The sequence below is a fragment of the Chenopodium quinoa genome, unplaced genomic scaffold, assembly GCF_001683475.1.
Source record: "Chenopodium quinoa cultivar QQ74 unplaced genomic scaffold, ASM168347v1, whole genome shotgun sequence".
Classification (NCBI taxonomy): Eukaryota; Viridiplantae; Streptophyta; class Magnoliopsida; order Caryophyllales; family Amaranthaceae; genus Chenopodium; species Chenopodium quinoa.
Genome location: NW_018742523.1, coordinates 2,501,610 through 2,573,698, shown reverse-complemented (window position 1 = coordinate 2,573,698; position 72,089 = coordinate 2,501,610). Strand labels below are relative to the sequence as shown.

Sequence of the window (72,089 nt, the reverse complement as noted above, 5' to 3'; positions counted from 1 at the left end):
CACAGCACCATCGCAGTGCTAGGCACTTGCGTGTGTGTGCGTGTGCATGTGCCTAGGGGTTGTCGCATCATCGCAACACAAGCATAGCACTATCGCATGGCTAGGCCTATGCGTGTGTGCGTGTGCTTGTGCCTAGGCCTGTCGCACCATCGCAGCACAGCAGCGTGCTTGCCCAGGTGCCTAGGCGCCATCGCAGGGCCATGCACCATCGCACAGCACCATCGCAATGCCAGGCGCTTGCGTGTGTGCATGTGCATGTGCACCATTGCCCAGCACTAAGCCCCAGCATGCGTGGCTCGCTAGCAACACGCATGCTAGGCCTTGCGTGCGTGAGTGAGCTGACTGGGCTATGCGTGCTAGTGCATGCTGGCCTGGCTGTGCGTAGGCATGCGAGAGGGTGTGCGTGTGCCAGGGCGTTCGAGTGCCTGGGAGTGCTAGGGGCCAGCGCCAGTGCAGCAGCTAGCAGCGCCTAGCACTAGCACGCAACATCAGCACCAGCATCACCCAGCGCTAGCACGCATAGCCTGGCTAGGGATGCAAGGCTACTGGCTGGTGCTAGCTGGCAGCGCTAGCCGGCTACCAGCCCAGCACCCCTTGATGCCGGTTTTGTGTGGTTGTGGGGACCAAGCAAAGCCTTGGGGAGCAAGGCTATGGTCCCCCCCACCTAACCTTGGGCATGACTCATTAGCCCCTAATTGCGCCACTTGTTGCGTTGTGATTGATTTAATTATTTATTTAATTTAGAATTAAATAAATTGTTGTATTTACCAACTCTCCCACATTGGTGGGAGATTGGAAATCAAGGATCCAATTCCCTATAAATACCTTGTTTAGATATTGGGAATGGACACACTTGAGTGGAATTAAAAAGGCAACTCTTGATTTGAGTAAACCTTAAATTCGTAAAACTCTTAGTTTTATTTTGTCCGGGCCTCGACTAAGCTTCGAGGCTTTGGACGTTCGGGTCGGGTTTCGAGGGTACGATCCCGTCGGAGGCCTCGTATTTTTGGGGTTCAAGTAAGAGCTCATTGTTGAGCGAAACACGTGTCAAAGGTATATTCTTTTATCCTTTCTTGTGTTTTAATTATGTTTTTCTTGTTAATTGCATTTATTATGGGGGCAGGTCTTGGCGGGTTTCATTCCGCGTAGTGTGGGTCACTACGAAACCTTACAGCGGTATCGGAGCTACGCTCCTTTTAATTTTTGCAATTATTTATTAATTAAGGTGTTTTAAAGTGAGACTTAAATTTTGGTTTTGCTTTTCTAATTAGATTAGAAGCTCGTTTTAATTAATTTTAAAACTCGTATTTTTTCTCGATTTGGCTGTTGAACCCATATTTTTGCTCAAAAATAGTAATTTTTGGGTGGAATCGACATTCTGAAACAGATTCATGCAAAACCGCAAGTGTTACCAAGGCTAGTCGGGCTGCCTAGCAGCCCACATGTAGGCTGCCTATGGTGTGCGCATCGGTTGAGAGTCAATGGTGCGTGGTTGTGTGGCGAGGGATGCTAGGGGCTGATGTGCGTGGGGCAGTGCCTGGGAGCTGGCTTGCGAGGGGATGCTGCTGGGCAACATGGCAGCAAGCACCAGCCCAGCGCACCACTTGCTGGCAGGCGCTAGCTTGCTAGCCAGCATGCGTAGGCAGGCTGCTGGTGCTAGCAGCGTGGCTTGTTGTGCTGGGCGCAGCATGCTAGCACCACGCACCATAGCACAAGGCATGGGCTGCCTAGCAGCCATGGTGCGGACCCACCAAGCAATTGTGTGGGCTATTTTGCTTAATTTTGAGCTATGTAATTTTCTGAAAATTTTGCCGTTTTAAATAATTTATGTAATTATTTTAATGAGGTTAGACCTCGATTTTTCCGGCTTTTGCAAAATTTTTGATTTTGACAAATTATGGGTTAAGCCAACTTAATTAATCGGATTGATTAAGTATGGCTGCGGAATTTAGTGGGAGCTTAGTTAATTTCGTGAGCAATTTTGTTTTTTAGAAATAATGGATTAAACAACTTTGACTAGTTTTAATTAGGCGCGTTAATCGGATTAACCACCTAAGTTAGTTACTACTTTTGCGTGTTTAATTATGTATTTCGTAATATGCATGGGCCATTCACAAATAGTTAATGGGTGAATGAAAGATTGTTTTCAAAACACGTTTTGAGATAAAAGGCAACTAGTAGGGCCCGACTAGGATAGAAAATACGGACTGCGTTCCGTTATGTATTTTTGTAAATCTAAATACGGTCTGCGAACCGTTAAGTATTTTTGTACTTTAAATTAATCTTAGTCGTAGTAGCTGTTATTTTATTTTGGCAAAGATGTCTCAAGACGCCGTTTCGATGAAGACGAGCCAAAACAAAGACCCTTGAAGATTTGAAGATTTCAAGGGGTCATGCTAGTTTCCAAATGCATCAATTTATGCTTTATATATATTATTTTTATATATGAATGTTAGATGCATGTCTAGGATTTCGTATGTTGCGACGATTAGTTAAGTTCACTTAAATCAACAAACATAGAAACCCTAAATCCCTTAATAATATTTAGCTAAAATTTGCCGTTCCAAGAACAACACTTACCGAACTAATGCGCGTATGTGATGGGCTACACCAAAGCGAGGCATCACTACTTCCCTAGGAACGTAAGGTATACTAGGTATACAAGTTGTCTTGGTTAAGCTTAACGATATCAGTAAGGAGTCCTTAGATGTTGTGGCAAAAGAGATGAAATGTCAAGAATGCATTAGATGCAACATTTTATCAAACCGAGAGTAGCTTGGAGCTATTAGCAATTGGATTGCTTACCTTAAGATATTTAATGATTAAGACAAACCAAAGCATGCTTAACCATTTCTTGATCCTTGGGATCTCGAAATCATTTTATTCTCGCCTAAAAGGGACAATTTATCAATGCGTGGATAAAATGCTCAATAAGATTGAAAATATGCATGAACTCTTTTAAATTTCAACTTATTGGTTATATGAATGGTTTTTCATTTCAAATTTTTTCAATTGTAGAACAATGTCTGCAAGTAAATCAAACAACAACCAAATGTGCCCGGAACTCCCCGAAAAGTTGGCCTTTTCCTTAAACTTGGTCAACTTCAAGGAATGGGAGGAGGAACTCAGGAAAACTCTCCGGAATTGTTCCTTAGAGTACACTCTTGATACTCCCATTCCAAGCTTCTTCGCCAAGGGGATCATGACCGATGAGGCTCATGAAGAATGGTCTTCCAATTGCAAAAAGGTCTCACAACTTATGGAAAATTCCATCCTGAAAGATTGGAAGGAAAGCCTTTCCTCCTACCTTCCGGACATGTTCCTCAAAGCACTTGAGGACGTTGTCAATGTAAGAGTCACCAAGAGTGACAATAGCAACTTTGATGGACTCGTGTTTGATTTGACTAGGTCACTCTCAAACATGAAGATAAAGCCACCAAACGTGGGATGTCTTGCTAAGGAAAGGCATCGGCTTTGGACCAAGGTCTACAATGCCAAATTGAGACCCGGCATACCCCTCCGACCTCATGTGCTTGGAATGACTAGGCTCTTCAAACACATGCAACTTCTCGGAATCTCATTGGAGGATGAGATGGCGGGGGATATCTTGTTTGCTTCGCTCCACTCGGGCTATGATGCACTAAGAGTGCATGTAGCTGCAGGAAAGGAGACACGCTCCTTAATGGAGGTGGTGCAACTACTCAACCGAGCCACCGCATGTGGAATGACCGAGAGGCCCTTGAGAGGAAGGAGAAGGGAGTTCAAGAAGGTCAAGGCAAAGATTCATTGCTTCTATTGTGATGGGCAAGGCCACTACAAGAGAGAATGCAAGCTCTTTAGGGAAGAGGAGGAAAGGAATGTTGCATCTGCCTCAGGTATCTTCCTTAAACACTTGTGAATTAAGCTTATCATAGGTTTTAGATACCAAGTATGACTCACTTTATGTTGCCTTTTCAGGGACCAAGTGAGAAGCTTATCAAGTGTTGGTGCATGGACAAGTAGACGACGAAGATGGTCTTTCGGTCGTGCTTGCATGCACTATTTTGTCTATGACATATAAGCAAGCTATGACGAGCCCCGACTCTGCTAAATGGCAAGAGGCCATGAAATCCGAGATGGACTCCATGTCTGAAAATCAAGTCTGGGACTTGGTGAATTTGCCCGAGGGTTACACACCCATTGGTTGCAAATGGATCTTCAAATTGAAGACAGACAAGGATGGAAATGTATCGATATACAAGGCTAGACTGGTGGCAAAAGGTTATAAACAAGTCCACGGGATTGACTATGATGAAACCTTTTCACCGGTTGCAATGCTAAAGTCTGTCCGGATTATTCTAGCGATTGCCGGATATTACGATTATGAAATATGGCAGATGGATGTCAAAACCACCTTCCTTAATGGGATTTTGGAAGAAACTGTGTACATGACACAACCAGAAGGTTTTGTTGATCCGAGAAACGCTGGAAAGGTTTGCAAGCTTAAGAAGTCCATTTATGGACTAAAGCAAGCCAGCAGGAGTTGGAATCTGCGATTTGATGAAGCCATCAGCAAGTTTGGTTTTATCAAGAATCCAGATGAATCTTGTGTATACAAGAAGGTCAGTGGGAATGACATCGCATTCCTAGTCCTATATGTCGATGACATACTGCTCATTGGCAACAACACAAAATTACTAGAGTCCATAAAGGGCTGTTTGGGAAAGTGCTTTTCAATGAAGGACTTAGGAGAGGCACAGTACATATTGGGCATCAAGATCTATAGGGATAGATCTAAGAGGATGATTGGATTAAGCCAGAGTACTTTACTTTGATAAAGTACTGGCACGATTCAACATGGAGAATGCCAAGAGAGGGCATCTACCCATGTCCCATGGCGTAACTCTCAGCAAGAAACAGTGTCCACAGACACCTGATGAGCGAGAGAGAATGGATCAGATTCCATATGCTTCGCTAATTGGGTCGATCATGTATGACATGATATGTACCAGGCCAGATGTATCATATGCTTTAAGCGCTACGAGCCGATACCAATCAAACCTAGGAGAGGCGCATTGGAATGCGGCTAAGAATATCCTGAAGTACCTAAAAAGGAACAAGGATAAATTCCTGGCTTATGGTGGCCACAAAGATCTGGTTGTTGAAGGTTACACCGACGCTAGCTTCCAGACTGACAGAGACGACTTCAAGTCACAGTCAGGATACATATTCTGTCTGAATGGAGGAGCGTTTAGCTGGAAGAGTGCCAAGCAGAGCACCACTGCAGATTTGTTGGGTTTCGTAGCGTCCAACGCTACGCGGAAGGGAAACCCACCCAAGACCTGCTCACTAATTAAAGCAACTAAATACTTAATCACATAATTAACAACATAAAGAGAGAAGGAGAAAAGACATTCTTACCCTCGACACGTGCTTCGCTCGCAAATCAAGCTCTTACTTCGAAAGCTCGAGCGTCACAATTGTGACCGCCTCCAACAGCTCGTACCCACGAACCCAACCCGAACGGTCCAAGTCCAGAAGGTTAGTCAGGACCCGACCAAATAAACACTGGAGTTTTGCGAACTTAGATGTTTTCTCACCTAATGGGAGATGCCTCATTGAGTTCTACTCAAGTGTCTTCCCATATGCCCAACACTTGGGTATTTATAAGGGAATGCTACTTGATTTTTCATTCTCCCACCAATGTGGGAGAATTTGCATTTCAATCACAAAATGACAAGCAATAGATAATCAACAAGTGTCACATGGTGAGGAGAGGTTAGGTGAGGACCACCAATGGAGGGGGACCATTGCCTTGCTCCCCAAGGCTTTGCTCCAAGTATTGGTCCCCACCTCTCACAAACCGCCACCAAGCAAAGGGAGGAGCTGGTTGCCAGCCTAGCTGGCCAGCATGCACTGCTAGCATGCACAGCTAGCACGCATCACGCGCACCAGCCAGCACAGCTAGCACATGCGTGCTGCTAGCGAGCCACACATGATGCTGGCTGCTGGGCGCTGGGCGAGGCCCTCGCTACTGGCTGCCTGCTGCCTGTGCGAGGCTCCTAGCTGCTGCCCACTCTGGCTGCTTGGTGCTGCCATGCGAAGGCACGCACACAAGCAAGCAAGCACAGCGTGCAGCTGCTGCTATGGCATGCACGCACACGCACACACGCACTGGCCTAGCCATGCAATAGTGTTTTGCTATGCGTATGCACGCATGCAAGCACGCATGGTGTTGCGATGGTGCTTCCATGCGCCTAGAGCTAGCGATGCACACACACACGCAAACTCCCAGCTTTGCGATGGTGTGTTATGATCCTAGCACGCAAGATGCGCCTAGCATGCACGGTGCGCCTAGCACACACATGGTGCACCTAGCACGCATAGTGCATGCTAGCTCGAGCTAGCCTTACGTTCACTTGGCTAGGCCAATGTGATGTTACGGCTACGCTCGAACTCGTTGCTTGTTGATTTTTCCCATCTCGTCAAGTTACTAATTCGATTCGTCGTCTCGGATCGGTTGTTTGATTGGGTTCGAACCGAAGGGTTCAGTCAAGATTAAGTTGTAATATTAATTGTACATTAATATTACTGATCGAAAGCGGCCTCCACCTAGACATTCCGATCACTTGACCTTACTGAAGAATTAGCTTTCCGATAATTCTGAACCCTCAATCGAAATAATACACTTGTTGGAAGGACACCATTCCTTTCAATCTCCCACTTATCCTTCCGGACAAGTGTGCATACAGTGTATAGCCCATTTCCTATGTCGCTTAATGTCTCTTCGTGAACTATAAGGTTAGATTCATCGTCATCCTTATTACGTTCAGAAGTGTTTCTCAATCTCCGAGTTCGACTGTCAATAAGCAGATGATTTCTAAAATCCATCTGAGCACGGCCATGCATTTTCACAGTCTCGCTCTTCGAGCGGCCTTGTAAACAACAAAGAAACATTCCCTACTGTTAATAGGGGGGACATTCCCAGTCTTGTACCGTAAGCTTCCCTTACTAAGAGGACCTAGTGGCCTAAGTGTTGCCGTTATAATCCCCAGTTACGGCAGACGTTTGACAACATCAAAACGACTAGTACTCAAACAAGAGAACTTCACGATACTCATGGTCGAGGAAAGAGGTTCCGATAGTTATAATGAAAAATGTACTTATGACGATTTTAAACCTCTTAAAGTACACTCATAGGTCGATCCGGTGCAGTTCCAAACTGGCACATGTGTAAATGATTCATGACTACTATGTCCTTGCAGCATAAGAAACGGTGTTGTAAATCATACTACACACTAATCTCTGGTGGTCATTAATCGTCCATCAGTTAAATGACCTCGATTAGGGATAATTTTCGATTTTAATATTCAATGTTCACTTAACAGGTGTTTCTTTATCTAAGACATGGTCTTGATACCCTATTTTGAATATTCTTAGAAATCGAATGGACTCATTATTTAATTCTAAACCACAATTAAATAATTTGTGGAATTTTATTAGTAAAATTTTAATTCCACCAAGAAACTCTTAAACGCTTCATCTTACGATAAATGGTTTTCTTCAAATGTTTCAAGAGTAATACTCTTCGTTGAACATTTATCGAAATCACACCCATATTTAATATGCTTGATTTCTTTCATGCAATCGTGAATGTTGTTGTTCACCTTTTGCATGGGTTTAGTTACAATTTACTTCGCAAATCTCAACATCTTCATTAATGAACACTTTCATAATAAGATGATAGAATCTAAGAGTGTTATGGATTATCTGTGATTTAGGATTTATTATCCATGTGATGGCTCCCACTCATTTTCATGATTTGAGATCTTTCAACATGACAACCTACAATCAACGTTTGACAACGAACTTTCCATTGAACACTTTCTTATTATTGCCTTCCAGGCAACAATATTCTCAACAAATATCTTAGTAAACATTCTAATGTTCCTTTGCTCGGATTTTACTCCGAATGACTCACAATGATTTGGGAGACCCTAACCACTTGTGATCATGGAAATTTTCCTTAAATTTCCGCACATTATACATGGATCCGTGTCCATTTTACCATTCTCAAGCCACGACGCATTCTAGCTCGTGCTTATAAACGGCTTCCTTATTAAGGATCTAATACTTGCTAAGGATGTGCTTGCAACATCAATTCTCAAATTACAATTGTTTCTATGCATCAAGAACTTATCCTCTTTTATTTATCAAAGTACTTTGGCTTTTCTTGACCATCAAATTCCAAATTCGACTCGACTTGCGCGCTCGATCTCGACGCTCTAAGCTCGATATCCGACGTCTTTATTCGTAAAACTCCGACGACTCATCAAATCCTTCGGATTGATTCGTCGTCTCGGATCGGCTGTTCTATTGGGTTCAACCCGAAGGGTTCAGTCAAGATTAAGCTGTAATATTAATTGTACATTAATATTACTGATCGGAAGCGGCCTCCACCTAGACATTCGGATCACTTAACCTTACTGAAGAATTAGCTTTCCGATAATTCTGAACCCTCTATCTAAATAATACACTTGTTGGATGGACACCATTCCTTTCAAGATTCTACAATTGAAGCCGAATACTTGGCTGCTTCAGAAGCCGCTAAGGAGGCTGTTTGGATTCGCAAGTTCATTAGTGAACTTGGTGTTGTATCCTCCATCAAGGGTCCGATAGATCTCTACTATGACAACAATGGAGCTATCGCTTAGGCTAGAGAGCCAAGAGAGCACCAGAAAGTCAAACATGTCCAAAGGCGATTTCACATGATAAGGGAATGGAAATCCGAAGGTGAAATTAGAATTTGCAAAATCGGCACTAATGATAATGTGGTCGATCCTTTGACTAAACCTCTGCCTCAAGTGAAACACAACAAACACATTGAGGCAATGGGAATCAAGCACATTGGAGACTGGCTTTGAAATTAAACTGGTTGTTTTAATGTAAGACACTGTATTGAAACCATTCATTTATGGAGTAATTAATTTTTATACAAAATTATTTTTCACTCCATTGTTATTTAATTGTGGTTTAGAATTAAATAATGAGTCCATTCGATTTATGAAAATATTCAAAACAGGGTATCAAGACCATGTCTTGGATAAAGAAACACCTATTAAGTGAACATTGAATATTTAAATAAAAAATTATCCTTAATCGAGGTCATCTAACTGATGGACGATTGATGACCACCAGAGTTTAGTGTGTAGTATGCTTTACAGCACCGTTTCTTGTGCTACAAGGACATGATGGTCATAAATCATTTGCACAAGTGCCAGTTTGGAACTGCACTGGATCAGCCTATGAAAGTACTTTAAGAGATTCAAAATTGTCATAAGTACATTTCTCATTATAGTTATCGGAACTCGTTTCCTCGACCATGAGTATTGTGAAGTTTTCTTGTTTGAGTACTAGTCTCTTTGATGTTGCCTAACGTCTGCCGTAACTAGGGATCATAACGGGAACACTCAGGAGATTAGGTCCTCTCAGTAAGAGAAGCTTACAATGCAAGACTGGGAATATCCCCCTATTAACAATAGGGAACATGTCTTTGTTGTTTACAAGGTCGCTCGAAGAGCGAGACTATGAAAATGCATGGTCGTGCTCAGATGGATTTTAGAAATCATCTGCTTATTTATAGTCGAACTTGGAGATCGTGAAACACTTCTGAACGTAGTAAGGATGACGATGAATCTTACCTTATAGTTCATGAAGAGACATTAAGTGACATAGGAAATGGGCTATACACTGTATGCACACTTGTCCGGAAAGACAAGTGGGATATTAAAAGGAATGGTGTCCTTCCAACAAGTGTATCATTCTGATAGAGGGTTCAGAATTATAACAGAGCTAATTCTTCAGTATGGTCAAGTGATCGGAATGCCTAGGTGGAGTCCTCTTTCGATCAGTAATATTAAGGTATAATTAATATTACAGCTTAATCTAAACCGAACCCTTCGGGTCGAACCCAATCGAACAACCGATCCGAGACGACGAATTAATCCGAAGGATTTAATGAGTCGTCGGAGTTTTACGAACAAAGACGTCGGATATCGAGCCTAGGGTGTCGAGACCGAGCATCGCAAAATCACAAGCAACAAGTGTGAGCATAGCAGTAGCATCACATTGGCCTAGCCATGTGAAGTGCTAGGCTAGGCTAGCTCATCGCAAGCCTAGGCGCACCATGTGTGTGCTAGGCGCACCATGGGTGTGCTAGGCGCATGCTGTGTGCTAGGCGCACAAGGCAGCCCATCGCAAAAGCACAGCACCATCGCAGTGGTAGGCACTTGCTTGTGTGTGCGTGTGCATGTGCCTAGGGGCTGTCGCATCATCGCAGCACAAGCACAGCACTATCGCATGGCTAGGCCTATGCGTGTGTACGTATGCTTGTGCATAGGCCTAGGCGCCATCGCAGGGCCATGCACCATCGCACAGCACCATCGCAATGTCAGGCACTTGCGTGTGTGCGTGTGCATATGCACCATCCCCCAACACCAAGCCCAAGCATGCGTGGTTCGCTAGCAGCACGCATGCTAGGCCTTGCGTGTGTGAGTGAGCTGACTGGCCTATGCGTGCTAGTGCATGCTAGCCTGGCTGTGCGTAGACATGCGAGAGGGTGTGCGTGTTCCTGGGCGTGCGAGTGCCTGGGAGTGCTAGGGGCCAGCGCCAGTGCAGCAGCTAGCAGCGCCTAGCACTAGCACGCAACATCAGCGCCAGCACGCATAGCCTGGCTGGGGATGCAAGGCTGCTGGCTGGTGCTAGCTGGCTGCCAGCCCAGCACCCCTTGATGCCGGTTTTGTGTGGTTGTGGGGACCAAGAAAAGCCTTGGGGAACAAGGCTATGGTCCCCCTCACCTAACCTTGGGCATGACTCATTAGCCCCTAATTGCGCCACTTGTTGTGTTGTGATTGATTTAATTATTTATTTAATTTAGAATTAAATAAATTGTTTAATTTACCAACTCTCCCACATTGGTTGGAGATTGGAAATCAAGGATCCAACTTCCTATAAATACCTTGCTTGGGTATTAGGAATGGACACACTTGAGTGGAATTAAAAAGGCAACTCTTGATTTGAGTAAACCTTAAATTTGTAAAACTCTTAGTTTTATTTTGTCTGGGCCTCGACTAACCTTCGAGGCTTAGGACGTTCGGGTCGGGTTCGAGGGTACGATCCCGTCGGAGGCCTCGTATTTTTGGGGTTCAAGTAAGAGCTCATTGTTGAGCGAAGCACGCGTCAAAGGTATATTCTTTTATCCTTTCTTGTGTTTTAATTATGTTTTGCTTGTTAATTGCATTTATTATGGGGGCGGGTCTTGGCGGGTTTCATTCCGCGTAGTGTGGGACACTACGAAACCTTACAGATACTATGTTCGTCAAAAACAGAGTACAAAAATGCAAAAACAGAGCAAGATTTTGATTCGCACAAAAATAAAAATTTTGATCACCAAAACAAATTCTTATGAGTTTATGACAAATATTGCAACAAATTAAGCACAGAGGGCAAGAAAAATCATGAAGGACAAGTGACATTGTACTCACGAACCTAGAGTTTTCAACAATGATTAAATGCTCGTTTCTTCACCAAATCAAGCAATTCTAGATTCAAAACGTTCATAAAGTAACATTCAAACACATACAAGCAATTTCATGGCAAGAAATTCAACCAAAATCGAGCAAACAACAAGAACAAGTTTCGGATTTTCCGGAAATTCGCAAAGAAAAACGCTCGAAATACATCCTAATTAAGAAGTTGAGTAAAACTTACATAGATCGGTGTAGTAGAGTGAAAAATTTGAGACAAATTTGAGCGAATTCGATTGAGAAACGAGGGGAAACGAGCAAAATGAAGTTCGATGACGAACGGACAAAAACACAAGCAGCCGAGAAAATAAGGAAGAAGAAAGGTTTAAATTCTCGGAAACGCCAATTCATCGCAGCGCAATAGATTTGTCGCGACGCGATGGCTCTGATTTCGCCTGCTTCAGCTTTTGTGGGCCCTACGACTTGATTTTGTGGTCCATATTTATCCAAATGAGCCTCTTGATACACAATTGAGTCTTTGAGCCTCAAGATGATTGATCAAATATTTGATTTGATTAGTAATCAACCCGATTACAATTTTGATTGATGATCGGCCTGATGATGATCATCTTATTGATTAATTTAAGTGCGCCTAAGCATTGGCCGAATATATTTGAGTACATATTAGATTGCCTAAGCATTGGCTAAGCATATTTGAGAACACCTAAGCATTGGTTGAGCACATTTTCGGTACACCCAAGCATTGGTTGAATCCGCCTAAGCATTGGTGGAGTACATTGATTGAGTAATGATTGAGCATAATCACAAAGAATTCCTAAGATGGAAGATTTCTATGGAAATCAATTTGAAGCTCGGTAGGACCTTGAGAGATGAGATTTTTACGGTAGATTTTCCAAAGATGGAGAAGATACCACTTCCAGGATTGTCACCTGAGTTTGGAGATAGCGATGCACCGCAATCTTCGATGGCGCTCCCTAAGAAGTGGAGTTTGTCAAGCAAAGAAAATTTGATTCAGCAAATTAATGTCGCGCAGAGACGTGTACCCGACAGTGCAAGATACGTTTCTCCAAACGATTTGTAGAATTAACGCTTTCTGCAGGTATCGACGCTAAAAAGAATGATTTAGGATCGCAGAACGTCTTGAATCATTCTCCGTTCCTATCGACTTACTTTTTGTTTCCGAAACTTATGTTTCTCCAAACTCAGTCAAAGTGGGGGTTTCTGTAAAATCATGATTGTGTCTCCCCAAAACCAAACCCAGTGATGAGTACTTTCACATCTTTGATTATCGAGTTAGGTGAAGAGTTAAAGAGTCTCATGAATTTCCCTTCATCCCTGACCATTTATAACCTTTCCTTAAATATTTTAAGCCAAAATCATTCATTTCATGTCTTTGAAAATCATTCATTTCGTGTCCTCTTTATAAAAACGTCCTAACCAGTCTATTTTGGTCCAAAATTTTGGTTCAATTATTGTATAATTGGATGGGGCTTGAAAAGTGATTTCCAACGATATATTATAAGCCCAAATCCGACTTATAACGAAAAGGTTATGGTCAAAATACTAAACCGAGCCTGAACCAAGCCTTACCTGCGACCCAATGATCATGTGGAGGGTCCATTTACCTTTATCCCATTCCTGAACCGATTAGGATTTATTACAAGGTTCTAGAATCATCTAGAAGTTTGTTTTTAATCTTAAATCCATTAGGATTTATTATGAGCTTCTCGAATCCTCTAGAAGGTTCTAATTTATCCTGTTTTCAAAAAGATAAAGATTTATGAATTTTACATCGGATAAAACATCTGTTTTCAATAATCCTAATCTCGGTCAAAATAGAATACGTACGAAAATTGGTTAACCCAATCCAATTGGAAATTGGATTCCGTATGAATTATATCTTTCCAAAACCATCGCTGAGCGACAGCATCATCGTGCCGTGACAAGTCTGTCGGGCTGCAATGGACCTATCGCGCCGCGGAAAAGTTTTCGCACCGCAATGGAACCTATTTTACTTTGATTTGAATTCTGACTCTTTTCTGATCATTCGACTCACTATTTTCCCTATAAATAGAGGTCGTATCACCCCGTTTTCAATCACCAACAATCATCATCTAATCCCCTCTCTAATACTTTCTCTCTCTCTCTTGATTCTTTTCTTAGCCTATCCTAAACACGTCCTAACACATCCTTGATATTTTTCCCTAATCAAGCATCAAACCTCCATCACGAGCTTTGAATACTCCTAGCCAATCTCGAAGTTGCCTTCGATCTCGACACGAAAGGTTGATAGTTTTGAGGGTTTGGTCCCAAATCTATATTTCAATTCTTATTTAGTTTATTTGATTTAATCTTTCTTGAAGTTTACTAACATGTGTATTGTTTTGATAGAAAGAGATACGAGGCATCAAAGTGAGTAATTTGATTACTTGATTATTCTTTTGATCTAGAAGTCATGTTAGAATATTATATTAATTCCTAGTATCATGTTAGGATGTTATTATGATTCTTAGTATCATGTTAGGATGTTTTTATGATTTCTTAGTGTCATGTGAGGATGTTGATTTATGATTCTTAGTATCATGTTAGGAAGTTGGTTATGATTGATATGAATAATCAAAGCATTATCCTAAACATGATACTATCAATCATAACCAACTTTCTAAGATGATACTAAGAATCATAAATCAACATCTCACATGACACTAATAAATCACGCCTAATAAGATAATTTATAATTTGATTTAGGCTTAATATGATTTTAATTCAAGTGATCACCAATAATAGATTTATTTGTGCATTAATAGATTTATTAGTGACATGCTAGGGTTTGTTATTGATCTATTTAGTATCATGCCTAGGATTTTGCATTAAATAATGTTTTGAATATATTATTATGATGATAATTTGTTGTGTCAATTATTATACATTGTTTGATTATTCATAATTTATTATTATTGCTTGATCACGCCCCTTCTTGAAGGATTAAAGGGAATTAGTACTTGAAATCACGCCTAATAAGATAATTTATAATTTGATTTAGGCTTAATATGATTTTAATTCAAGTGATCACCAATAATAGATTTATTTGTGCATTAATAATCAACTAACATAGATTAAATATGCTTAGGATTAATTAAATGTATGTATGTTGTCGGAAAGCGAACATGAATATCATAAGAATTAAGTAGAGGTCGATTTAGGGCGGGTTCAATCTCTTTTAGGTTGGATTCGTACCATCATCCCCGAATATCCATTCATAGTTCCGGAATACTATGGAGTTAGTGATCTCCGTGATCGTGAATGGGCTGTAACCATCACATCCGTGAACGGTTTACAAGTTCGTAAAACTTGTTGGCGATTCTTTTATCTCTAGCTTCCTTCCCCTTAGACGCCACCACGCCTAAAAGCATGATCACAGTGGGGCTCAAAAGGTTGAGTTTGAAAAATTCCCTACAATAATCAACATTATAGCATAGCCCTTGTACTCAGTAGATACATTGTTCATATGCACTCTACTCTCAACTCTAATAGTCTCTCATACTTATTGTATTCATAATTATTCATAGTGAAACAGCGGTCTTGCACCCACCCGCAGTTTTTCCCACGTCTGGCTTTTTTGCGTCACCAAAATACCTTGTTTTTTATTTGCTTTAAACTTTAAGTTAGTTCATTTTCTATAGTTTCTTCTGTAACCGTCGAACGTCCCACCCTTAGGTCGCCCTTAGGCGAAATTTGGCATAAACACTCCTTAGCTTTGATTAATACAAAGATTATTTTTATAAACAATTATATTATACAATTTTCTACATTTATACGAAGACTAATAACATCACAATAAGATTATAATTGGACCCTATGCATGACGATTGTTTATTTAATTTAAGAAAAGAATACACTAGTCATGACTAGACCCAAGGATTTGATATAAAAAGAAATATCAGAGATACCAAGCCATGAAGGACAAGAAGAAAAATCCTTGTCTTACATACTGGGATGATTAATCCACCTTAATTTTATAATTCTACCCCAACTTTATTATAGCGCAGACCCCTTTATATTATTTTATTATCATACACATGACTTTTCTGTGCCCTTTGCTTAATTATCCTACCTTAGCTTATTAGCTTTTTCATATATCATTCATTATTATTCTCCTACTATCTTCCTCTCCCTTCCTCTCCCTTTCTCCCATTTTTTCTCATTCTCTAAATCATTAAGAAAAAGATAGGCTAATTCAAACAAGTTATTAAACATTTCTAAGTCATAACACAACACCAAACTCATAAGTTAAGCTTAATTAAGGTGTTGGAGAAAAGAAAATATGGGTAGAGCTCCTTGTTGTGATAAAGCTAACGTGAAGAAAGGTCCATGGTCTCCAGAAGAAGACGCCAAGCTCAAATCCTACATCGAAAAGAATGGTACCGGTGGTAATTGGATCGCGTTGCCTCAAAAAATCGGTAACTAACCCTAGCTAGATCAGATGATCATCTTCTTTTCAATCTCATGATGGAATTCTTATTAGTTATCTTCATAAATAAACATGCTAAACAACTAGCTATATATAGCTTAGCTTCTTGTTATTATTATGTCTTGAAAGTTAACCTGAATCAAATCTTATTTACATCATTGCGTTTATGGCTCTCTTTATACGGTAAGAATTGACATATATGTATACAAATAATTAAATTTTTTGTATATATAATTATTGTTAGTTATTTACATTCTTAGGGCTTAAGAGATGTGGAAAGAGTTGTCGTCTCCGATGGCTAAACTACCTCCGGCCTAACATCAAACATGGAGGATTCTCAGAAGAAGAAGATAGAATTATCTTAAGCCTCTATGTGAGTATTGGAAGCAGGTATGAAATTTTTGTATTATAGGGCTGTACACTATTCAATCAAATCCTTAATACAATACATACATATATAAGATTAAGTATAAAATTATTTATGGTTTTGGATGAATAGGTGGTCTGTAATTGCAGCACAATTACCAGGAAGAACAGACAATGATATTAAAAATTATTGGAACACAAGGTTGAAGAAAAAACTCCTAGGAAAGCAAAGGAGAGATCAACAACAAGCTCGGAAAGCAAACAACCTACTAAAAAAGCAAGAGGATAATAGATTGGTTTATTCCATTCCGTTTACCTCGAGTTTTGTCAATCATAACCAAATCCCATATTGGCCACCCCAACTTACTACCAATCTACCTAGTGCAATTTCAATACCGAATTACTTGAATTCTTCATCTGAGAATTTCCAAGGTCTCAACAATGATCACACATCACTTCGAAAATTGTTGATGAAGGTTAATGGAGGACATTATGATAGTGTCAATGATCCTCAATTATTACCTCATCATAACATTACTTACCCAAGTGATAATAATATCACGCAAACAAATATCAACCTCTCTAATACAACACCTCCATTGGACACCATGATTCATACATGTGAAATAACAAGTTCGTCCCACTTTAACCCTGAAGGTGAAGGTGTAAGGATAGGAATGATGGAAGGACAAAGTAGTACTTTCCCTCCAGAACTCGAGGAGTTGATGAGTAGAAACCCCCAAAGGGTGGCTGCAGATGGACTTGAGTTCCTTTACGGCGATTATGGCAACAACTTCGTAAACAATGATGGATCAACGTCGGATACTACAACTTGTGGGGAGAGTTCTAGATGGGTTGAAATGAGCTCTTTGGCTTCTCTTCCTAATTTGGAATCTGATTGTAGTGTTTTGGTTCAAGGAATTGGAGAAGAAAGTCGATTCGAAGAGCCCTTAAGGTACCCCAGTACTGATGATCAATTATAGTACAGTGTTTCGATTGGGTAGGTAAGTGTGTGTGTGTGCCTATGAAAATTGGTGTAAATTCAATTTACTATAAAGAGTGGAAGAAATCTAATATGTTTTTGTGATTTATTTCATCATATTTTTGTTTGATAACTCAATTACATTATATGATAAGCTCGTGAAAGAATGTGGGTGTGCTTGTTGTCTTTGAATTCTAGTTTATTTGTAGTTGTGATTTGTGAATCTAAGTATAGTTGTTATAGCTTCAAGAAAATGAGGGAATTGAAGTTGGTTGATTTTTTTATCATGTTGATTTTGTTTAAAAGTTTTGTCCTGTTTTTAAATCTTTCTTGAATAGCTCAAGCTACTGATATGTGATAATGGAATATGATTAGAAGATTTAGAATCCATAATATAAATAATATTTAAGTATATACAAGTATATAGTACATATAAAGGATTATTCTTGACGTTTGAGAAAATTATATTTCTATCCTTTAGTAGGTCGGTGAATGTGCAAGAATCCTATGAAGAATATAAGATGATGTATTTGCTTTTCTCTTTTAAAGTTTATATATATGTTTTTGTGATATTCTCAATTGATTAATGAAAAAAATTGTTTTCATACCTCAGGTGTATATAGTACGTAATTTTACTGTTTACTGTCTTATATTATGATAAGCCTTGATAAATTTTAGGGTGGTTTTTACTTGATTTAATATGAAAATTTTTGGTATATTGGGAAGTGATGATCAAATTAATCGGTAATTTTGTGATTTTTAAGAGGTGATTTTTTATTTTTACTTATTATTTTTTTATAAGTAAATAAAATAAAAATTATTAATTAAGTATTGGTTACTTTTAGTCTATATAGTGAGGACTTTAATTTGTTTTTAAGATAACTTTATATCTGTCTAACAATATCTAATGTATACCGTCTTATTTACAAGTTTATGCTACATAAAAGATGTTAGTTAAAGGCGGGAAGTACAATATGGCTAAGAGTAAGGACAAGCAGAGAAGTAGATGCCCTAAATATTTGTAAACATTCTTACGGAATATCATATACCTCTTTTGTCTTCTGTTATTCTGTTAACATGCATGGTGTTTGTTACTATAAACCATATACATATTCTCTCTTTCTTTGTTAAACAATTGTATCATTTTGTCTCAAATATCAAAGTGATCTGGCAAATGTCAGACTTATTAAGCATTACTTTGCGCATTTTGGAGTTGTTATTTTCGTTATGTTATACACTTATACTTAGTCGGAATGACATTGGCTATTCTTTGTAAGCAGAACTTATTTACTAATTGTGTGTTAGATACTGCCAACTAGATTACATAAGCTTACAATAACTCCACTTCAACTGATTTAAGCAAATATTTACTTGTTTTATATATAATCTGATTAGACCAATTACTCCGTAATATCTTTATAGTTGTTTCATAAATAATCTGATTAAACAAATTAATATCTTATTAATCAATACTCTCTCTGTCCCATAATACATGATACAGTTAAACATTGCACACATACCAATGTACTAGTTGGACTTTATTTTATATAACTAAATATTAATGAAATTTATTTTAAAAATTATACTATGAAACTTAATATTAAAACCTATCTAACAACATATTTTATGATAAAATATATTTTTATTATGTTGGTAAAAAATTATGGTCAAACCTAATGCATGAATAGTGAAAAAAAGTCTAACATCTCATGTATTATGGGACGGAGGGAGTACAAATTTAAAAAAAATTCATTTGTGAATTTTATTTTTCAAGGATTAATATAAAACATAAGCTCAATGTTTAATAAATGAGAAACTTAGATCAGGTAAAATAACATAGACTCACTCTTATATATGTTGTTATTATTCCAATAAAATAATAGTGCTTTCTCAATACATGCAAATGAATGATATGATCATATGATGATTTATGAGAGTGCATGTTGTCCTCTATGACTATATACATTCAATTAACGGCAACTCTACCAAGTTAAGCACCTTTTCTTATGAAGATTTTAATTTATTGCAAATAATTGCCTAAAACAACAATAAAAATAGTGGAAAGAATCAACCAAAACAATGGTTATTTCAAGTTGGATTGCATTGCTGAAAAATACGGAGTAAAATCTATATAAACGTAGCACAAAGTATTAAAAAGTGTTACCAGTCAAGTCCGTATACATACACTACAGTGAAATTTAACAGTTGAAAAATGTTTTATTAATTTTTTTTATAGGAAAACATAATTATAACTAAAAAGTAATGAAATTAAGATCAAATCACTTGTGCACATATTGTTATACATGATTGCATGTAATAACATGAAATGTGGCGCCCCGGCCCGACATAATAAAATAAGCTCACTAGAATCCGTTATTCCCCTTAAATCATTGACATTCTACGTTACTTCTCGTTAATAGAAGTTGGACTCCATTTTATTAGTGTTGGCCTATTTGATTACTAAGCTACTTTGTTTTGACCTGTTGCATTGAAAATCTACTTAGAAAAAAAAAAAAAAAAAAAAAAAAAAAAAAAAAAAAAAAAAAGAAAGAGGAAGAAGAAGAAGAAGTCGAGATGATTGGAAAAGTTATTAGTGTATATGATGTTGGAAGTTCTTGAGTGAAACGCAAAGAAAGGTGAGAGAAAATGAAAGACAGAGTCCCACTTTGATAATTATCAAAGTTTTGTATTGTTTATTCATTGAAGTAGTTTTGTACTACTTGTTTGAGAAGTGGTAAGTGGGTTATGGGCATAATATCTTTTGGTACCCGTTATTCTTTGATGATTTAATGTTATTGGAATATTGTATCTATTACAATATTCATGGTCTATTCATTTGAATTAAGTTGTTAACACTGCTATTAAATTGGGGGTTACGATCATAAATAGTTGGTTGTAAATTACTAGCCATTTGCCTCCTTATTTACCCATTAATTAACTCCTTTAATGGAGCATGTTACACCTTTATTTGATTGACCATTTTTCTTTGTAAGTGCAGCCCTTTGCCTCCCCTTTTTTCCATATATATTCATGCTTTTCCATCTTTTTTATATACACACAAAAAATAAGAAATACTATCTTCTTCACTTAAAAAAATACTCCTTTGGTTTTGGGCAAGTATTCTGAGTTCCAGTCGGATTTGTGAGTGCACACAAATTCCGACGCCGTGAGGGAAATTGCTTGATGTCTACTGTACTGGGATAGCACGGAATCGTCTTTTAGGTCAGTGATTCTCCACGATGCAGTAATTGTCAATTTGGTCAACATAACATTGAGATAAGTGTATTTTTCGTTTAATTTGCTTATTTACTAAGATATGATACTTAAGTTATGTAGTTAGACAAAATATGACATTCATTGCATGACTTCTAATGTAAAATGGCTATCTTTAAGGATGGGCGGAGATTGTTAAATATCGTCCAATTTTACTAGAAATCACTATATATTTTTCTAGAATACACAATGTTTACATTTCAGATGCGTACACAACTCATTTTGACTCATGGTGTGAGGAGAATGAGTGATCTTGATGAGCAATTCTCGTTACCAATTTCAAGGACTAAAACTTTCCTAATCCTCACTTTGATTTATTTAACCTAACAATAGGACAAAATTCTTCTTATGTTGACTTGTTAACATGAAATGCAACTTTGAAATTGAAATATGTCAACCACTTCTAACAAATCATGACCCCGCCTCAGGAGAAAACATTTATTTTGAGGCAATAATCAGCGTAAAAGACAATTTTTGCATTGACTTTGATCTAAATTACAACTGTAAGCAACGTCTACAAGAGCATTCTCGGAAGTCAAGTTACTGCTGAATGATATATTAGCAAGTTTGAAGTTCTACTACATCGTAATCAAAGACAAAGCTTCTGTCTCATATGAGACTTAAATAATTCGAAGTACTCAGTTACTTTGATAGGCAATGGTTTATAGCAAGCTATTTTCGAGGAACTCTTTCGGTTCAAATTTTGTAATTGACAATATTGATGAGGAAAAAAAAATGTATAAATAAATATTTTTAAAAGCATAAATGTCTGCACGCTATCATATCATATCATATCACTAATAAATAAAGCCGATCTCGTAGCCAAGCCACGAGACAGTAACACTTGGCATTTCAGTTTTTTACCAAATGTCGCGCCACGTAGGAGATAAATATGTATAATTGTGACACATATGATGCTAAATAAGCGGTTTTTGGATAGATTTTTTAAAATAAAAATATTGTATAGTGGAATTCTAATATTTCATATATACAAAATTAATCATAACTTTTAATAAATATTCTATAACTCAATTCTATTTCCATCATCTAATTCATTTTAAAAAGTTCTTTAAAATAAGATCCATTTATAATATATTTAATTACAAACTTTTATACGTAGCTGGCCAAACCGTAGTGTCACCAACTATTACAACAGTTACTTCGTTAGTGCTATAGAGATTACTTGGTCAGTGTTATAGTGGTTACTCAATCAATGTTATAAATAGGGGTAACTTTGTCGGTGTTAGATGTTACTCAGTTAGTATTCCGGAGTAAAGGGTTACTTGGTCAGTTTATAGGGGTTACTTTGTCCAGCCCGATTGTGTGGCTAGTCACATACAAAATGCATTGATATTTAATTTATTTAAAAAAATATAAGAGAATCAGTAAATATAAGTTTTAATCGGTAAAAATAATTTTAGTTTGGTAAAAATACTTTCAATTCTGTGAAATTAATGTAAGTTCAATAAAATAATTCCAAGTCAATAATAACATAGATATCTATAACAAAACTACAAAAAGTATATTATTATATAAATATAAGTCATATGATAACGTATGTCTAATAAATATCCTACATTATTATCAGAACAAATTATTTGACCGTATTTAACATTCATGTAAAAATGTTATCGTAAAATTAAATTTTATCAACCATTTGGGCATCACCCGGGTTCATATCATATCACTAATAAATAAAGTCGGTCTTGCGGTCAGGCCACGTGACAACGACATTTGGCATTCCAGTTTTTTACCAAGTGTCGCACCACGTAGACGATAAATAGGTATTATTGTGACATGTATCATGCTAAGTAAGCGATTTTTGGATAGATTTTTAAGATAAAATTGTTGTATAGATTTTTATTATCGATAGAATTGTAATATTCATATATACAAAATTAGTAATAACTTTTTATAAATAACCTATAACTCAATTCTATTTCCATCATCAAATTCGTTTTAAAAAGTTCTTTAAAATAAGATCCATTTATAATATATTTAATCACAAACTTTTATATGTAGCTGGTCAAACCGTGTCACCAACTATTATAAGAGTTAGCTAGTTTGTGAGTGCTATAGGGGCGGTTACATGGTTAGTGTTATAGTGGTTACTCAATTAATTAGTTTTATAAATAGGGGTTACTTAGTCAGTGTTAGAGGTTACTCAGTTAGTATTAAAAGGGTTACTCGGTCAGTTTTCAGGGGTTACTTTGTCCGGCCAGATGGTGTGGCTAGCCTCATACAAAATAAATTGTTATTTAATTTACTTAAAAAATTAATAGAGAATCAGTAAAAATAAGTTTAATCTGTAAAAATAAGTTTAATCTGTAAAAATAATTTTAGTTTGGTAAAATTACTTTAAGTTTAGTGAAAATAATTTAAGCTCAATATAAGTAATTTCAAGTCAATAATAACATAGAAATCTATGTACAAACAAAATTACAAAAAGTACCCTATTATATAAATATAAGCCATATGATATCGTATGTCTAAATATCCTACATTATCATAACGAATTATATGACCGTATTTATTAACATTCAAGTAAAAATATTATTTTAAAATTTTATCAACCATCTGGGCATCGCCCGGGCAAAAAACTAGTAACTAATACATAAAGCTAAACTTTTAGCCAGGCCACGAGACAGCGACACTTGGTGTTCCAACTTTTCGTCAAGTGTCGCGTCACGTTGACGATAATTAATTATTAGTATGACACATACGTAGGATAAAAATGTTGAATAGATTTAGATTTATTTTGTAAGATACGAAGTTAGTTTAGAGTTTTATTTTAATAAAATTTGGATAGAAAGATAAAATTGCTGGTCTAGAGTTTTAATTTCGATAAAATGCCAATATTTTATGTACAAATTAAATTATAGTCCTCTCAATTATCAATCAAACCCTCTCAAATTAAATTATAACCGTATTAAAAAAATTATATAAATTTCAATAATTATTATATTGATAATTTATTATTTTTATATCATAATATTCGTGTTAAAGAGTACTACAAAATAAATCCATTTATGATATACTTTAAAAATTATAACCCACAGCTTCATGAGCGATAGTACTGCATTTTTCATTTTACAATATGATTGTCGAGTGATTATTAATCCATGAGTAGAAAATTCGATAACATAGATATTTTTATCATATATAGTGTATATTTCAATAGTATATATTGTGCTCTTACAAAAATCAATGGTATCCTACGTCAAAATATCCTAAATTAAAAAGGATATACACATCTTACATATATAACAATGTTTATATTAGTGATATGTTTTAAAATTTGACATTTTAATAAAAAAAATTATTTTAAAATTTAATAAACAAATCGGGCATCACCAGAGTTAAAATTCCAAATAGACAATCGTCTTTCAAAAAAAAAATCCTAAAAGTTTGGGGAGCTGAAGACTTACTATAACCTATGAGGGTTTTGAATAAAGTCTAGGAGTAATCAAATTGTTAAATAACAATGAAACTGTAAAATTAAATTACTCATCCAACTATAAACATTTAAAGATACAAATGTTTTTAAACGTGGATAGATTTACACATTAGTGATAATACCTTTTAGAAAATAATTATTACATTATAATTATTTTATAAGTAGCCAATTAATGTAAGGATTTTTAAAACATAAGGATATATATTGCGGAGGGAATCGGAGCATTGCCCGGGGTACGTACTATCCGTACGAGTCGTTTGGTTGGAGTTTTTGGAATGGAGTTAGAGTCCATTCCATCTATTTTATTGTTTAGTTAGACAAATTTAGGTATGGAATCTCATACCAAAGGTTTCCAATTCCACTACATTCCCCTGGAATCTCATACCCATCTTACCCCATAAGATTTACAATTCATTCCTTTAATGAATTGTAAAAACCATTCTAAAAACTAAACCAAACAAGTTTAGACAAGTATGGGGTTTAGAATGTATACCGCCCTATTATGAGATCTCATACCCATCCATTCCAATTTAACGAACCGAACGACCCCTTAATGGTTTTAAAAAAGAGTCAATAATTAACACTAACATAATGAGGGTAAATAAGTAAATAAATATTTTAGATCATATAATTATTCATACATTATTTATAATAGTTATCGATCTCAAACTTTTTAAAAGATAGGGATAACTCCTAATTTGTTCAATTAAGCAACATTTAATGAGCAAAAAAGAATGTGGTTATTTATGTGACACAATTAAGCGTGTACCGTTGTTAGAATAAAATCGACCTCATTTCCATATTTAAGATGACTTCCTGGATTGTCCCTTTTTTTTTCCTTTTTAGGCTTTAGATTCCATTAATATGTTTCTATTAATTCAAATAGGAAAATAATGTAAATCCAAAAAAAAAAAAAAAAATCCCTTCTTTTAAGAGCAACTGAGCAAGTGATTTATGAAAATCTAGAAGCATATATAAGTGTTGTACATCTAGCTTTTATGATTGTGTGTTGTTAGAATATATGTATAGATATTGTGTTGTCACAATTGTTAACTGATATGATACTAAAAGCAATAAAACAGTAAACTTATCTCTTGAAGCGTGAACCAAAAAACAATAGCCTTGTCGTGGTGAACCACTGACCTAAAAGACGATTTCACGCTACCTCCCAGTGCAGTAGACAAGAAGCGGTCGTCCTCCAGGATAAGCACAGCGCCGGAGTTTATGTGCACTCACAAACCCGACTGGAATTCTAAATACTTGCCCAGAAATAAAAGAACAGTGTTTAGTTATTTTAAGAGAGAAGAGAGAGGAATGTTTTCTATGTCTTTTGCTGAAGAGGGATTGGGTTTATATAGGCAGCAAGGAGGAAGATGGCCAGCAACGACCAGCAAGAAAAAAGGAAGAAACGACCATATGATTAAGGCCAAAAATCAAGAAAAACGGCTTACCGTTAATGTCCACAATCAGAGACAAAACGCAGCCAAGAAACTGTCCAGATTCATCTGGTCAGGCAAAAACCACAATCAATGAGTGTAACGGTTTAGCTGTAATCAAGGGATTAATGGCTAAACAATTTCCTAATAATCAGGGAATCCCAACAATAAAAAAACATCTAGAATAAATAAGGAATATTCTGTCAAACAAAATTCCTCCGAAAATAAAAAGGACCCACGCCCGCGCATCGCATTCCCCAAGACCCCAAGTCCCGAGCCCGACCCGACCCGACTCGGCTCGGCGCGCGCGCGCGCGTGTGTGGTACAACACCCACCTCTAAGTCACTCAACTAAGAAGTACTAACATAGTACAATATAAAAATAAGGAGAACCTTTCCCTCCACCAATGTGGGATTTTTCCCTTTTCATTTGTGACTCTCACTTTCTCTTGTTTTCTTTCCTTCACTCAACACTCTTATTTTTTTATATCAAGAACTTCCAACAATCCCCCACAGGTTCGAAGATATGAAAAAGAAAGGAAGAAGAAATAATTCTGGGCAAAACAAAACAATAGCATAAGTGTTAGTGTCTCGCGACTTGAATTAATACATAGTGGACATCAAGCTATGATCCCTCACAAACCAAGTGACCTTCGTCTTGAACTCAATAGGGAGTTAGGGACCCATCACTTTGAGCCACACAATTGAACATGTATAATATTATGAAATTCCGCGAATAAAGGTGACGCATTATACTGGCCATACGCCCAAGCCTGGATGCTCATAGGTGCTCTAGAGTATAAACCCACGAAATACTCATAGGAAGCAGCCACACTTCCACACCTAAGTAGGTGAATCCCATCAAGTGTGAGCTACAACACACCACCAAAATATGGATATGGGTTCATTAAGAGCCATATGCTCAACCTCCTTCTCATTTGTAGCTAAGCACAAAACAAACATCTAGAGATGGAAAAAAAATAAAAATTGTGCTTCCGAATTATTATATAATGTTCCCCTTTGAACTCATAGTGAGTAGGAGTTCACTATTTCACAATTTATACAACGGGCTTTAGCCCCATCTCTTCCGATGTTTCCAAAACTAGTTTTCTACATAGGCCTTTAGTTAACGGATCTGCAATGTTCTTTTCGGACTTAACATAGTCCAGTGATATCACCCCTTCAGTTAACAGATTTCTGACAACCTTATGCCTCAGACGAATGTGTCTCTTCTTCCCATTATAGGCATGGTTGTGTGCAACAGCAATCGCAGCTTGTGAATCACAATGAAGTACAACTGAAGGAGCTGGCTTCCCCCACAGCGGAATATCAACAAGCATGTTTCTCAACCATTCTGCCTCATGACCTGCCAATTCAAGAGCAATAAACTCAGATTCCATAGTAGACATAGCAGTACAAGATTGCTTACAAGATTTCCAGGATACGGCTCCACCCCCAAGGGTGAAGATATAGCCACTGGTGAAATTAACTTCATCATTATCAGATACCCAGTTGGCATCACAAAAACCCTCCAAAACTCTTGGAAATTTGGAGTAATGAAAACCCCAATCCATAATACCCTTAAGGTACCTAAGCAACCTCCTTAGAGCAACCCAATAATCACTGCTTGGGTTATGAGTGTACCTGCTCAACCTACTAACAGAATAAGCAATGCCAGGTCTAGTGTAGTTCATAAGAAACATAACACTACCAATAATTCTAGCATATTCTGACTGATCAATTGGATCACCATTATTTTTCTTTAGGTGGAAGCTCGGGTCATATGGAGTCTTAACTGGATCGACATTAAAAGAGTCAAACTTTTTAAGAAGTTTTTCAACGTAGTGTGACTGATTAAGATAGATGCCATTTGGAGTCCTTTTGATTTTTACTCCCAAAATCATATTTGCCTCACCCATGTCTTTCATTTCAAAATTCAAACTCAAAATCTGTTTTGTTTCATGTACTCGATCCAGGTCAGTTCCAAAGATTAACATATCATCCACATAAAGACAAATAATCACAAACCAAGACTATCATTCTTAGAATAAACACAAGAATCACCTTCATTAACATGAAAACCATTACCAGTCATAGTCTTATCGAATTTGTCATGCCATTGCTTTGGAGCTTGCTTAAGCCCATACAATGACTTAACTAATTTACAAACCTTGTTCTCTTGGCCCGGAACAACGAACCCTTCAGGTTGGACCATGTAAATTTCCTCATCCATGTCACCATTCAAAAAAGCAGTTTTGACATTCATTTGATGAACAACAAGATCAAAAATGTAAGCAAGAGCAATTAAAGTCCTAATGGTTGCAATTTTAGTGACAGGGGAGTAAGTATCAAAATAATCAATTCCAAACTTTTGAGTAAAACCCCTCACTACTATCCTTTCCTTATACTTGTCTATGGGTCCATCGGCTTTCAATTTTCCTAAAATCCATTTACAAGTAATGGGCTTATAACCTCTAGGAAGTTCAACCAATTCCCAAGTGTTATTATTGAGAATTGATTGCAACTCACTATCAATTGCTTCTTTCCAAAAAACAGCATCAACTGACCTCATTGCCTCATCATAGGTCCTTGGATCATCTTCAAAACAAAAATATGCACAAAATCATCATCAATTAAGGAAGATTCAGATAAAAAGGAAGTAATAAAATCAGGACCAAAACTGTTGTCCTTCCATGCCCTTTTACTTCTCCTCGGCTCTAAAATAGAATTATCATTAGTAATAGGAGAATTAGCAATAGGTAAACTAACAGAACTACTAGCAGGTAATTCACTATCATAAGAGGGAGACATTTTCCAAGGAAAAATGTTCTCAAAGAATTCTGCATCTCTTGCCTCAATGATATAGCCACCTACATAAGAGTTGTTAGTACCTTTAACAAGGAAACGATAAGCTGCACTTTGATAAGCATAACCAACAAAAATAGAATCAACCGTTTTAGGACCAATCTTGTCCCTCTTGAAACTAGGTATGCCTACTTTCGCTAGGCACCCCCACACTTTCAAGTATTTCAGGTTCGGCACTCGACTTTTCCATATCTCGTATGGAGTCTTGTCAAGCTTCTTATGAGGAACCCTATTCAAAACATGACAAGCAGAAAGAATAGCCTCCCCCCACATATTGTTAGGAAGCCCAGAACTAATAAGCATAGAATTCATCATATTCTTTAAAGTTCTATTTTTCCTTTCAGCTATACCGTTCTGTTTGGGTGAATAGGGAGCTGTCGTCTCATGTACAATGCCGAGTTTCTCACAAAATTCCTTAAGAGTATCAGGGTTGTACTCACCACCCCTGTTACTCCTAACTCTCTTAATCTTCTTGTTCAATTGGTTTTCTACCTCAGCTTTATATTTAAGGAACATTTCCTCAGCTTCGTCCTTAGACCTGAGAAGATAAACCATGCAAAAACGTGAACAATCATCAACAAAGGTAATGTAATACTTCTTACCCCCTCTACTCTCGTGATTATTAAAATCATCCAAGTCACTATGAACAAGTTCTAGTACTTCAGTCTGTCTATCTACTGATTTAAATGGCTTCTTTGTGAATTTGGCTTCAACACAAATTTGACATTTCGAAAACTCAGTGTAGAAAAACGTGGAATAAAATTTAAGTGTTTAAGCCTTTTAATCGAATCAATGTTAACGTGACCTAATCTAGCATGCCATAAATCAATAGACTCAGCAATATAAGCGGAAGAAGTACTAGCATTCTTATTCATAGTGTTAACTTTAACATCAAGAGTAAAAAGCCCCACATTATAAAACCCCTTCCCCACAAATTCCCCATTGCGAGTGAGAACTAATCTATCAGAATCAAAGGAGAGCTTTAGTCCAGCCTTCATCAGTAAACTGCCAGAAATTAAATTCTTGTGCATCTCTGGAACATGCAAAACATTAGTGAGAGTAAGCAATTTTCCAGAAGTAAGAGTGAGAACGATCTTCCCTTTGCCTTAGATAGAGGCAGAGGCTGAGTTGCCCATGAAGACATTTTCACCTTCAACCTTGTCATAGGTGGTGAACATGTCCTTGTTGACGCAGATGTACCTGGTTGCTCCAGTGTCAACAATCCACTCAGCAACATTACCTGTAAGGTTAGCTTCTAAAACAACAACATCAATAACGTTAGAATCCTCAATAAGATTCGCTTTTCTCTGTCCATTTTTCTTCTTCTTGACCCTGCAATCCTTAGCCTTGTGACCAGTCAGCCCACACTCAAAACAGGTACCCTTAAACTTGTACTTCTCAACCTTCCCCTTTGGCTTAAGAAAACTGTTTCTGGCTTTGGACCGGTTGTTTGGTTTGGGTTCAACAAGATTGGCTTTGGCAGAAGAAGAGGAAGGGAAAACAGAATGGCCTTTGTCTTTGATACGTTTTTCCTCCTCAATTTTGAGGTGTCCTACAAGCTCTTCTAAGGTTAGGTCTTTCTTTTTGTGCATTAACTGGTTACGAAATTCCTTCCAAGAGGGAGGGAGTTTCTCAATCAGAACAATAGCAAGGGTAATAACACAAATAGGCAGACCTTCAACAACCATATTAATACACACATTCTCATAAGCATGAATCTGATCAATAATAGGCTTATCATCAACAACTTGAAAACTTAACCACTTACTAACACAATAACGTTTAGTACCAACATCATCAGTCCCATATTTTTTCTCTAAGCATCCCAAATATCCTTAGCATGATAAAAACCCATATAAATATCCAACAGATTATTTGACATATGATGCAGCAACATGCCTTTACAAGTTCTATCATCTTTAGCAAACTTAAAATCAGTGTCAGACAAATCATCCTTATTAACAAGTTCAACAACATCATCAAGCACATATGCAACATCAATCTGTTCCAATCAAAAACGCATCCTAACAGCCCAACGTTTATAATTCTTGCCATCAAGAGGTTCTAACTTAGACATATCAGGAATCATAAATTTGGAAGCCATAATCGTCTTTTAGATTGTTAACTGATATGATACTAAAAGCAATAAAACAGTAAACTTATCTCTTGAAGCGTGAACCAGAAAACAATAGCCGTGTCGTGGTGAACCACTGATCTAAAAGACGATTTCGCGCTACCTCCCGGTGCAGTAGACAAGAAGAGGTCGTCCTCTAGGACAAGCATGGCGCCGGAGTTTATGTGCACTCACAAACCCGACTGGAATTCAGAATACTTGCCCAGAAATAAAAGAACAGTGTTTAGTTATTATAAGAGAGAAGAGAGAGGAATGTTTTCTATATCTTTTGTTGAAGAGAGACTGGGTTTATATAGGCAGCAAGGAGGAAGATGGCGAGCAACGACCAGCAAGAAAAAAGGAAGAAACGGCCATATGATTAAGGCCAAAAATCAAGAAAAACGGCTTACCGTTATTGTCCACAATCAGAGACAAAACGCAGCCAAGAAACTGTCCAGATTCATCTGGTCAGGCAAAAACCACAATCAATGAGTGTAACGGTTTAGCTGTAATCAAGGGATTAATGGCTAAACAATTTCCTAATAATCAGGGAATCCCAACAGTCAAAAAATGGCTAGAATAAATAAGGAATATTCTGTCAAATAAAATTCCTCCAAAAATAAAAAGGACCCACACCCGCGCATTGCATTCCCCAAGACCCCAAGTCCCGAGCCCGACCCGACCCGGCTCGGCTCGGCGCGCGCGCGCGTGTGTGTGTTATAACACCCACCTCCAAGTCACTCAACTAAGAAGTACTAACATAGTACAATATAAAAATAAGGAGAGAACCTTTCTCTCCACCAATGTGGGATTTTTCCCTTTTCATTTGTGACTCTCACTTTCTCTTGTTTTCTTTCCTTCACTCAACACTCTTATTTTTTTATATCAAGAACTTCCTACAACAATCTCACATTGCATGCATTTTATATCATCCCAGCACTCTCTACATTCCATAAGAAACAATAAACTTGTGATCCAGTCCCGCTTAAGCCCACTTCGATGACTAGCTCAGCCATCACAACCTCTGATCACCCACAATCTATCAACTGGAACTGCTCTTAGAGATCAAGATGTTTTTAGGTGTTGCTTTGTGCTCACAAGCCTCGTTTACAAACAAGGTTTGCGCCCTTACCATCAAAAGACAAGAGTGCACCGCGTTATCCAATGTGAAAGCACTTGGACCATGACAATCGGAGGCTCAAGGGAGTAATCATAATTCTTAAATTAATTAGGAAAAATTGACTGGAATAATCCCAACTTTTCTTGATTCGCCCCAAATAATCCCAACTTTGGATTATTTTTTAATAATCCGAACGTTAACATGAATTTTCTTCTAATGATCCTAAGTGACTTGTAACCGGTTAAATAGGTAAATTTTAATTTTAAAAAAATAACTTACACGTGTCACCACGTGATTGGTCAAAAATACTAATTAACACTTAAAAAAATTACTTCCTCCATTTTTTTATAGTTGCAACAGTTTGACTTTTACACTATTCATGTGTTCCACTTTGACTAGTTTTGATGATTTATAACTATGCAAAGATATATTCAATCTATTTTTATAGTCATGTGGGATCTTGTTAGATTCGTCTTGATTAATACTGTATTAATATCAAATGTTAAAAAATTTTACTTATTGGCAATTAAAGATATTAACGATTGAAATCATGCATCGGCAAACGTGAAAAGAGAAGTGTTGCAATAGTAAAGAAACAGAGGAAGTATTAATTACTACTAAACAACACTTAACTAAGTAAATATAACTAATTAATTAAAAGTAATTAAAAAAAACCACCACCACCAGCCACCCTTCTCCCCCGCCTAGCCCTCCGCCCCCAACCCCGCCACGCCCAGACCCACCCCTTCCCCTCCCCCATCCCTGCATCACCCCTAAACCACCATAACCCCACCACGAAACCCCCTTTCCCTCCCAAGAAAAATCCCTGAAAACCCCTCCCCCCACCGCCTAAAGCCTCCTACCGCCCCACCCCCACCTTTAAAACCGTAGCGCTAGGGTTTCAAAGGTGAGGGAGGTGCGATTGGGGGGCTGTATGCGGTGGGGGGGTTTAGGGATTTTTGGGGGTGGGGGGAGGTAATCTGGGTTTCGGGGTGGGGTAGTGGTTTAGCGGGCGGCGCAGGGGGTAGGGGAAGGGGAATCGCCGGTGTAGGGTGGTGGGATGGGTCTAGGCGCAGCGGGACATGACGGGGACCGGGGCCGACGACGTTGCGAGGAGATTGGTTGGCTGGTGGGGGAAGAATGGTGGGTTTTTTAGTTAATTATTTTTTATTTTTCTTAAGTTTTTTAAATTTTTTTTGACCTATTATACGCTGACATGGGTGTCAGGTAAGTAAATGACCGGTTAGGATCATTAGAAGAAAACTCACATTAAAGTTCGAATTATTAAAAAAATAATAAAAAAATTGGGATCATTTTGGGCGAATGAGCCAAAATTCGGATTATTTAGGGCAATTTTTCAATTAATTAATACAGATGATTTTGAAGGTATTTGTCTATGAATAATCAAAGTTCAGATTATTTTGGGAAAATTTTCCAATTAATTAATACAGATGATTTTGAAGATATTTGTCTATGGATAATTGTTGTAAAGGGCGTCAACACCCTTTAATTTATATTATCACCTTAACTTCAGGACTTATTATTATTTTAGTTATTGGTACTACGCATAACAAAATTTGGGTTACGTTAGAAAGATCTTCCAGAAGAAAGAAAATAACATATTCCAACTTTAATGTTTGGTATACTTAGAAAGGAATATCCCTTACTAAGATAAATTGAAACAGAAGAAGCTTAGAAGATAATAACAAAACATGGTTTAAACTAATTGAACTCTATCTGTCCACATTATTTTTGTCACCTTTAATGATGGTAATAATCATAAATTAAACCCCTTCATTTGGTATCACTTTGGTTTTTTATTTTATGGTTTTTAATTTTTTAAAATCACATGATATATGTCATATAATGAATAAAAAATTAGTCAACTTATTAGAGTTATGATAATTTTAAAAACTGACAAAAGAAAAGTGAAAATACCTTTTTCTTATTTTCTGTTTTCGATTTTTTGTCTTTAAAATTAAGAAAATTGAAAACAAAAAATAATGCCAAACAAGCCCTTAGTAATTAGTGTTATGTTGTAGAATATTTTTTTATTTTTTTTCTCTCTTTCTTTACGCAATGTTGTAGGAATTTTATATGAATTGGCAATGGACATTATATAGAAAATACAGTACAAGCTATCTTCCTTGTTGGGCTATTTGATGATAAATAAAATGTAATAGTCGTATTTTTATATATTTCTAGAGGTCGTCCATACGCGTGTGATATGGCTAGTCTTATAGGAAGAGTTTTTACAATTGACCCTAATTAATGTCCTACTCCTATTTGTATGGTATTCTATTAAAATTGTTTGGACATAGACGATAAATGTGTCAGATGTTGTGTAATTGTGCAATGTTTGAAACTTTAGTAGTGTTATTTAGATTTAGTGAGGAAGCGGGAAATATTATCAAGTTCTAGATTGTAAATGTTTGATATATTTAAATTAATTATTAAGACGAATCAACTAAACAATACAAGGCATTACACAAAAGGGTCTGAATCCTCTATCCCACTATTGTGACCCATTCATGTACCATTCAACATTTTTTTTAACGAGAATTTACCTTTCAACATTATTGGTCCACCATTTTAACTATTCCATTACTTGATTTAATTCTAATAGCAATCATAATTTATATTCTGTGAGGAGGGTAGCCCATTGTTGGGGATCCCACTTCCTCTATGCCCATGGCCCTTAAAAAGCGTAGGAATTTACACTTTTTAGGGTGTGTAAGGATTTGAATTCCTGACTGTGTTGGAGGACCTTGAATTAAAGTTGATCCTATCATTACGCTTTTTTGTAAGAAACAAATAAGAATCAGAGTCACCAATGAGTTTTAGGAAAACTCATAAATCTCGTTCATATCTTTCTTCCAAGTAGAGTTCAAGGGATATTTAGCATGAATCATAAGTTTACCCATGCCCAAATTGGTCTACTAGTACCAGAAATGAGTTCGAGAGCAAGGGTACTAAAATAACGTTTTCTTTAGGGGGAATCGCTATCCTACCACAAGTGCGGCCTCTACTAGCTCTTTCATTTTCACAATTTCATTACCAAACAATATATGAAACGTGATACCTAAAACTAAATTACTTAATTTTATTTACACACGGTAATCACATAAAGATTACATTGCAACGAATGTAGTTATTCTTATTTAATTCAAATTCGTAAAAGGAACAAAATAAACAAGATTAGCCTTGGCTTAGGTGATCAAACAATCAATTAATTAATCAAATTCTAGTTTTGATTAACGCAAGAATACTATGTGAAATTAATTAATTAAAATTTATTTAAGGTCATCAAACAATACTAATTAATTGATTGAAATTATTTAAACAAGAAAAGAAAAGTGATTTATCTAACTGCTCAGGAACTAACTATTCTCCTTTGTTTGCTAGATCTTTGTTTTGGATGTTTATGGACCTTCCTTCTTCTTCGTACCTCCAAGGCTTCAATGGAATCAATTAGGGTTGGAGATTATTTGGGAAGAGAGGAGAAAAGTAGTATGATAGCAAGAGAGATTGATATTAGGGTGTTTTAGAATTCTAGGGTTTTATTTTAGATTTTTTTGTTGTGATTAGGGCTAACGAAGACTCCTATATATAGGCGTAGGAATCTAGGTTTAGGGTTTTAGATCCATGGCATCAGGTGGCGTGCACAACTCTCAGAGTGGTGCTGGAATGCCGCGCGCAACTCTAGGACTTGCGTGTGCCAGGCGCGCCCAACTTAGTGAGTTGCGCGCGGTGCGATTTACCTTTTACGAAAACGTGGTTTTAAAACTTTCATACCTTTTGATTGCAAAGTTGGATTAAGACAAATAAGATATCATTGGAAAGATCTAAATGTCTACTTTCCAATGTCGTTAGAATTAGGTTAAAATCTTTTATGGATCAAAAGATATGGCCGTTTGAGTACAAGGGTGTTGGTTTTAGGGCCCAGTTTAGTATTTTGATGATAACTTCTTCGTTTTAACTCGGAATTGAGCTTATAGTATACCGTTCGAAAGCTATTTGAAAGGGCTATCCAACTGTATAGGACATGAAATGATATTATGTAATTGATTGTTCTGGTTGGCTCATTTTCCAATCATTGCATTTAACGCATTTGGGTCCGTTATTAATCAAGTTTAAACATGTATGAGCATGTTTTAGGCCTAATTAATAATCGGACTAGGCTCTAAGATAAATTGATATCAAATATGGGTTTTAACTTACTTCATAATGCATTTCGGAGTCCATAAACACTTCAACTTTGATCTAGCATGAAGAACGAGTTTTTGTAACATCATCGCACATCCTGTCTGGATAGGAGGCCAAAGGTAGGTGTCTACATATTCTAGTCCTTATCTCTCTTTCTTTTCTTGTATACAATTACGTTTAATTCAACTCCATTATTTTTTTAATATTATTTTTTTTTTCTTTCATAGTACCTCTATAACTCTACAAGAAATCTAATTTTTGTGTTTAATTACCTAATTTCATTTTTTCTCTAATTGCATCCATCAATATTAAAGTACCCATCCCCCATTAGGAAATTCGGCATGTCTACAAAGAAGCAAACTGAGCGGCAGATTGGATTGAAAATGTTGGACATCTTATCACCGACAATTTGGATATTTCTTTTTGTTTTTCTTCAGCTTTATACCCCATTTTCTCTTCAGATGCTTTAGGATCGCCCCTTGGGAGGAGGGGATCCTAATTCTTTTCGTTTTTTTTACCTTTTATTTATTTATATATAATGAGAACCTCACGAATAACAGGAACTTAGAACCTTTTATAACCGTAGGGTTTAGGTAAAATGAACGGGCGAGATCTTATCTTACATAAGTCTAATTTTCGTTTCAAAACACATACAATTTCTCTCTCTATCTCACTAAGAACAACGATTTTTCTTCTCACAATAGTAGTCTGATCTTCAAATCTGATCTTCAAATTTTCATAAAATTTGTCCAAAAATCAAGTGTAATTTGTCAATGCTAAGCTACAATTTCATAGATTCATCACAAAATCTTATTATCCGATGTTTTATCTCTTTTAATCAGCTACAATTTAGGATTTCGTCTAAATTTCGAAGTTCAATTTCTTCTACGACAATGAATCTCACTCGAAATCTGCAAATTCAAGCTCAACGTTAGGTATTACTCTCAATTTTAAAGTTTATATTAGTTTTAACTAAAAATTTGTAGTAATTAACTTGGTCTGATTTTTTCTGTTGTTGTTGCTGATTTTCCTGTAAATTTTAGAGCCCGGGCTGGTGCTAATTAGTACTGAAGAATTTCGAGTGTGTTCTTGTGAGATTTTCACACCTGAATTAGTTTTTATTTATTTAATTTTGGTGTTTTAGTTGCTTTTTGTACGTTTTTGAAAGATGATTTGTACCTTTATTAGTGAAATGTAGACCTAACTGATTTGTGGATCTCTAAGTTTATAATTGATGAATAATTACTAGTATATTTTTAGTAGATTACTTATCATTATAAGTAAACTGATTCTCTTTGAAAAGTGAAATATGTGCACACCAAGTGTTTGACCAATTGCCCCACTGAATCCAATTCTATGTATTATCTATCTCCCTCTAACTTCTTATAGGTACTAATATGTTGCATGTAGCTCTCTTTATTTCTAATGGAGTAAACTGAAATCATGTAAATGTGAATTAAATAAGTTGAAAAGTAAACTATATATCCTTAAAAGTAAACTTAATCGCTCCCAAAGTAGATAATAATTTTGTCTTGTTAGGTTAGCAATTGCCAACTACAGTCCAGGGGATGTAGCTCTGTGTAATACACACATAGGTCTGATAGGGGTAGTTGCTGGTTGATTAGCTGTTAAAGTAGGTGAAGTTTTATTAGTTGAAACTTGAAACTTGGATGTAGCTCTGTGTAAGCTTGAAAATTTCAAAAGCATTTGCAAGGTGGCTAGGCTATCATGACACTGCACCATTATAGAGCCACAGCAGTGGCCACACATGAGTAAATCATAACCAAGTAAAAGTAAACGAATTGTATTTTAAAGTAGACGAGTTAGTGTTACAAGAGTTGTTTAATAAGGTCCATAAGAAGCAAGCAGAGGTTTCTGCCTATGATAGCTAAGTTTGATAAGAGAAAATCTATGCTCTAGATGCTTGTCTTCTCACAAAGCATCTAAAAACATTCGGTGACATTCAATGGGAGATAACAAGCAAGGTTTGGGTGGAGCTGTTATGTGATGCTGCTATGCTTTGCTCACCCAAGTCCCATGGTGTGCAATAAAGCAAAGGCGGGGAATTCTCACGTTAGTGTGGCTGTTAACAGCTCATCTTGGTTTACATTAGATTTGAAAATACAAGAGATGAATAAGGTTGGAAAATGTAGATTCCTATAGTAGTTGCCTAAAGTAAATAAAAAAGTATTTAAAGTGAATAAAAACTCTAAAATAAACCTATTAGCTCAAGTGGTAGAGCACTATGCGGATGCATAAAGATGTAGGTTCGATTCCTACATAGGTTACCTCTAAAAGTAAATACAAAACATTCTAAAGTAATTCAAAACATCTCTAAAGTATATCAAAATAGCTAATAATTGAATTAAAAGTAAATAGTATTTACTTTAAAGTAAATAATATTAACTCAAAAATAAATAGAATTTATTTAAAAGTAAATTATATCTACTCACAACTATTCAGTCTAGGGTGCACATTGCTAAAAAGAAAAAGCAGGGTATTAGTTTACCAACATGTTTATATCTTTAATCCTTAGATAAGTGACTTTGAGTTTATAGTAATAAAAGTAGATACAAAATAAGTTAAAGTAAATAAAATATTTATTAAAGTAAATAGAAATGAAATTCACCTTCTCTACTTCTAAAATAAGGAAATTGCTATGAAGAAATGCTTATTGACAATCTCTAATTGCTATGAATGCTTAAATATCTAGTATAAGTGATAAAACCTTCTGTCATACCTTTAATCCTTGGATAAGTGAGCTTGAGTTTGTAAGTAATAAAAGTAAATACAAAATAAGTTGAAGTAAATAAAATATCTCTTAAAGTAAATACAAATGAACCTACGTGGGATTCGAACCCACATCTTTTGTGCATTTACACAATGCTCTACCTCTTGAGCTAGTAGGCTAGTGTATATAAAGTTGACAATAATAAAATGAGCAAAGACAACATCAGCAACTTCAAAATCAGTTGCTAAGATCAGATGAAATTTCCAGTTTAGAAGCCATGGAGGTTCTAGAGAGACGAGTGATCCATGTTTCATGAGAATCTACAAATGGAAACTTGAGAGGGCAGGGCAGCAGCTGCAGCAGTAGTCGTGGCAGGGCAGCAGCACTCAACCACTACCCTGATTCAAAACTCCTCCATGCAACTTCCTTACATACACCTCAATCCCCTTCAATTGCATTATCATCATCCTTCACCACAACAAAAGGCAACATTAACCAACTCTTCCATGCTCAACTCTCAAAACTAAATTTATATCTTAAGTTCAAACAAAAATCTATATTGTATAATTACTGGGGTTTTGGATTATTTCTTGCTACTCACGTAGCTGAGCTAATATAAAAAATAAATAAATAAATAAATAAAAAATAAAAAAAAAAATCTCAAAAGTAAATATATTGAGTTAGTAGGCTAATTGTAGTACATTAAACATTTGAAGTAAGGAAAAATTACTCAAAAGTAAACCAAAGTATATCAAAAGTAATAAATAAAAAAATCCCATTCAAAGTGCAGCAACTACCACTCCAAATATTTCTAAGCAAAGCAGATTGATCTGAACAATGCAGAGCTGGGGTTAAATGATATTTATACTATTGTTCAGAGCTAAACTTGAAATTTATGTGGCAATGTCAAAGTAAAGCTAAATAACTCAAAAGTAAATAAAAAATCTCAAAAAGTAAGTAAAAATTACATAGAGTATATGTTTTCTTCATTATTGTTGATGTTGTAGTTCATGTGTTCCTGCATTTAAAGAAACTTTAAAAAATAACAGTGACAATAGAGTGTGCTATAGATGTTCAATATTTATGTCTTGTGTTGCTTGAGTGAGACAAGTATTTGACATTATCTTGTATCAAAATGGGCAATGCAGTTGGCATGCCAGCTATCGATCTTATCAACAAAAGTTCTCTAAAATCATTTTATGTACTTCTCAATTGACAATTAAAAAAGAAAAGGCTGCATTAGATACAAAAAAATAACTTTCAAGTCAACTTATTAAAGATAAATAGCAAGAAGCCACATAGAAGTTATAGAAACTGCATATAAGTTTTTTATTGGAAGTGGAATGCCTTCAAGAGCTCATACCTAGACATATTTCTAGCTACTGTGAAGTACCTGTACGCGTGAATGCTCTAGTTGATCCATAAGTAATTGCTCTTGCAATAGCATATATTCACATAAATTTCTATTAATGTGGGTGCTTGTCGAACAATATGTCAAGGTAGGGAGATAAATCTATTTTCCTTCTCAAGTTAGGGAGATAAATCTATGGTCTTTCTCACTAGTAGGAATTACAAAGCCCACTCCTCATATATACACAGCCACCTAAGCTTTAAGCCACAAGCTCAAGTTGGTCACAAATATTTCATAATCAGAAATCATGAATGATTTCAGCATCAAGATACCAATTTAGCAATATAATTCATTTCCACCTAAAAAAAGAGAGACGGAGAGAGACTTGACCTACTGTCTTACAAATATTAGTGGAAAGCAGCAGAACTATAGTTTTAAGTGCAGGAATAACAGAAAATGCAGCTAAGCGTTCTGGGAGAAGAAGGGGGGCAGCCATTGCGTAACCAAAGGACGCTTAGCAACAGCACCTGGCAGCTTATGTACCTTCATTGTATACTCCTTGTAGTCCTCTACTAGCTTAGTATCACATACCCTGCAGCAAATAGCAGTGCAATAGTGCTTGGTTCTCAAAAGTAAACTGTAAAAACCCAAAACTCAATCAAAATATCTCAAAAGTAAGCTATATTCTTTCATTATTGGAGACATATGACAATGTTTTAGAACAATATAAAGCACAATAGAATCAAGGAAGGCATCATCAACCTTGAGGTCAAGAACAAGATTCATAAGCACTAAATGCAATAAAGCAGAAAACTTGCAATATAAGTGCTGCTTTAGATTTTTGACCACTAATTGGCTTAGCCTGACCATCAAATAAACATCAATATACTAATTTAGAGAAATCAAACAACACACAACTTAGAGAAATCACACAATATAAACAACACAAAACTCAAATTCAGGTAAATAAAAATGAAAACTCAATCAAACAAATTTAGTATCAAAAAATCGAATCATATATAAACCAAACGAATAATTATGAGGGAGGAACTAAATTAGGGATCAGAAGTACTGAAAAAAACAAAAAGAAAAATTGAATAAAATATATATATAAAAAAAAAACCATTATTCAGATTAAACAAACGCAAATTAATCAGAAAAAAATTAGAAAAAAAAAACCCTAATTCAAAATCGAATGATAAAAACTCAAAATACAAACCCTAATTGAATAAAAAGAACAAAGAAAAACAAAATCAAATTACATACTTGTCTTGAAATCACGAGCAACGAACATTGAAGAACAAATTCAAGAATTGAATTGCAAAGAAAAACTGCAGAAGAGAGAGAAAGCGCAGGAAGAGAGAGAAAGAAAATGAAGCGGCGCATGAGTTAGAACGGAAGTCATTCCACGCATAAAATTACAAAAATGCCCTTAATGAAGCAGGTAGAATGTGAGCTGTTAGATTGAGCGCGATCAACAATTCAGATGAGTTTCTAGTTCCTATTATAGGACTAGGTTCTCACATAGTCTTAATTCTATATATATATATATATATATATATATATATATATATAAATATGAAAGTACCAAAATTTCAATTTATTAATAGATACTACATGAGAAGTAATTTTGTTATATTATGTTGTCACGTCCAACTTTACCATATCGATGATATAATTTGAGTATACAGGCGTTTTGTGGCAATTATAAATATATATTGTGGGTGAATCAAGTGACTCCATTGTACTAGGAAAAAATAAAAGAGCTTCTCAAATTTTTAATAGGGGGCAAATATATAAACACGTGTTTTATGGTATAAACGTCCGTCCACTATTTATAAGAGCTCTCTCAAATTTTATAAAAGGTAGAGATTGGTTCTAAGAAAGTTAGATCAAGGTGAGTGAGTATAAGAAAAGTGTGAATAACATAAGAGTGATAAAAATAACAAAAAGTGGGTGGATGTAAAAATTGGTGAATAAATTAAGAATTTAAGCACTGATTAAAAAAGTGTATATAGTGACTGTGGGATAATATGGGTATGATAGTATAAACAGTTTGAAAAAAAAAGGATGATGTAAATGTGATTCAAATTTAATGAATTACCCAAAATGAAAAGTAGGTCAAACTTTTAGACATGAAAAAGTATTCATTAATTACTCTGTCTCTTGTTTTTTACTCTGCTCCTATCGTCCCATAATTTAATTCTTGTTTCTCTTTATTCACGACAATTAAAAAATGGGAGGAGAAAGTATGTGAAAAGTAATAGGATCTGCTGTCTTTTTTTTTTTGCACGAATAACCAAAGGGTCATTTGATGAACCATTTGGATTTTTTATACTTTTTATTATTTTAGCTGATAACAATAGAGTACAAAAAGTGGAATCCCTTTTAATTATAGGCAACCAATTAATAAGAATTCATAGTACAATTACAATAACCAAACACATGAATTCACACATAAATGAAATTAAAGTTGCAAACTAATCTTAGCTTAAATTCATATTGAAGAGAGTGAAAAAATAATACGGAGATTAAAGTGTGAGATTATATACTTAATTACACTATATGAGCCTAAAAATTGATGTTGAAATTCTGATTTTATGGTCCAATATTAATACTCTAGATCACTGGTTTAACGCGAAAAAGGGACAAAAATAATTGAGAAAGAAAAAGATATTATTTGACAAGTTGTGTCTATTACATGTGGCTATTGATTTATTGATTTGCGGGCTTTGGTTGTGGGCTTTGTGACAAATTCACATATCCTGTCATAAAATCCGTAAATTCTTAGCTACACACGCATAAAACCCAGTTATCTATCCCTACACCCTAGAGTAGGGAGCTCTACCTACACTACCCCCCATCAAAACGCTACGTTTAATCCCCCTACCTCCATACCCACTGCACAGATACTAACTAATTTTACCCCCTAAAAACACACACACACACACACTTCAAAACCTCCATTTGCATTTTCTCTCTCCTCACCTATTTTTTAGCCATTTTCTCTATCCTCAAAAGCTTTAATGGAGAAATTATTGCAAAATTATCACAAATTATCACAAGAATTTGTTCAATCACTTCAAAATTCATCAAAACAAAGGCGAAATTCGAAAAGAGTAAGTTATTTTGTTCAAGTTTGGAACGAAAAAGAGTATAAACCTTAGGTTTTACTAATTTTTTTGTTGCGATTGTATTTCAAGAACATAATTGAAAAATCAACCATGGAAAATGTATCAATTTAAGTATAATACTATAGTTTTAGTAATTTTTGTTCAAAAACTAGTAACTTAAACCAATAAATTTTTTATTTATTTATTTATTTATTATTATTATTTTTTTTTGGCAGAACGAAGGAAACAGTTTCAGAAAAGAAACACAAAGATTATGGAGAAATGTAAGTATTAATAAAATTTAGTTCGTAGTGATCTCTCTCTCTTTTTTTTATTTATTTTTTTATATTATGAATGTTCATTTCCATTTGTATAAATGTTCATTTATATATTAGTATACTATCATTAACATATTAATAGATAAATAATATAAATGTTCAATCATATATATGAATACATAGTCATTCACGTAACAATGTTCATTCTTTATCATAATTTGGAGTGGAAAAATATTTTGATAAATGTTTATTTTTATTTTGGTAGATGTTCAATCACCTAATAGTATATGGTCATTCACAATTTCACATATTAGCATACAATTATTAAAATTTTGATAAATGTTCATGTTTTTGTCATCTTCTTCAAATATTTCATGTTCATTTTAATTTTGAATTTCAATATATGTCTTTTCTCATATGGATATATGGTCAATCACATATTGATAGTTTCAAGAGTGTTTATTTACGTATATTTTTTTATTTCGGTTGAAGACAATAGGACCTTCAGCTAGGCCCTTTTCTGGGGTTGAAGACTGATCTCGGTCCAAGTTATGACTGGGCCGAGGGTAACCTGCACAGCAAACACATGTAAATTTGGCCTCGGGGGTTGTGCCAAGGAAGGCCCCTTTGATGCCGAAATTAGTACAGTGTTAAAGAGAGAAAGTTATGCAAGAGAATTAAGTGCTTGAGGCTTTTTTGTGAATGAATGTAAAGAGAGACAATTGATGGCTTTTATACCTTTGCTTAATGGGTGAATGGGCCTTTAGACCAAGTGGGCTTGCCACGTTGACTGGACCATTGACTGACTTGACATGCTTTGGGGAGAGTTGAACCTTGCTTTTGGGCTTTGTAATTAAAACATTTGGACCGGCCCAATTGAAATTATTTGGACCCAAACAACTTTCCCCCCAGACCCGATTTGGAAGCATGACGGGTCAGGTTTTGACTTGCAAAAGAGGGAAGTAAATGTTTAATTAGAATTTAAATTTGAAGGTTATTGAGGTAACAACGGTTATTTTTTGGAAGTAATGGGGAAGTTGGATGGATTAGTGGACAATTAATGATAGGGGAATGTGAACAATTGAATCATTGAAGTGGAATGAGTGGGGATTTTAGTGGCGCGGACTCCCAAAATTCTTGCTTCTGGAAGGTATTTCAGCCACTCGTCCCACATTTCTCTTCATTTCCTTTTGCGCATTCATACTTGCATCTCGCTAATCTCTGCCATTAACCCGATTTACTTTTTCCGTTTATACTCAACAATCCGAAGCTTAAAGATATAATTTGTTGCCCCGAACTCAAAGATCGGCAAATTCCGCACTCGACAAAGGTAATTTTCTTCGAAGTTTCTTCGGTTTTCTTTGCTTTTTCAAATACCCCTCTTTTTCTGTTTTCTCGCACTTCCACCGTTCAAAAATGGCCGGTGACCAGTGAAAGAGGCTATGGAGGCTGAACCAATTGTTGAGGAAGAGGAGGAGGAGGAGGAGGTGCCGCAACTGATTCCAAGGCGGAATTGCCCTTTAGCAATGATGCCACTTCTCACCGGCCAGAACCCTAATGCCAGGGCTGGAGCTGCTGCTATCCCGAGGGGGGTTGCAATCAGGGCTGTGCCGATCTGCACCATGCCCCCCTAGGGTCTCAGAGGGTGCTAGCACCTCTGGCCGAGGCGTGGCCTTGGCACCTAGGCCATTGACTCCCAAGGAAAGGGAGTGGGCTGACGTGCACGAGAATGAGGGCATCATGGCAACTGCATCTTATTCATGGTGGGTCAAAAATAACGCCACCTATCACTTTGCCGAACAACTTGAGATATTCTACGGCATAATGGAAGAGGATGGGTACTAGTGCCGAATGCTTACTGTCGTGGATAGAATTCATCGCCCCCCACTTGGATATATTAGGGTTTACACTCGGCAGCTGCAATACGGGCTTCGGTTTCCTGCCTATTCCCTTATAATCAAGGTTCTGAACGGGTATAACATCTCCTTGTCTCAGCTGACCCACGTAAGTATCTGAAGAATAATGACCTATCACTAGGTCTGCATGTTTTACGGGCTTGAGCCGAGTGTGCACTGCTTCCGCTGCATGCACAAGTTGATGCTGAACACACAATCCAATAAATGGCATGGCGTGAGATGAAAGGGGGTTCCTTTCTACTTATCCGAATGATACTTCGGATAAGGACTGGAGAGGCCAATGGATCTGGGTTCGGGCGCCGTCAGACGAGGATCATCCAAATTTCTTCAGCGACCCCCAATATTTGAGGACGCCCGATCTAAGATGTTCAGCATCGGGCCTGATGAGTTCTCTGATGTCGATCTGAAGCAGATGGAGCTCTTCGGCAGGAGCCACATGCATGGAGCTACTGGCCAAATGGCTAATGTGCCTACCATCTGGCTACCTTGCTGCCACTATCTCTTCCAAGAGAAGATACTCGCTGTTGTCGGCCTTAGCCGAAAGTACCAAGGCGGTTTGGGATTCATGTAACACCCCCGATTTACTAGTTAATAATAAATAATAAATAAAGGAAAAATAAACAACCTTTGAATAAAACTGCGGAAACATACACCTAAATCGGAGGTATTACTGCCACACTCAACAACTTGTCAAGTGCTAAGGCTTACAAAATCCCAATAATTACAACTCAATAATCTAAGTGAGCTATTAATAAACCATTACAAACTCATTATAAAATACTAATCGAGACACTTGAGCTCCTTTAGCTACGATCACTTGATCAACCTGTTTAGACAAACTTGACTACTCACAATTAAGGACAAATTCCGAAATAGATCGTCGCAGGGCCACCATAAGAAAAAGACATGGCTGCAAACACAAGTAGCACAACAAAACAACACACACGTCAGCAAAAAGCTGAGTAATCATCACATATCAGAATACAAATAATAATAAAATAATTAACATTACTAGCTCAATTAAACAATGTAGTTCAAAACTACATTACACATTGTACTCTTAAAATAACCTTTGTCAAATCCAACCTCGAATAATAATAATACGTCTTTTACTCAATTAACTCATCTATCCCATAAGTGTGCCATGCTCTTTGTTCAATACCTAGCCTTGGACATGAGTAATTCGAATAACAAACCAACAAGTATAAAAACTTGAATACTCTCAATAACCAGAAACACCTTAAACCATGACCAATATGGGTCAAATCCCACTGTAGGGGACCATATAAAAATATAAATAAAGATTGTACCTCATTCTTAACTCATGATCATTATCTCCTTACCAACATGCTAAGGACTAAGGTGTATAACGCCGAGCCTCAAACTAAGAACAAAATAATAATTCTCAACTTTTTGATCCCATACATCGATCATGTAACCATTCAAAAATTAATGAAATAGTATCTCAATAATGGCACGGGTTTCCAAATAATGTAACACGACAATTCCAGTTTATAAAATATCTCAACTCTTATAGGCCAATAAAACTAGTTCCCAAATATGATTAATTCACTACCCAAAAATAATACTCTGCATTTAATAACCCTAAACCTCAATAAAACAATACTCTCTATAGCAACACCATTAAAAACCCTAGAAATAATTGTACAATCAATTATATACAACAAAAATAAAATGATATTCAAATCAAATCAAATCAAATCATACAATATCATAATAAGTAATCATATATACAAACAGTACAAACAATAAATCATATCACACATAATAATACGAAATGTAATACAAACATCTCCAAAATCTCGTGTGATTACATATAATAAATAATACAATCAAATTATGATCAAACAAATTCAAAAGATTGATAGTGTGAATACTAGATAATAGATTATAAACATATAAATCAAAAATTAAATTTGTGTGATTACCTTTTGGAAAATAATACTCCAAGGTTTATCAATGAAACCAACATCACACATTAACAACATTTTGCACACATATAATGCTTTTCAAACTTTTGCTAATGCACTTGCATATGAAACGAAATCACAAAGTCAAAGTCATCAAAGGTGCTGCACGTGAAACAAAGAGGTCCGTGGAAGCAATTTGCAAAGGTAAAAGTTTTAATATGAACCACGGCTGTACACAATATTATAGATTAATGAAAAAAAATATTAGGGTTAATAGATATATATAACTGATATTAAAAGAGATATTAAAATAAATAATTTGTTTTTTAACATAATTTTATCAAATAAGAAGATAAAATTTAAAGTATACGAAATCTTTAATTTGTATTTTATACTTTATAATCACAAAATATACGGGTATTACAATTCGGCTGGGGCCGAAAACTTTATTTAATTTTTTCATTATTTTCTGCTTTCTGATGCTTATTTCTCTCGACCAAGCTAACTGTAGTTCTTCGTTTTTACAGAGCTGTACGAAGATAACTCGGGCATTGATTACGAACTGCTCGGGAATAGTCAGGAGAGGAATCGGATCACCAACACCCCTAAAATCACTGATTCCAAGGATCGGGCCCTTTCCCTTCACCAGAAGAGGCTTCAGGTTGTCAGCGCTGTTGAGATCAAGCGTAGAGGCCTTGGTTTGAGAAGGTCGATCCTTTCTTTCTTCCTTCCGCTAAAGAGCAAGCAGCTGCAACTATTGCCACTGAGGTCTTCAGAAGCAGAGCTGGGCCTTCTACTTTTGCTTCTAATCTAAGAGTGGAAGGAGCTGAAGAAGAAGAAGATTCTGAAGACGCTCGTCTGCTGAAGACTTTGGTGAGACTTCCAGACTTGTCTGAATTTTCTTTTTTCTTTTTTTTTTATACTTGGAACTTGGAAGTCATACTGCTCTTTGCCCCTTATTCCTTCTGCTGCAGTTTGACGAAGAAGAAGGGAATAGAGGAGAGCAAGCTGAAGTAGAGCCCCCTTCAGAAGATTCGTTAGACGAAGAAATGTTTGGCCCAAAGAGAAGAAGGGTCGTTGTTCTACCTGGGCAGTTTCAGGCTGCCCCTATCCTGTTCTACCTGGGCAGTTTCTGGCTGCCCCTATCCATCAAAGAAACCTCGGCTTGAGGAGGACAAGCCGAAGGAAAAGAAAGAGAAGACTTCTCCCCCTCCTAAGGTTCGTGCCGAGGGAGACATTTTGATGAAGACTCATCCCTCCATCCCTCGGCACGTGGCCGAACCTTTTACTGATGAGGTTCGGAGGGAAGCCGATGCACTGCTTGTCTACCCTGAGGACGAAGTGCAAATTTTGAGAGAAGACTCCAAGGGTCTTGGTGCCGATAGTCTGAAGGAGACCGAAATAGAAGAAAAAGCTGAAGAGGTCAAGAACATTGATCTGCCTTTTACTTCGGCTGCTGAATCCTTCAAGACTTTTTAGTCTACAGAAATGGGGTTCGGTTCCGCACCCCTGGTGTCTGTCCTTGAGTATGCCCGAAACATCTTTGAATCCAGGCGCAACTCAGCCGCGGAGTACTTCGGCAACCTCTCCAGCATGTCTGAGCTGGAGAGGGCCTGGGCCTGGACTCTTGGGGCTGCTTCTAGGGCATCCGAGCCACTTGCTAGGGTGTCAGACCCCTTTACAGAGAATCAAAGGCTGCTGATGCAGGTAAACTTGTTTGTACTTAAGCTTTTTTACTTCAGTTTTTTAAGTTTTTTCTTTATTTTTTTTTTTTTGAAGAATTTATGAGTTCATTGCTCAGAAGTCTCAAACTCCGAGAGCAATATTCTCTCGATTCTTTTTTTTTTTTTTTTTTTTTTTTACTTCGGCTAATCATTGTTCCTCATCTCTGCAGGCCGTTCATAACCACTTCCTGGTTGTGGAGATGAACGACGAGCTGAAAGCAAAGGTAGAGAAGGTCGAGGAAGCTGAGTGCCAGGCCAAGATTTCCGAGCTGAGGAGGCAAGATGCCGAAGAAGCTGCCTCTGCCCTCAGAGATAAGTTGGAGTCAATGACTACTAGTTTCCGTACTTTCTGCCAAGATTTAGAGAAGACCGTCTTCCCTGGCTAGACGAGGGTCATGCGCTGATCCAAGAGTACGGGGCTGCGGACATTCCCAACCTCAAGGCCCGAATTGAATAAAGAGTACAACGGGAGGTTGAGACTTGGCGCACGATGGTCGAGGACTTCAAGAGGAAGGCTGCCCAAGCCGAAGCCAAAGCTAGAAAGAAGCAATCTAAGCTAGAGGCCGAGATTCAACGGCTAAGGGATGAGCTGAAAGGCAAAGATGCCGAACTGAATGATGCGCGAAGCCAACTGAAGGCTCAGAGTGAAGGGGCTGCCCAGACCCAAGTTGAACTTGAGACTGCTCAAAAACTGCTGGAAGTCCTGGTTTACACCCAAGAGCAGTACGAAGAGGGCTTTGAGAATGGCTTCAAGGTTGCTTGGCGATTGGCTTTCCATGTTAATCCCGAGATTAACTAGGATTCGGATGAAGCTTGGTCCATGGACCCTCAAGACGCTCATATGAACGAGGCCAGTCCAGCTGAGGCTGCCTTCATGGCTCGTCAAGTAGAAGCTGAGGCTGAAGAAGAGGAGGAAGCTACAAGGAAAGGGAGAGACTCTAAGAAAGCTCCTGCTCAGCCTGCCTCATCCTTTGTCGGTGCCAAGGCCTCCAAGAGTCCAAGTGCAGCTGCTCGGCCTGATACTGCCAATGCTGAAGCATAGGAACTTGGGCATACAGAATCTTGTAGATCAACTTGTCCCTAACTGCTATTTCTACCGCATCTGCTTTTGCCTTTCTTTTGCTTCAGCTAGCCTTGATTTGTACAAACTCTTAATTTTTTTTACTTTAAGTAGTTGCACTTAGTTTGGCAGCTGTGTTTTCCACTTGTGGGCGGCTGCCGATGTAGAATTTCTTTGTACTTGGTCTGAAACTTTTAACTCGAATGTGTCTCGGAGATCCAAGCACATTTGAATTATTAATGCTTTACTTTACTTCAATTTTCCATTGCCTTATTCTCTTTACTTAGCTTTTTCTTTGAATTTTGCAAAAAATTTCTAAGTGTTGAGCTTCGGCTTGGAATTATTATTTAGCTGAGGACTTCTTGCCCCCCCCCCCCCCCCAAATCTAAGTTGTAATCTTCAAGTTTCTGAGGTACTTGCTTTAACTTTTTCAATACAGCCGAGGCTCTGCCTTGGCAAAATTTTTGTAATAATTTTGATTTTGAAGTTTCTGCTCTTTTCTTTCTCTTCTTCTTCTGTTTTTTTGAAGAATCTATGAGTTCGTTGCTCAGAAGTCTTAGACTCCGAGAGCAATATTCTCTCGATTCTTAAAATTCATCCGAGGGAATGGCTATCCGAAACACAAGGCCATCATTCTGGCAATGCCTCGGATATAACTCCTCTGAAGCACAATGCCAATGTTTAGGCTATGCTTCAGATTCGTCCACGACCTCTTTAATTTACTCCAAGGAACTGATTTATCTAAAGTAAATCGTCGCTGGTGGGTGATACTTCGGGGGTGAAATCATTGTTCCTTGTTTAGCAGGTTTGACGCCAATCCGAAGTACAATGCCTCTGCTGGGCTATACTTCGGACGGTGTCGAAGGGGAAACCTCTTTTTCAGAAAATGTAAAAGACAGAAAAATGGAAACTTGCTAAATTTATAGAAATGGTGGCTCAAAGGCCTTTCATTAATTCAAATAAATGCACTTACATAGATAATTCTTCCCCGAAGAGCTTACACATGATATTTCTTAAGTACATCTGCGTTCAAGTGATTCTTTAGCTTAGTTCCATCCAACTGCCGAAGTTGGTATGCTCCAGGCTGAAGTTCATCATAAATTTCATAGGGTCCCTCCCAAGTTGTAGGCTTTCGTAGTGACCCGACACTACGCGGAAGGAAATCCCCCAAGACCCGCCCCTTAATTAAAGCAATTAACAAGCATAATAAACTTAATCAAACAAGACTAAGAACAAGAATTATGCCTTTGTTGCGTACTTCGCTCCCAAAGAGCTCTTACTTCAAAATCCCGAAACCACGAGATCTCCGACGGATCGTACCCTCGACCCGACCCGAGCGTCCTAAGTCTTGAAGGTTAGTCAAGACCCGGACAAAACAAAACTATGAGTTTTACGAATCAAAGGTTTACTCTAATTATGAGAGTTACCTTTTTAATTCCACTCAAGGTTGTGCTTTTCCCAACACCCTTGAAGGGTATTTATAGGGAAATGGGTCCTTGGTTTTCAATCTCCCATCAATGTGGGAGAGTTGAAAAATCAATGATTTATTTAATTCCAAATTAAATAAATAATCAACTTAATCACATTGTGACAAGTGGCATGATCTCATGCAAAAGAGTGGTGGCCAAGGTTAGGTGGGGGACCATATGCCTTGCTCCCCAAGGCCCTTGACTGGTCCCCACAAGCTTCCTCACAATCGCCATATGGCTTCTAGGCTGGCAGCCAGCTAGCGTGCCAGCTAGCGCTGCCAGCTAGCACTGCCCAGCAGCATCCCAGCCAGCCAATGCTTGCTGGGCAATGCTGGCGCTGGTGCTGTGTGCTGGCGCCTAGTGTTGCTAGCACATTGTGCTGGTGCTAACCTCAGCAGCCCACGCACTGGTTGGCGCACATTCCTTGCATAGCATGCACCAACCTCGCACCACGCACCAGCCTTGTACCTCGCACCACGCATCAGCCTTGCAACATGCACCACGCATCACGCACTAACCTCGCACCATTGCTAGCACAGCAGAATGCGTGCTACTAGCGAGCCACGCATGCTGGCCCCTTGCCTTGCCAGTCACACGCATCAACCTCGCACCACTCGCATGTTGTTGCTGCTATGCGTTGCTCGCACACGCACACAAGGCCTACCATGGTGTTGTGCTTGTGCGAGGGGCCTACGATGGTGCCTAGCACCCAGGAACGCATGCTGCGATGCAGTGCCATGCAAAGACACGCATGTGCGCAGGCATGCTTGCTATGTTGATGCGATTGGATAAGGCACAAGCACACGCACACACGCATTGGCCTAGCCATGCGATGATGCTGTGCTTGTGCTGCGATGATGCGATGGGCTGCCTAGTGCTTGCGATAGGCTACCAGGTACTCTTGGTTTGTTTGTTGCTTGCGATAGGCCAACGATGGTGCGCCTAGGCGGCGATGGTCCGGCTATCACACCTAGTGTGCTTAGGCTTGCACCTAGCCATGCTAGGTGCATGCTAGCTTGAACTAGCCTAGCATCCACATGGCTAGGCCAGTGTGGTGCTAGGGCTATTTTTATACTTGTCGCTTTGTGATTTTGCGACGCTCGGTCTCGACGCCCTAGGCTCGATTTCCGACGTCTATATTCGTAAAACTCTGTCGACTCATTAAATCTTTTCGGATTAATTCGTCGTCTCGGATCGGTGATTCGATAGGGTTCGACCCGAAGGGTTCAGTTAAGATTAAGCTGTAATATCAATTATACCTCGATATTACTGATCGGAAGCGGCCTCCACCTAGGCATTCCGATCACTTGATCTTACTGAAGAATTAACTCTGTAATAATTCTGAACCCTTTATCGGAAGAATACACTTGTTGGAAGGACACCATTCCTTTTAATCTCCCACTTGTCCTTCCGGACAAGTGTGCATACAGTGTATATCCCATTTCCTATGTCTCTTAATGTTTCTTCGTGAACTATAAGGTAAGATTCATTGTCATCCTTATTACGTTCAGAAGTGTTTCTCGATCTTCGAGTTCGACTGTCAATAAGCAGATGATTTCTAAAATCCATCTGAGCACGGCCATGCATTTTCACAGTCTCGCTCTTCGAGCGGCCTTGTAAACAACAAAACATTTTCCTTATTGTTAATAGGGGGACAATCCCAGTCTTGCATTGTAAGTTCATCTTACTAAGAGGACTTAGTCTCTCGAGTGTTCCCGTTATGATCCCCAGTTACGGTAGACGTTAGGAAACATCAAAGAGTCTAGTACTCAAACAAGAAAACTTCACAATACTCATGGTCGGAGGAAACAGGTTTCGATAGTCATAATGAGAAATGTACTTATGACAATTTTGAAATTTCTTAAAGTACTCTCATAGGTCTTATCCAGTACAGTTCCAAATTGTACCCGTGCAAATTATTTATGACTGTCACGTCCTAGCAGCACAAGAAACGGTGCTGTAAATCATACTACACACTAATCTATGGCGATCATCAATCGTCCATCTGTTAGATGACCTCGATTAGGGACAATTTTCGATTTAAATATTCAATGTTCACTTAACAGGTGTTTCTTTATCCAAGACATGGTCTTGATACCCTGTTTTGAATATTTCCGTAAATCGAATGGACTCATTATTTAATTCTAAACCACAATTAAATAGTAATGGAGTGAATGATAATTTTGCACAAAAATCCATTACTCCATAAATGAATGGTTTCAATACAGTGTCTTACATTAAAACTACCAATTTAATTAAAACACATGTACAGGGAATTTCAAAGCAAGTTTCCAACATGCTTGATTCCCATCGCCTCAATGTGCTTGTTGTGTTTCACCTGAGGCAGCGGTTTAGTCAAGGGATCGGCCACATTATCATCTGTGCCAATCTTACAAATTCTGATTTCACCTTCGGATTTCCATTCCCTTATCATGTGAAATCGCCTTTGCACGTGTTTGAACTTCTGGTGTTCTCAGGGCTCCCTGGCCTGAGCGGTAGCTCCAATTTTATCACAATAGAGGTCTATCGGCCCCTTGATTGAGGGTACAACATCAAGTTCGCTGATGAACTTGCGAATCCAAACAGCTTCCTTGGCAGCTTTTGAAGCGGCCAAGTACTCGGCTTCAGTTGTAGAGTCTGCAGTGGTGCTCTTCTTGGCACTCTTCCAGCTAAACGCTCCTCCATTCAGACAAAATATGTACCCCGGCTGTAACTTAAAGTCGTCTCTGTCAGTTTGGAAGCTAGCGTCGGTGTAACCTTCAACAACCAGTTCTTTGTGGCCTCCATACACCAGGAACTTATCCTTGTTCCTTTTAAGGTACTTTAGGATATTCTTGGCCGCAGTCCAATGCGCCTCTCCTTGGTTCGATTGGTATCGGCTCGTTGCACTCAGGGCATACGATACATCTGGCCTTGTACATATCATGGCATACATGATCGATCCGATCAGCGAAGCATATGGGATCTAATTCATTCTTTCTCACTCAACAGGTGTTTGTGGACACTGTTTCTTGCTGAGAGTTATGCCATGGGACATGGATAAGTGCCCTCTCTTGGCATTCTCCATGTTGAATCGAGCCAATACCTTATCAACGTAAGTACTCTGGCTTAATCCAATCATCCTTTTAGATCTATCTCTGTAGATCTTGATGCCCAATATGTATTGTGCCTCTCCTAAGTCTTCATTGAAAACACTTTCCCAACCAGCCCTTTACGGACTCCAGTAATTTTGTGTTGTTTCCAATGAGAAGTATGTCATCGACATACAGGACTAGGAATGCAATATCACTCCCACTGACCTTCTTGTATACACACGATTCATCTAGATTCTTGATAAAACCAAACTTGCTAATGGCTTCATCAAATTGCAGATTCCAACTTCTGCTGGCTTGCTTTAGTCCATAAATGGACTTCTTCAGCTTGCAAACCTTTCCAGCGTTGCCTGGATCGAAAAAACCTTCTGGCTGTGTCATATACACAGTTTCTTCCAAAATTCCATTTAGGAAGGCGGTTTTGACATCCATTTGCCATATTTCATAATCGTAATATGCAGCAATCGCTAGTGTTTCGGGGTTTTCTGATAACTGCGGGAGAGTTACAATTCCGAGACTGGGACTGTGCGCATGTACCTGCAAAACAACGGAGACTCCAGGTGGTTGGAGTTCCGCCTCCGACGATCAAGTTAGTACTTGCTTTAGGAGTAATAAATGCGGAAAAAAGGTTAAGTGTTTTCTCTAGGTGAGAGTAATTAATTGGTGTCCTCCCCTTTAATGAGGATTAGTAAATGTATTTATAGTCTTGGGATGCGTGCCAGTCCTAGGTTTAGGTCAACCTAGGGCTGATTGGGCTTCCACAAGTCTTTGGGCCTAGGTGGCCGGCTTTCCCACTTGGCATGGGGGAGGCCATGTGGCGTGACACAAGTGGTCCATGGTGGACCGATCAACGTCTGACACGTGGCAGGCTCCTAATGGCCCATGTGGCGGACACATGGCAGGGCCTGATTGGTCCATTTGTCAGACGATGATTGGTTAGGGAAAAATCCCGTAATCAGCTAGGATGATCCGGACGGATTTTAGCATTACAACTTGTGAAAAAGTTTCATCATAGTTAATCCCGTGCATTTGTCTATAACCTTTTGCCACCAGTCTAGCTTTGTATATCGATATATTTCCATCCTTGTCTGTCTTCACTTTGAAGATCCATTTGCAACCAATGGGTGTATAACCCTCGGGCAAATTCACCAAGTCCCAGACTTGATTTTCAAACATGGAGTCCATCTCGGATCTCATGGCCTCTTGCCATTTTGCAGAGTCGGGGCTCGTCATAGCTTGCTTGTATGTCGCCGGCTCATCACCATCCATGAATAGGATGTCCTGATCATCGGTTAAGACGATACCGAGGTATCTGTCTGGTTGAGATCTTTGCCGTTGCGACCTACAAAGGATAATCGGTTGAGCATTTTCATTGTCAGTTTGATTCTGACCAATCTTCTTAGATGCTTCCAAAACATCTAGATTGTCAGCTTTGTCAGGTTGACTTTGTTGCTCTTCCTCTCGAACTTCGTCGAGTTCGATTTTCCTCCCACTTGTCATTTTGGAAAGGTGTTTCTTCTCCAAAAAGACACCATCACGAGCAACAAATACTTTGTTCTCAGATTTATTGTAGAAGTAATACCCTTTGGTTTCTTTTGGATATCCCACAAAGAAACACTTATCCGATTTGGTGTGAAGTTTGTCCGAAATTAATCGCTTGACATATGCTTTGCATCCCCAAATCTTGAGAAAAGACAACCTAGGAGGTTTCTTAGTCCATAATTCATATGGAGTCTTTTCAACAGCTTTTGACGGAGCTCTGTTTAGTGTTAGTGCTGCAGTTTGTAGCGCATGTCCCCAGAAAGAGATAGGGAGTTCACTAAGACCCATCATTGATCGAACCATGTCTAACAAGGTTCGATTCCTCCGTTCGGACACTTCGTTCCATAGAGGAGTTCCGGGAGGTGTCAACTCTGAAAGAATGTCATTTTCTTTTAAGTGATCGTCGAATTCATGGCTCAAATATTCGCCACCTCGATTTGATCGAAGTGCTTTAATTTTCTTGCCAAGTTGATTTTCAACTTCTTTATGAAATTCTTTGAATTTATCAAAGGATTCAGATTTATTCGACATTAACTAGATATAGCCATATCTACTAAAATCGTCGGTGAAAGTGATGAAATATCGGTAACCTTGTCTTGCGGGTGTACTCATTGGTCCACATACATCTGTGTGTATTAAACCTAATAAGTCATTTGCCTTTTCTCCCAACTTGGAGAATGGCTGTTTTATCATCTTTCCTAATAGACATCCTTCGCAATTTTCAAACGACTCTAAGTCGAATGAGTCAAGAACACCTTCTTGAAGAAGTTTCTTGATGCGCTTGATGTTAATATGGCCAAGACGACAATGCCACAAGTAGGTTTGATTCGACTCGATGGTCTTAGCCCTTTTGGCAGTATTATCGATGTTATAAACCTGTTTGTCTAGTGAAAGCACATAAAGACCATTTTCTAAATGTGCCTTACCATATAAAACATTATCAAAATAAATAAAACAACTATTGTTTTTGATTCGAAATTCGAATCCTTTGGCGTCCAACGCCGATATTGAAATAATGTTTTTGGTCACTCTTGGAACATGATAGCAGTTTTCAAGTTCTAGAATAAGCCCTAAGGGCAAAGACAAACTAAGACTTCCAACGGAGACGACAGACATCCTTGCTCCATTGCCGACCCGAAGCTCGACCTCTCCCTTCTCTAGCCTCCTATTTATCCAAAGTCCCTGAGCGTTGGAACAAAGGTGTGATCCACATCCGGTATCTAATACCCACGATGTTTTTCTAGCGAAGTTTAAGTCTATAACGAAAATACCTGATGAAGAAGCAACGTTGCCGTTCTTCTTATCTTCCTTGAATTTGAGGCAGTCCCGTTTCTAATGTCCCTTATTCTTGCAGTAGAAACATTCGGAATCAGATTTAGAAGAGGCTGCCTTTTTGTCCTTGCTGCCCTTGGCAGATTTTGACTTAGGCGGGAACTTGTTTTTTTTTCCCTTTAAAGCTCTTCTTTTTGCCCGGACGTTTGAATGGCTTGCCCTTCCTCACCATGAGCATGTCATGCTTGCCCTTATCCTTGAGGGTTTGCTCGGCTTGCTTCAACATACCATGAAGCACGGTGAGGGTTTTCTCCATACTGTGCATATTATAGTTCATTTTGAACTGATCATAGCCTTTGTGAAGCGAGTGGAGAATGATGTCAATTGCCATTTCGGTTGAATACCCAGCATCAAGCCTTTCCATGTTCTCAAATAATCCAATCATTTTGAGGACATGCGGGCTGACTGGCTCTCCTTTCTTGAGCTTGCTCTCAAGGATTTGCCTGTGGGTTTTGAACCTTTCAGTTCGGGCCTGCTCTTGAAACATATTCTAAAGCTCAAAAATGATCTCAAAAGTCGTCTCCTTTTCAAAGAAATTCTTTTGAAGGTCCGGAGACATGGTGGCCAACATGATGCATTTGACATCCCGATTGGCACTTTGCCATCGGTTAAGGGCAGCCTGAGTGACCTCCTCATTGGGAGCGTCGGGCATTTCCTCATCAAGGACGTATTCCTTTTGCTCCTGCATTAGTACAATGTGGAGATTTCTTTGCCAATCAAGAAAGTTTGGCCCGCTCAACTTCTCCTTGTCGAGAATTGAGCGCAAAGAGAATTGGTTGTTGTTTGAGTTACTTGCAGACATGGTTCTACAATTGAAAGAATTTGAAGTGAAAAACCATTCATAAATCAATAAGTTGAAATTTAAAACGTTCATATATATTTTCATTCTTATTGAGCATTTTATCCACGCATTTATAAAATTGTCCCTTTTAGGCAAGAATATAATGATTTCGAGATCCTAAAGATCAAGAAATTGTTAAGCATGCTTTGGCTTGTCTTAATCATTAAATATCTTAAGGGAAGCAATCCAATTGCTAATAGCTCCAAGCTACTCTCGGTTTGATAAAATGTCGCATCTAATGCATCCTTGACATTTTATCTCTTTTGCCACGACATCTAAGGACTCCTTACTGATATCGTTGAGCTTAACCAAGACAACTTGTGTACCTAGTATACCTTACGTTCCTAGGGAAGTAGTAATGTCTCACTTTAGCGTAGTACATCACGTACGCGCATTAGTTCGGTAAGTGTTGTTCTTGGAACGACAAATTTTAGCTCAATATTATTAAGGGACCTAGGGTTTCTATGTTGGCTGATTTAAGTGAACTTAACTAATCGTCGCAACATATAGAAATCCTAGACATGCATCTAGCAATAATAACAAATAACAAAATTATATATAAGGCATAGAAATAGATGCATTTGGCAACTAGCATGACCCCTTGAAATCTTCAATTTCCATGGGTCTTCATTTTGGCTCGTCTTCATCGAAACGCCGTCTTGAGACATCTTGGCCAAAATAAAATAAAGCTAGCTAGAACGACTAAGATTAATCTAATGGTACAAAAATACTTAACGGTTCGCAGACCGTATTTAGATTTACAAAAATACATAACGGAACGCAGTCCGTATTTTCTATTTTAGTCGGGCCCCACTAGTTGCCATTTTCAAAGACCTGTTTTGAATAACAATCTTCCATTCACCCATTCACTATTTGTGAATGGCCCATGCAAAATTACGAAATACATAATTAAACACACAAAACTAGTAACTAACTTAGGTGGTTAATCCGATTAAAGCGCCTAATTAAAACTAGTCAAAGTTGTTTAATCCATTATTTCTAAACGCAAAATGCTTACGCAATTAGTTAAGTTCCCACTAAATTCCGCATCCATACTTAATTAATCCGATTAACTAAGTCGGCATAACCCATAATTGTCAAAATTTTGCAAAACCGAAAATCGAGGTTTTTAGCCTCGTTAAAGTAATTACATAAAATATTTTAAACACGGGATAATACAAAAAATCATAGCCCAAATTTTAAGCAAAAATGCCCCAACATAACCTTTTGAGGGTGCGCACCATGGCTGCTAGGCAGCCCATGACATGGCGCCATGGTGCGTGGGCGAGGCCTGCTATGCCCAGCAAGCACCGCTGCTAGCCCAGCTGCCTGCTACAATGTTGCGCATGCTTGCTAGCATGCTTGTGCTTGCGAGCAACTTGCGTGCTGGGCTGGCGCCTACTGATGCTAGCCAGCATGCATAGGCAGCCCCTGCCCAGCCATTGCCCCACGGGATGCTGCGCCCAGCAAGCTCCCGGCCACACAGCCACACGCATCATCATGGCACACCCCTGTGCGCACTATAGGAAGCCACATGTGGGCTGCTAGGAAGCCCGGCTAACCTTGGTGGCGCTTGGGTGTTCTTGCCTTGATTTGCGTGCCAATTCTCGGAATTTAATTCCGATTAGTGTGTGACAATAATTAATTCTAAATTACATTTTAGAATCAATTTGAGGAAAAATAAAATAAAAATAAGTCCAACTTAAATAATATTTAATTTTATTGGTGCACAAGCCTAAATTATCCAAAATTTTTATTTTGAACAAAATTAGGTCTTACTTTATGCTTAAAATAAAATGAGCTATGTCCATAATTAATCTTGCCAATGTGCAAATTAATAATGGGTTTAACAAATGGGAGTTGGAAAAATAAATTAACCATCCAATGATAAAATTTTCCAACTTTCATACTTGTGTAAAATACCAAGATTACATCTTCCAATATGAAGATTAATCAAATTTTACTCACAAGTAATTGAATTTGATGGATTTTAATCAACCAAACATGAAAAATCCAAACTTTGTTCAACATGGAATTTAGGGTTAGGGTTCCAATCATTTAAACCTTTTAAAGATTAGAACTTTAACATTATAGGAACTTAAAATTAGAAGATCACAACAAGCTTTCACATTTTATTGCAATTTATTTGCAAAATTTTTGAAAAACAAGTTTATGTGAAAATGGTATATCAACTTAAGCACTAATAAAAACTCCATTATTATGCATAAGGATATTTTAAAACCAATAGATTAGTGATGCAAATGTGCATTTAATCTAACCTTGTGATGCTTGCATTAATCAAGGCTTAAAAAGAATTAAAATTTTCGTTGAAAAACGAAAAACCCTAGAAAAAATGGGTTTCTGGTTCGAATTTGGCTTCTGGATGGCTCTCAAAGAGGATTGAATATGTTCCAGAATGTCGATTCCACCCAAGAATCACTATTTTGAGCCTAAATCTGGGTTCGACAGCCAAGTCAAGAATAAAATCGAGTTTTAAAATTAATTAAAACGAGCATCTAATCTAATTAGAAGAACATGAACCAGAAAAAATAAATTCTTTATAACACCTTAATTAAAAATTAATTTCAAAAATTAAAAGGAATCTGGCTCTGATACCACTCGTCCCTTAATTAAAGCAATTAACAAGCATAATAAACTTAATCAAACAAGACTAAGAACAAGAATTATACCTTTGTTGCGTGCTTCGCTCCCGAAGAGCTCTTACTTCAAAATCCCGAAACCACGAGATCTCCGACGGATCGTACCCTCGACCTGACCCGAGCGTCCTAAGTCTTGAAGGTTAGTCAAGACCCTGACAAAACAAAACTATGAGTTTTATGAATCAAAGGTTTACTCTAATTATAAGAGTTACCTTTTTAATTCCACTCAAGGTTGTGCATTTCCCAACACCCTTGAAGGGTATTTATAGGGAAATGGGTCCTTGGTTTTCAATCTCCCATCAATGTGGGAGAGTTGAAAAATCAATGATTTATTTAATTCCAAATTAAATAAATAATCAACTTAATCACATTGTGACAAGTGGCATGATCTCATGCAAAAGATTGGTGGCCAAGGTTAGGTGAGGGACCATATGCCTTGCTCCCCAAGGCCCTTAATTGGTCCCCACAAGCTTCCTCACAATCGCCATATGGCTGCTAGGCTGGCAGCCAGCTAGCGTGCCAGCTAGCGCTGCCAGCTAGCACTGCCCAGCAGCATCCCAGCCAGCTAGTGCTTGCTGGGCAATGCTGGCGTTGGTGTTGTGTGCTAGCGCCTAGTGCTGCTAGCACATTGTGCTGGTGCTGGCCTCAGCAGCCCACGCACTGGTTGGCGCACATGCCTTGCATAGCATGCACCAGCCTCACACCATGCACTAGCCTCGCACCACGCACCAGCCTTGCACCTCGCACCACGCATCAGCCTTGCACCATGCACCACGTATCGCACCACACATCACGCACTAAACTCGCACCATTGCTAGCACAGCCAGCATGCGTGCTGCTAGCGAGCCACGCATGCTGGCCCCTTGCCTTGCCAGTCACACGCATCAGCCTCGCATCACTCGCATGCTGTTGCTGCTATGCCTTCCTCGTACACGCACACGCACACAAGGCCTACCATGGTGTTGTGCTTGTACGAGGGGCCTGCGATGGTGCCTAGCACCCAGGCACGCATGCTGCGATGCAGTGCCATGCAAAGGCAAGCATGTGCGCAGGCATGCTTGTTGTGTTGATGCGATAGGATAAGGCACAAGCACACGCACACACGCACTGGCCTAGCCATGCGATGGTGATGTGCTTGTGCTGCGATGATGCGATGGGCTTCCTAGTGCTTGCGATAGGTTGCCAGGTGCTCCTGGTGCGCCTATTGCTTGCGATAGGCCAGCGATGGCACGCCTAGGCTGCGATGGTGCGCCAAGCACACCTAGTGTGCTTTGGCTTGCGCCTAGCCATGCTAGGTGCATGCTAGCTTGAACTAGACTAGCATCCACATGGCTAGGCCAGTGTGGTGCTAGGGCTATTTTTATACTTATCGCTTTGTGATTTTGCGACGCTCGGTCTCGACGCCCTAGGCTCGATTTTCGACGTTTGTATTCGTAAAACTCTGTCGACTCATTAAATCCTTTCGGATTAATTCGTCGTCTCGGATCGGTGATTCGATTGGGTTCGACCCGAAGGGTTCAGTTAAGATTAAGCTGTAATATCAATTGTACCTCGATATTACTGATCGAAAGCGGCCTCCACCTAGGCATTCCGATCACTTGATCTTACTGAAGAATTAACTCTGTAATAATTCTAAACTCTTTAGCGGAAGAATACACTTGTTGGAAGGACACAATTCCTTTCACAAGTGGCTGAGAGTTTCCCATGAATGCGGCCTATTTGCACAGCTGCAGCATTCCGAAGGACAGGATCCCCATTTTTGAGATGTCTTGCGTGGACTCTTTGTTTGTAAAATTTGCTGATTCTTTGCTTACATGCAACCATTCTGTCTCATGTGGAATCTTTGACCTCGTCCAAAACATCGAGGGATTCTTTCATGAGTTGCTCGTTTTCTTCGGTCGAGTGCGTTTGATCTTATACTTTTGATCTTCAACTCTCTTCTTGACAGCGTTGAGAATCTGCTTGTTTGCAGCTTTGGCTTGACCATTACTCTGCGAATGACATACTGCAGAATATGCTAACTTGATGCCAAACTGATCAGTGTACCGCCTTAGGGACAAATTATCAAACTGTCTCCCATGATCGAAGACAAAGACCTTCGGAATTCCAAAGCGAGTGATAATATTTTGCCAGATGAACTTTCTGACAGTTTGCTCTGTGATATTCGAGGCTGCTTTGGCCTCGATCTATTTGGTGAAATAGTTAATGTCGACTATTAGCCATCTTTTCTGATATGGAGCATTAGGAAATGGCCCCATGATATCTATCCCCCATTGAGCAAATGGAAGCGGGTTTAGGATCGGCTGAAGATCTTGGGCTGGCTGATGGATAACTGGTGCGAATTTTTGACATTTTTTGCATTTTCTGACCAACTCCTTAGCATCTAAGATCATGGTGGGCCAATAATACCCAACCCTCAATGCCTTGTGGGCTAAAGCTCTTCCCCCGATGTGGTTTTCACAGATGCCGAGGTGGATCTGCCGAAGGATGTAGTCAGCATCTGTTGGTCCCACGCATTTTAGTAACGGGGCTGAGAAGGACTTTTTTAGCAGCTCTCCTCTGAAGATGATGAACCTTGAGCTGATTCTCTTCAGTTTGGAGGCCAAGTTTCTGTCTTCAGGAATTTCTCCCTTGAGCTTGTAAGGTAGGATGGGATCCATCCAGCTCGGGTCATGTGTGATATAGCAAACCTCAGGTTCTTGGTCCATTCTTCTTTCTCGGCGCACCTCCACATATACAGATCGGTTCAGCTCACTTAGAGTTGAACTTGCAACTTTGGAGAGTGCGTCGGCTTATGCGTTTTGACCCCTTGGGATCAGCTCGACTTCAAGAGTTCTCAGCTTTGCAATAACTGTTTTGATCTTTGTAAGGTAAGCTATCATTGAGGGCTCTTTAGCCTCATATTTACCTCGAATTTGATTTGCAACGACGTGAGAGTATGTCTTTAAACAGACATGCTCAACTTCCAATGCTATGTACAGCTCTAAGCCAACGATTACTACTTCATATTCGACTTCATTATTTGAAGCTTTGAACGAGAATTTCAGTGCATATTCAAAGGACTTGCCTTCGGGCGAGGTTATGACAACCCCAGCCCCCGAACCATTTACGGTGGAGGATCCATCCGTGAAAACAGTCCACACTTTCTTTTCCTCGTCTAGTGTCTCTTGATATGAACACTCGGCCAGGAAGTCTGATAACTTGCTATTTGATATGATTTTAGGGTGTTTTTGAAACTGGTTTACTTGATAAATTTGTGTTTCGGTTCACTTTTACTCTATTATTATGCAATTTTTTTGTATCCTATGCTTCACGGGTTGTTACTGTTTTTGTTGAGATTCTAGGTCCAAAGACGACCAAATGAAGCCCATTGATGATAAGTGTAATTTATGACACATTTTAGGGCATTTTTCTCCCTTAGTTTTAGGTTTATTTCGGTGTTTCTTTGTTATTTCTATTCCTTTTAGTCTTGTTTTAGTTATATTTGTCTTAGTTTATGGTTTTAGGCTTTAGTTGTGAATAATATGCTTTTTGCTCGGTTTCCAGTTTGATTTTCATGCTTTTCTATGTGTTCTTTCACTCTTTTCTCTCTTGGTCTATTTGTGTAGGTTCTTGACGCTTTCTTAGATGCTTATGACCCAAGAAAAGGCAAGAAAGTTCAATAGAAGAAGCTTGAAGCTAAGAAAGAAGCTAAGAAACTTGAGGCAAAAAAGCTTGAAGCTCGTAGAAGGCCTTAAACCGAGTCTTGTTCACTTTTTCAGCCATAACTTTTGATCTACACATCGGATTGAGGTGAATTTAATTGCGTTCGAAACTAGACTTGAAGATATTTCCAACGGTAGGTGGCACACCCCAAGAGACCTCCTAGAACAGAAGTTATGGCCGTTTGAATCTTCAAGAGACTGCTAGGCTGCGCAGCCTCCGCGGGCGCGGCCCTCTGTTCTTCCCAGCTGTTGCAACTTTCTGGAGATGCCTCGGAGAAGCATTGACGCGGGCGCAGGTTTCTGGGTCTTTTTTGAGCTTAATTTCCGGATTTCTTTCTTTCTCTTCTTGTAATATAAATAGAGGACTTCTTAGACTACCCCAAAAAAAAAGTTTTACTTTTTCTCTCTCCTCTAATTAGGATTAGGGTTAGATCAGGATTTTCTCTCTCTAGTTTAGGAGTAGTTTTAGAGAGAGAAATCTTGGATTTCAATGGAGATTTGAGAGCTTGAAGAAGCAATTTTGTGGATTCTCTTCTCATCTATTTAATGAGATTTTCTAATTTTCTCTCACCTTTATTGCTTTGTTGAATTCTTGTTTTTTCTTATTTCATTGTTGATTAGAGTAGTTAATTAGTTTACTTGTTTGATTCTTGCTTTAATTCAAGTTTAACCTTGTTTTCCATGTTTTCCTTCATTATGTTTACTTAGATTTTGTTATAGGGAAATGGATTAAGGTTATGTTGATGAATTGAGTGATTGGTTGTGATTAGTATGCAATTGATTCTTGATTATTGTGTTTGGATGATGCTTACATTGACTAGAATCTTTTTAGCTAATTGATTCTTGGTTCTTAATTGTGCTTTCAATCAATTGTGCGGAAGTGAGTTGATTGAGAGTCTAGATTCTTCCACACCTTTGCTTGGCTAGTTGTGCGGGAGTGAATTAGCTTAGTAGGATAATTAGCATGCTTAATTACGCGGGAGTGAATTGAGTGTATTAATCGTTCCTAATTGAGATCATGATCATCTAATTTCGACTTGTTATTGAATTCATTATTGTAATTGGATTCCCCTTTCCCTAATATCTTGTTAATTTATTTAAGTAGTGTTTTAGATGTTTCTCTCCCTATCTTACAACCTTCCTACTAGTCTAATTACATCAAATTAATACACTTAGTCCTTGTGGTTCGACCCTAGCTTGCCACTATCTAGTGTGAACTTGATAGAGTTAGGTTAGGAATATAAATTGTAAATTTGATCTAGGATAGTAGACCAACGACCTATTGTCCCTCGATCAATGGATACTAAACCGAGGTTAGAAGCAAGAAGATGGTAGAAAGAAGCCAAGGGAAGGAGCAATATCGAAGAAAACAGGAAGAAAAGGGCTTAGAAGAGCCTGCACGGCCGTGCCAGGCCTTGCACGTCCGTGCAAATTTAGGCACGTCCATGCAAGATACGTAGAACGTCCGTGCAGATATCTGCACGACCGTGCAGGAGTGCTCCAGCAAGTAAGAATCTTCTGTCAAGGCCTGCACGGCCGTGCATAAGTTGGCACGTCCGTGCAGAAGAGGTTGCACGGTCGTGCTTAAATTGGCACGCTCGTGCATGATTTCCAGCCCAAACAGTAGATACTTCCATGCCCGATTCTTGTTCTCTCCATCCTTTTTATTTGGGGGTCTTATAAATACCCCTTTTGAGCTCGTTTGTACGAATCATCAAGGTTTTTAGAGCTTTCTCTTAGTTTTGCAATCCTAGAACATTAAATTCTCAAATCATTAGTTAGATTCTAATTATTAGCTTTGAAATATTCAACTTCAATCATTGTAGAAGACATGTTCCACCATTGTTGTTCACTTTGAAGCTTCATAGTAACTATTTCTTACTCTTCTCTTCCATTTCTCTCTACTTTGTTGTTAATTACTTGCTTAATGCTTGCATGCTTAGATTTTTAATTAGCATAATCCTTAGTTTGAACTTGTTCATGAATTACTTGAAATCCTTAATTGCTTTAATCTCCGTGGATTGTGAGTAGTTTAATTTCTAGGGTTTATGTAAAACCCTCAATTTAGTCACTAATTTCTTGTTGCATGTAATAATTGGGTAATTATTGGGTGTTAATTAGTTGAGCTTAAGTGGTTTAAGTTCTTGTATATGGCCATTGCTAGAACTATTTATCCAACCTTTCTCAACGAAGGATCGAGAGATGAACTTGAGTTAGCTCCCTTATGCTTAATGGACTTGAAATGCCATGAGAATAGGAATTTCTGGTCAAGGGAATGTTTATGTCATCGTGATTATCCTTTAACACTTGTTTTATGCTTTGTAACCAGGAGAGTAGGTTGTATTCATGATTCAAGTAATCCCTCTAGCTTGAGAGAGTAGTTGGGTGCCTTAGAGGACTTCCCCTAATTTATCCCCTTAACTTACCTTAATTGTTGCATGCTAATCGTGATTTGTGATGAAGTTGAGTGGTATAACCCGAGCCTTAGATTCCTTTAAATATTGTTAATCTCCTCTTAGCTTTAGTTTAATTGAATTAGTAGAAGTTACTCAAAACCAAACCAACTTAGACTTCATTTAGCTTTTTTAAACGGTAGTACCTCGGTGGTTGATTCAACGCCTCTCTTGGGTTCGACCCTTTCTTACCCTTTCTATTAGTTAGTGAGACTAAGATATGAATTTATATTTTGGTAGGCTCGACGACAGCCTATCAAATTTTGGCGTCATTGCCGGGGAGGCAAAGTCACATTGAATGTATTATTGTTGAATTTGACTAAATGTGTGTATATGTATAATAGTTTTCTTACCTTAATTTTTGTTTATTTGTTTTTAACTTGTGATAGTCATTGCTAACGTTTTTCTTAGCTTTTTTTGACTTTGCATGACACGAAAGAGTAAGCAATCACCGCTTATTCCCATTGATCCAGAGCTAAATAGGACTTTGTGAAACATGAGGAGACTTTTGCACGGCACACCCGAGTTCTCCATTGTATGTTCGGATTCTGATCCGGATGAGGTTTTTGGAACTAACGAAGAAGATAACATGGGAGAAAATCCTCTACAACCGTTGTTAAGGGACTATGACCACCCCAACGCATTCCAACTTCGGAGTGGCATACATCTCTCCACCACAAATGCAAACAACTTCGAGCTTTCACCTTAACTCATCTATATGATTCAAAGTGATCAATTTTGAGGTAGTCCTCATGAGTGTCCTTTTTCTCATTTGGACAACTTTCTTGAGTTGTGTACAACCATCAAGCAAAACAACATTTTGGAAGAGTTCATTCCGTATGCACACGTTTCAATTCTCCCTCAGTGATAATGCAAAGCATTGGTTGAGAACGGTTGAAGAGGGATCATTGAGTACATGGGACAAAGTCACTAGAGCCTTTCTTGGAAAGTATTGTCCTCCGGAAAAGACCGCCGAATTAAGAAGAAAGATCACCAATTTCAATGAAGACATTGGTGAAACATTGAGTGAAGCTTGGGAGCGTTTCAAAGATTACACAAGGAAATGCCCCCCCCCCCCCCGTGGTTTACATCATGGATCATTGTATAAAGCTTCTATGACGGTCTTACTTCTATTTCAAGGGCCAACCTTGATTCCGGGGCCGGTGGTAGCCTCAAAAAGCTATCGGTGGATGATGTATATAAGATGATTGAGGGAGTGGCCAAGCATTATGCATATGGAGGTGATCGAAGGCAACCTCATACAAAGAAGGGCAGAATTCATGATCTTAGTGCAATAGATCTTATTGCATCAAAGTTCGATATGCTAGCTCGCAAGCTAGATCAAGCCACCTTCACACCCTCAAGCTCTTCCTCACAAATCATGTCTTGTGAGACTTGTGGAGGAAATGATAACTTGTCCTCCTATTGCAACTCAACAAATCAAGAGCAAGCGGCTGCAATTGCGCAAAGAAATGAGAAATACTCCCAATCCTACAACCAAAGTTGGAAACCCCAACAAAACACGGGACAGAAGCAACACAACCAAGGCCCCCCAAAAAACAACTACAACTACAACCAAAACCAAAACCAACCTCAAAACAACTACAACCAACCCCATTCTCAAAATCAACAAGCTTCATACCGCCACCCTAACCAAAGGGATCAAAACCATCAAATATCACAATATAACCAACCCAGTCCTCCTTTTTCACCTCCTTAAAAGACTAGCCTTGAATCTGTTCTTGAAACTTTCATGACACAACAAATAAGGAGCAATGTGGATATGAATGCAAACATCCAACAACTTCAAGCTCACAATAAGATAATGGAGAGCCAATTGGCTCAAATTGCACAACAAGTTGGAAATTCATCCTCCAATCCTAGTGGTCATTTTCCAAGCTCAACGGTAGTGAACCCAAAGGAGAAAGCTAAGGCTATTACTTTGAGATCAGGAAGATTTTATGAGGGTCCGGTTATGAGTGAAGAGGAGTCACAAAAGAGAGATGAGGGAGTTATGGTGAGAAGTGAGGATGGTATCAAAAATGAAGTAGTTGAAGTTAAGAGAAAATAGCAACAAAAGAGTGATGAGGAAGCCACAAAGAAAGATATGGGAGATGAAGAAAGAATAGAAAATCCCCCCATGAGAGTATATAAGCCCCCCATTCCGTTTCCTCATAGAATTGTAGAGAAGAAGTAAAATGAGAAGTTCTCAAAATTTCTTGAAGTCATGAGAGGACTTCAAGTGAACGTCCCCTTTCTTCATGCTATGTCACAAATGCCTACCTATGAAATTTTTTTGAAGGATCTTCTATCCAACAAGAGTAGGCTTGAAGAGAGTGCAACCATCTCCCTTCCTAAGGAGGTGAGTGCAATAATTCAAAACAAGCTTCCCCAAAAGCTTGGTGACCCCGGTAGCTATGCAATATCGGTGAAGATTCGAGATTTGGAAGCTATGGATGCTTTGTGTGATCTTGGGGAAAGTGTGAGCTTGATGCCCTATTCTATTGCAAAGAGCTTGAAAGTTGTAGACTTGAAACCAACAAGAATGTCCTTATAATTAGCCGACCGCACGGTTAGGCTACCTTTGGGAATTCTTGAAGATGTGCCGGTTCAAGTTGGAAGAGTATTTGTGCCATGTGATTTTGTGGTAATGGAGATGGAAGAAGATACAAGAGTACCCCTCATTTTGGGGAGACCATTTTTTAACACCACGGGAGTGGTGATTGATATGAAAGAGGTAAGATTGCTTTCAATGTGGGAGATAAGAAAATTTCATTTTCATTTTCATTCTCACAAACTTTGAAAAAGCTATTGATTGATGAGGTTCATAGAATTGACACATTGGAGAAAGACTTAGAAGAGTTCCGAGAAAGATTGTATGAAAGAGATCCTTCACAAGCTACCCTAACGGGAAGCTTAGTTGAGGAAGGTGAAGAAGCAAAGGGGTATGATCTCTTACTCAACCAACCTTTGGTCCACGATGTGATGAAATTTGAAGTGCTTAACGTGGAAGCAAAAGAGGAGAGGACTACGCCTCCTCCTACGGTTGAACTTAAACCCCTTCCCCCTCTACTTAAATATGCTTTTCTTGATGATAGTGAGAGTTATCCCGTTATTGTCAATGCTAAGCTCGATGACACCTCTCTTGAGAAACTCCTAATTGTTTTAAGGGAGTATAGAGATGTCATTTGGTACAAAATTGATCAAATTAAGGGGATAAGTCCCACCATATGCATGCATAAAATTCTACTTGATGATGATCATGCTTCCTCAATTGAGCACCAAAGAAGGCTCAATCCCAACATGAAGGAAGTAGTGAAAAAAGAAATTTTAAAACTTCTTAAGGCGGGCATAATCTACCCTATCTCTGATAGTAAGTGGGTTAGCCCAGTTCAAGTTGTGCCTAAAAAGGGAGGCATGACCATCATAAAAATGATAAGGGTGAGACCATTTCTACGAGGTCGGTCACCGGGTGGAGGATGTGCATTAATTATCGAAAATTGAATAAATCCACCCGGAAAGATTACTTCCCACTTCCCTTTATTGATCAAATATTGGAAAGACTAGCATCACATAGTCATTATCGCTTCTTGGATGGATATCGGGATTCTTTCAAATCCCAATCAAACCCGAGGACCAAAAAAAAAACTACATTCACATATCCTTTTGGCACCTTTGCATATCGAAGGGTGCCATTTGGACTTTGTAATGCACCTTCCACATTTCAAAGGTGTATGATGTCTATCTTTTCTGACATGCTTGAATCATCAATTGAGATATTCATGGATGACTTTTCTGTTTTTGGTTCATCTTTTGACACTTGTCTTTCAAATTTAATTAAAGTGTTAAAAAGATGTCAAGAGGTGAACTTAGTTTTGAATTGGGAAAAATACCATTTCATGGTAAAGGAGGGCATTGTTCTTGGTCATGTGATTTCTAGTAGGGGCATTGAGGTAGACCGTGCCAAGATTGAAGTAATTGAGCGCCTCCCACCCCTAAAAATGTGAAGGGTATAAGGAGCTTTCTTTGACATGCAGATTTTTACCCCCGGTTCATAAAGGATTTTTCAAAAATCGCAAAGCCACTCACTCAATTGTTGGTAAAAGATGCCCCTTTTGTGTTTACTAATGATTGTTTGCTAGAATTTGATAGGTTGAAGGAGGCCTTGATTTCGGCTCCTATCATTCAACCCCCTAATTGGGAGCTTCCTCTCAAGCTTATGTGTGATGCTTCGAATTTTGCCGTTGGGTCCATTCTTGGACAAAGGAAGGACAAGAAGCACCATGCTATCTATTATACTAGAAAAACATTGGATGAGGCATAAAGAAATTACACAACCACGGAAAAGGAGTTTATTTCTAGCCATTTTTCATGCAGTTGAGAAGTTTAGGTCCTACTTGTTGGGCTCTAAAGTCATAGTCTTCACCGACCATGTGGCCTTGAAGTACCTCTTGTCCAAGAAGGAACCTAAGCTAAGATTAATTCGTTGGGTCTTGCTCTTGCAAGATTACGATATCGAGATTAGAGACAAAAAGGGTGCCGAAAATGTTGTGGCCGAACATCTTTCACGGTTACCTATCTTCGTAGGTGATCTTGATAACTTGCCAATTAATGATTCATTTTCGGATGATCAACTATTTTCTATCCTTCAAGCACCGGCATCATGGTTTGCGGACATTGCAAACTATTTGTCTTGCTCTATTCTTCCTCCCGACCTCACCTATCAACAAAAAAGGAAGTTTTTTCATGATGTTCGCCAATACTTTTGGGATGGCCCCTTGCTCTTTAAACAAGGTGTTGATGGCCTTTTTAGAAGGTGTGCCCTGGATGATGAGATTGAAGGTGTTATCACAATGTGTCACTCCTCACCTTGTGGAGGACATATGAGTGCTAACAAAACCTTGGCGAAAATCTTGCAATGTGGTTTCTATTGGCCTACAATGTTCAAAGATGTGTGGGGTGTAGTGAAAGCTTGTGACCGGTGTCAAAAAACTGGAAATATTTCAAGAAGAAGTGAAATGCCCTTGAACAACATTCTTGAGTTGGAGATTTTCGATGTATGGGGCATAGATTTTATGG

At 38.2% G+C, this 72,089-nt stretch overlaps 1 protein-coding gene and 1 long non-coding RNA gene across 3 annotated transcripts; both read left to right on the top strand.

Moving 5' to 3' along the window:
- The first annotated feature begins 15,620 nt into the window (after nt 1–15,620).
- On the top strand, nt 15,621–17,572 carry LOC110719989 (transcription factor RAX3-like). The gene is made up of 3 exons (XM_021898990.1): nt 15,621–15,985; nt 16,257–16,386; nt 16,496–17,572. The coding sequence occupies exons 1-3, from the start codon at nt 15,850–15,852 to the stop codon at nt 17,343–17,345; spliced, it is 1,116 nt and encodes a 371-aa protein (XP_021754682.1). The 5' UTR covers nt 15,621–15,849; the 3' UTR covers nt 17,346–17,572.
- A 25,086-nt stretch (nt 17,573–42,658) lies between these two features.
- Nucleotides 42,659–64,956, top strand: LOC110719988. Of its 2 annotated transcripts, none has more exons than XR_002511222.1 (3): nt 42,659–43,014; nt 43,245–43,292; nt 64,462–64,956. It is a non-coding gene; the product is annotated as an uncharacterized LOC110719988 (long non-coding RNA). The 2 variants fall into 2 exon arrangements; XR_002511221.1 differs by lacking the exon at nt 64,462–64,956 and adding an exon at nt 47,661–50,263.
- The last annotated feature ends 7,133 nt before the right edge of the window (nt 64,957–72,089 follow it).

Excerpts from the sequence above, each read along its gene's own strand:
- LOC110719989 (XM_021898990.1), top strand. The coding sequence starts at position 15,850 with ATGGGTAGAGCTCCTTGTTGTGATAAAGCTAACGTGAAGAAAGGTCCA. Across the intron at positions 15,986-16,256 it reads CGCGTTGCCTCAAAAAATCG|GGCTTAAGAGATGTGGAAAG; the intron begins GTAACTAACCCT and ends TTACATTCTTAG. Across the intron at positions 16,387-16,495 it reads TATGTGAGTATTGGAAGCAG|GTGGTCTGTAATTGCAGCAC; the intron begins GTATGAAATTTT and ends TTGGATGAATAG.